We start from the raw sequence: 70,578 nt of genomic DNA on the forward strand, positions 1-70,578 counted from the left end.
TAGAAAGTGTCTCAACATTTCTGGAAATGGAGTTTGTACGTACATAAATACCCTCAAAATCCAGGGCACATCCAAGATCCATTCTCCATTTAGGCATCAACACTACTTCAACGTGTAAAACAACCAATGATGGAAGCTGGAAGTGCTGCTCATCCATAATATCCAACCTGCTTTGATGTTTTTTCTGTTTGTCACTTGAATTGTTCATTCCTTCGTTTATTCATTCATTTAGTCACTCATTCAGGCGGTCATATACTCAGTCAGTTTCTCATGTTGCCCCTAAACTCATAGTGGTGCACCCAAGGGCTCTGCAGTCCATAGGGATGCATCTGTTTCCAAATAAGATCATCTCTCTTTCCAAAACACTGTTGTCAGAATACAGCAAGTGCAGAGCAGAAATTAATGCACTTTGTCAGCGCTGGCAGCCCAGCAAGCCAAGAGCTATTAACTCTGAAAGGGAAAGGCATTTCCTCCTTGTAAATGCCATATTAAATTATTATTATTTTATTTGGTAACAGGGAAAAGCCTATCAGGGCTATACAGCTCTAGGTGAGTAGGGAATTGTAAGTGGAGAGTGGGATATTTTATAAAGGCCACCGGGAGGGGGTCGATGGGGTGGAGGTAAGGAAAGGGAAGGACTAGGCAAGTACATTAAGTCTGATGCTGTGACTTAATGCTCTGATGCTTCCTTAAATCCTTAAGTGACTGAAATATTTGAGAATTTAGCAGATCGTGTACCAGACAAACCTGAGCCCTTTTGCAAAAAGCCTGATGCTTGATGATTGTCAACTGGAGTCCTTGAGAAATTAGCACACTAACAATGCTAATAATTGTTTGACATCTAATAATCAGTCTGACATTCTTAGCCATTTTATGTGGTCCTTACCTTTGTGCAGGTGTATCTAGAAATGGAACCTAGAGGCGCATAACAGTTACTGCAAGTATTAGGCCTGTAATACACAATGCTGACAAGTGGAAACTACAAAATGGTAGCAAATATTAATTCAAATAGTCTGGAAATATGTTTCAGAAAATCGAATTGCCACACGGTGTTTCTTCCCAAGTCAGCAGTTAACACTGTTGCCAGGTGCAGTCTGTAGAGCAGTACTGTTTCCTCTGCAGACAGAGTGAGCTCCTCCAGGGGCTGCACTTGGCTTCCCCAACACAGAGACTCAGTAAAAGATATCAGGTCGGAAACGGAAGAACGTGATATTCTCAACATTCGGGTGACTGTGACCTTTTTACGGGGTAGCGGCTGCCAAAAAGGGGTCTGGTCTTGCAAAGTGATACCTTGTAAATTTCACACTAGAGAAATCCATGTCATTAACGCTGTCTGTATATCGGAATAATAAGAGCTATGGTTTGGCTGCAGTGCTGAGTTTTATAGCACCCATGAACTGGCTGCTTGCCATGGTTTACTACTAAAAGGTTCAGATTAATGCAGCCTTTTGGTTTGTCATCTTGGAAGCAATTATTATCCTACAGAAGTTGGTACTGTTCCAGGATTAAAATGGATAAGGTGCATGACCGTGCTAATAAAGCAGGGTCCCTGTAGTGCACCACTGGGAAAGAAATAATTTGGGCATGCCATTAAGAAAAAAAAAATTAAAAGAGTCCTTAAAACAAAGATTTAAGTTTACTAGACCTCTCAGTGGGTGCTATATTTATGGCTCTAGACTTAACTGCCAAAAGAGACTTAAGAAAATTCAACTGTTTTATTTTTCTGTCTTAAAGGCAAGCCAACAGGCTATGGCCCCCCTTCACGGCGGACACACAACCGTGGCATTGTGGATGAATGCTGCTTCCAGAGCTGTGAACTGCGACGACTGGAGATGTACTGTGCTCCAGTAAAATCTGGTAAAACACCACGATCTCTACGATCACAGCGGCATACAGATGTCCCAAAAACACCAAAGGTGAGCTTACATTCTTGGACATACTTTGTTTTATGTCATAGAAACTGTTTGAGGTAGCATTTCTTAGCATAAACAGAGTTTGGAGATAAAACACTATGAGTATATTGTCATTAACTGATGTAATACAGCAACACATTCACTCCTAGATCATTTGCTATTGATCAAGTGCTAAATAAACTCACAGCAGCTAAAGCTAATATTAGCTTTTTTGTGAAGTCAGCACTGACTAGCTGAACAAGCTAACACGCAAGTTCATTTCACCTTAATAAACCAAGAGTTCTTAATTCTAAACCACTAAATATTCTTCTTTTGCAGAAACCTGTATCTGGGCACAGCCACGCATCGTGTAAGGTACATTCAGTTATTAAAATTATAGTTTGCAAGTGAATGAACGAAAGCTAAATGACACCATGTTCCAATAGCTGCATTAGATTTTATGACCTGATTGACTGCATATTATCTGCATGATTGCTCGCATGGCAGTGACATTGCAAAACTAAATGCCAACCACAGAGGAACTGAATGTCCAACCACTGCTCATTAGCTCACCTCAAGCCTGGAAAGATGCCACTAAAACATTCTAGAGCAAGGACACGCTGTATCCCTCTCTGGCTCTCACTCTCTCTCTCTGCCCAAATGGGTGTCATCCATTTAAGTGTTTCCCCTACTTCTTTTTACAGCCCCTTTACTTGAAAAAGAAAACCATTAGCAGGAGAACAGGCTAAGTGGTTTTCGTGGTAGACCTACGGGCACTCTCTGGGTAGATCCCATATGTCATCCGCTGGAGGCTCAGTCTAATGTCACCTCTGATTTCAGCTTGAGGAGCAGGGGCTCACGTGCTGTCCTACTCTTCCATGTTGGATTTTTTGGTTCCTGGCTTAGCCTGCGTGAATTATACATATTAATCTTCCTGCAGGAAAGATTTTGCATGTACTGCTTTGACAGTAGAGGAGGTTTTATTTCCTGTGCAGAAGGAACTAACAGTCCGTCCACTGAACAGCTGTGTTGTTACAGGCCCTGAGGACGAAGCTTCAACCCAAAGCTGTTTTCCTGTTCTTAGTCTGCCTCTTTGATTTGTGTCCGTAACACCTCTCATATTCTCGTTCTCTCAGCTTCTCACTGATCACTTTCTTTCTGTTTCAGGAGGTTCATCAGAAGAATTCAAGTCGAGGGAACACTGGGGGCAGGACCTTTAAAATATAAGGGGATGGCGATCGGAGCGGCAGTGGAAGGACGAGCAGAAATAATGGACAGTGTAAAGCAGAGAAGAGAGAAAGAGTGCAGCTCCGCCTGGTCCTTCTGGGGAGTGGTTCACTTGAACAGCAGAAACCAGGAGAAACTCTATGTACAACCCCCCCTCGAATCTACAAAGAGAATTTGACTATTTTATACATAGCACCGCCCTTTATCAGCAAGGGATGAAAAAATGATATGTCACAACAAAACTAGCTGCTAGTTAGCTGCTAAAACGTAAAATATTAGCTGTTCTTTAATTCTGGTGTGAACTTTTATGTGCCATGGTTGTGGGTAACTTCTTACAAAAGCGCTGCTGGATACTTTCATTGACCAAAACTGTTTCAAGGCACCACTTTGTGGCCATCTGATGACAGGATGGTCACGGAGTTCAAGCCAGTGGAGAGTGGAAGGCTGTCTGTGCAACGTTGTGCCATGAGCGAACACTGCAAAAGTCCCTCATGCATAAAGACCTTCTGAAATCATTTCCAAGTGTTCAGATCCAGTGCAGAAGAAACTGGGCAGTATTTCAGCCAGAGATCTTACTTGTCAAGATTCAGTCTTGCTACCTGTTAACAACTCAATGAAGAGATGTGGTCTATGTGAACCCTTACACAAGGTCTACCACCAGTGATGAATACCTTTGGCTTAGGGAAGCCGAAGCTTAACCAGAATGACTGGACACATGTCGAAACTTGGTATTGTAGATGCAGAGGTTACACTCCCGAGACAAAAACCATGACTGCATGTGGGCAGGACCAGATAAAAGCTTGTGTGCAAAATCACTACTCATAATGGTTGTGGAGGCAGCACTGGAATGTAATTGGTGATTGGTTAGCACACGCTGAGCAGAGATTTTCAAAAACCACCTAGACTTCCCTGTTTGCCTGCTCTGTCTGTCAGAAACGATTTTGAAAGAGGTAACAGTGCAGTATATTTTTTTTATCTATTAGAAAAGACGATAATGTACCTGCCCCTGAGAAAGCTTTAGAATGTTATAAAGCTCAGCTGCCTTTGAGGCAGATTCTGTACTCCCCTGCACATTAGCATCATTACTGCTGCCTCAGAGGTCACTGCAGAATGTAATACAGTAAAATTCAGCTGCCTATAAAGCAGATTCTGAAGAAGTACATATTGCACACTTGATTTATGATTGCTACAAAATGACTTCCTCAGAGGCATCAATCATGTGCTATTCAATTTAGTCTTAGCCCCTGCCTCAGAGGAAGCAGAGTATTTTTGCATAACATCCTGTAGCTCATACAGAGGCAGCAATCATAACTCAAATGTGTAGGAAAGTACTTCTTCACAAAGTGTATTATAACATTCTGCAGCTTCCTCAGAGGCAGTTATAAACTTCCATTCCAACAAAACAAAGTCTACACTAAAAAAGAGAAAATGATTACACATTTATACCTTCATTTATACCTTCCGGCAGTCAGAGCAGGCGAGCTGCTGTGTTCTAGACGGACCTTTACCAGTTTATGACTCGATATTTGAAAGTCCCCGCCTGTTTGCTGTTAACCAGTTACATTCATTCTGCCTTAAAGTCCAGAACAATTTTGAATAGTGATTTTGCAGATGAAAAGCAATGTAACAAAAGCCTTATGTAAGGGTTACAAAAGGCTATGAAGATTAGAAATAGAAATGACTGTTTTGGTACAACATGCATCAGACAAGATGAACCAGATGAACATGGAAGGTTTCCTGAAGCATTTATCTCTCATAGAGCAAAGAGGTGAAAAAAAAATTAGAATATACTTTGGTGCAAGAGCATTCTTAGAAAAGGCTGTCTGTCACGATTGTTCGGCATCATGAAAACCGAACCAAATCACACCTTTGAGAGAACAACACACAGCACTGATCACCCACTTCCAGTGAGTCCATCCTCGCCCAAGGGTTATATCCACATTAAGAGTAAGACAGTTTCACAAAGGAGCACTCCTATACCTTGCTCTGTTGACAGCTCTGCCTTTGGACAATTAGTGTGAACGTTCACCCAGTCTACGGGCTTGTGCTGTTTGTCAAGATGAGGGGGGGGGGGGATCGGGAACGCAGTGTACATGTTTTCACAATCTCCCTGCATAGCGATTGTTTCCCCTCTCTTGAGATCACATCTCATTGATCGCACTGTTTTCTCTGTAACTGTGTAATCAACCAATATTCCTATTTATGTTAACCATCACATTGTTTTTCCAGTCATTATACATGATGGCATCATATAACAGAACCATATAAGAACTCTGCCCACTGTATAATGGTGCTATTTTGTAGTTACTTGCTAGGGTTTGGCTGAAAGCAGAACTGGGGAGGGTGATGGTGGGGGGTGGGTACATTGGTAAATGGAAGGTTGGAGGGCTTCCCTTTTGCACAGCCTTGTGGCCACCATTGTAATAATGTTTGTTTTTTAATAATATGTCAGATAGGTAGCAGTGTACGCAAGCAGATGTATTTGTGTGAGATCTGTGAATGCATGGGCAAAAAAAAAAAAGAAGAAAAGAAACTTGTGATCTGAAGAGGGTTGGTTGCTTTTGTTTTCTACCATTTTAAATTATTGTTGTCATGATGCAGTAGCAATCCCTACGCCAAATAACTTGACAGAAGACACTGTGAACTTTGAGCTTCCAGTACTATCAAGGTTTTAAACATCCCAGTGTAGTGTTTCCTACACATGGCATTTCTGAGTCAATTTTGGCACTGACTTTCACAAAACATGACATATTGGCAACAAGAATAGGAAATGGTGTAAGAGTCATTGTAGATAAGCATTAGACACTGAGACTTTCTTTTCACCACTTCATCCTTTTGGAATCAGTTCCTGGCTGACTGTGAAGCTACATTAGCTGACCAGCTGGCTCTAAGTCTACTTGGCAAATGTGATGCCTTGCACCATGCAAGATATCTCGGAAGCATTTTGACCTACCCTGGCTGTTATATATTTAATAGGTTATCTAGGAAGGTCCGTCAAGAGAACGTAAGTAATAGTCAAAAATAGGAAAAACACACATAATATGCAATATACGTTTAATATTAGTTGACCAATAAGTTCTTAGGGTTGATATGAATCATGTTTTCCGTTTTCATGAAGCATAAACGTTCTTCATTTCACAAATGAACACTTGTCGTGTAATTTTACGAGGGAAATCATGGCTTCAATATGCTATTTTATTATGTGAACTATGTTCAACTACTATTCTGCTTAAGAATTTAAATCCATTTACAGTAGTTTAAAATAAAGAAGTGTTTGCAATAAATTATAGATATTTACATATTTATGCAGCATGTAGACTTTCCAGAATTGGGAAAATCAAGGGTATATTTGGCCCTTTTCTATTTTTTTTTTTTGTCTTTTTTTTCAATGTGCATACAAATGCATTATCATGTCTGCTAGCAGAGTAAAAAAAAAACCAAATAAATACAGACTATAGAAAGAGCTCTAACTGATTGCCTCTGTTCAGCTAGAATATCCATACCTTACGAATACATACAAGCATGAAGAACTGTCTGGGGTTACACAAACAAAAAATGCTATGCAGCAAAATACAAGCTTCTCACTGAGATACCAAAGATTCGAAATATCTGGGAGTGGCATTACATGTAAAACAGGAAGTCGTTTTTATATCTGTTTTACCCTGGGTGGTTTTTGGACTGATGGAATAACGCAGGCTTGTTCACCAAGTTGGCCGTTTATTATGAAAAAAAAAAAAAAAATTCATCTCTCCAGGATAGATTTGATCATTTGATCGTTGATCTATAGAATTCAGTAGTCCTCATGGATGGAGATGGTGCTTCAGAAATGTACAGTACGATACTATCAGTTATGCTTTAACACTTTTCACGTAAAAGGAGTAGTCGTAGACACAAACACAAACACGGAATGAGCAAATTTAAGTAAAAACGAAGGGTGCTTTTGTTTCTCATTTGAGAATTGATTGGTGACACCATTCAGACCTGGAGGATGTTATCATTTCTTTTATTGTGAGGCTTCTATGACTGGTGCTCTATTGCCTTCTGTAGACAAACATGGAAATTCCTGACAGATTGTTCACCATTCCTGCTGAATAAACCACTTGTCAATATCCAAAAAGTCTCAGTGAGTAAATTTGTATGAAGAGAAGGGTCTGGGGCAAGGTGGGAGATGAGACCTAGTAAAGATATATGCGTTTTCCTAAGATCCTTTACAAATTCGGACTCCCTCCACCATTCAAAAACCTTCACTGTCACAGCATGACGAAGCGATACTTCCTAATTTGTGGCATGTCCCGCCAAAGCAAACAGATCAGGGTGTGGGTTTACAGTGGAGAAAGCTGCATGTTCAGCTTTTCAGAGACTGCAGTGACAGGTCAAAGCTCTTGTATGCTGTCAGCACTTTTTAATAGATATATAGTGGAACAATCAAGGCCTTTTTTAACAAATAAATTGGCCACCTGGCTCGGTTTCAGCACACATAATGGTTTATAAATGTGAAGCAGGCGGCTGGCAGGCCCCTGGTCCAGCTATTCCCAAACTTATTTCATCCATCTTCTCCTGTGACTAATAGGAATCAATTATTAGCCCCAATTAGCCAAATTACAGCTCGAAAGGGGAAAAGGTACTCAGGATTAGAAGTTTTAGGGTCATCAGAAACCAGGGGAAAGCATAATGTAGTGCTGGAGTTGTAAGCGTTTCTGTCCCCTCCGTCTGATTCCATCATGGTTACACAAGCAGGCTTCACACTGAAAAGTCACACAGTGAAAGTGTTTCCATAATCAATGGAAATGTGAAACTGGCAATCTGCCCCTAGACACTCTGCTGGTCACTACAGAAAGAGATGAATCATGCAGCTCACACAAGGTCAGATTGTCAGTTAATTCCTAGAAACAGTATCTACAATATCATGTTAATAACATCACCCAGACGTACAGAGTTATCAGCGTGTTCATTCAATGTAGTAGCGATAATTAAAAACAGAGTGCTTCTGCTATGCTATAGATTGAAGCATTTGAATAGCAGCTTCCCATGTTCCTCTCCAGACACAGTCTAGGCTAGTTCTCCGAGTGCCGAGTGCAACTGAGGACACTGTTCCTGGATGTACCCCTGAAACTGAAGCTCTAAGCCTCTACTACTTACATGCACTATTGTCTCTTAAATGACCTTGTGGTCTATTTCAGTGCTCTCTCGCATTTCCCAGCTTTCCCCACAGTCATTTTAGAGGGGGGAAGGAATTAGTGTTTCATGGATAAAGCCATATTTTCATTGCTAATGAATGCCAGGGATCAGTTATAAGGCTCCAGGATGGCCAACTTTCAGTTGTACAAAGCAAAGTCCTGATTAGTGATTTAAAAGACTTGAAAATCCTTGTAATTTTCTTTTTTTTTTTTTCCCCAAAATCATACTCACTCTGAGGTGAACATGAAAGTATAAAGTAATTACTGAATGATTTGTATAATTCAGAAACAACTTCCTGAGGAGCCTTGCTTTCTCAGCATAGTCTGACTTGGACAAAGTGTTAAGAGACACATGTTAAATGACTTGCAATCAGGGGTTTAGACACTTTCAACAATATAACTGATTTTTTGGCCAAGCCTATCAGTGGTTCAGACACTTCATGCTCGCCCTGAATCACCCCAAATTAGCAAGAGAAGCATCAACAAAATTCACAATGTGGGCTCCACAATATTCAGTCCAATTAATACATACAGAGGAGTCTTTCTCATAACACAATCAGATATTAACACATACACAAGCAGTAGGGTAATATTCACACCCCATTCCCCTCTCGTTCCCTCTTTCCCCTAGCAGTGGAAATTCACTGAGTGCTGATTGTGGCAAGAGTGTGTTGGCTCAGCTGCGAGCTTTAAGAACCCATGATGTCAGACCCATATTTTCCTTGGAGAGCATCTCATCAGCTGCATTGTTCCTGGAAACCATGGTCTGCGTTCTGGACAACAAAGAAGCCAACCCCATCCCAATCCTCTGGTCCTGTTCAAGCCCCCAATGGCCCCCTTAGCACAGACCCTAGCTCTTTAGAACACAACTAAACAGTAGTGAAGATCATAGACTCATAGATTCCAGTTGACAGCCGCTTGATTTCCCACTCTTCCCAAATTTTGTGCCTTATTTCCACACGCCTACTATACTGACATTCCCACTTTCTTGGATGACAGGGTATTGCTGCTTCAGCAGGTGTGACAGCCTACTATCTCCCTAATCTTAGTTTTGGTTTCCTATTTTAACATATACCTTTTGATATTTAATGTTGTCAATTTAGTAACTGCATATGCATGGTGTAATAGTACCCTCTATTTAAAAAAAAAAAACAACTCAGACACTTGTGTGCTTCTCCGTGTCTGTGCATTGGAATTACCTTGTAACTGCAGAACTGTGAATCAATCTTTGGATAAAATTGTAGGCAAAAATGGCACAATGTAATGGGAGCCACAGTCATGACAATGAATAGTAATAGGTCCACTGCAATTTTGATGTCATTGAGTATATTATGCCACCTCTGGCAATATTCAAAATATCAAGGGCTGAGAAATGGACTTCCATCAGAGAGCAATGCTTAAGTTACAGGATGTCTGTAACTTCGGTTCATGCAGTAAGGGGATACGTTCACTGAAGAGAAAAACTCTGTTGGTGCAGTAAGGTATTTGTCTGCCAAAAGACACAAAGCTCAGCTAAAAGCCATCCTAGACACAATAAGATACTGCAGACAAAAACAAACAAACAAACTTGAAGATACTTATTACACACCAGAGTGGTCCTAGTGCTATCTGCAAGACATTGAGATGGTGCTCTCCATTTCAAATAGAATAAAATCGTGGTTGTGAATTCTGAAAATGTTCCATGCTGTTCCCTGCAAGCCAAAATGCTGAACATGTTCAAAAATTAAACTTGCTTGATCAGTCAGACCTCTTTGAAAGTATATGAATAATACAAACATTTCATAAAACATAAATCAAAAGTCCATTGGATGCTTTTGAAGGTGGCTAGCACGCTAGCAAACATAGTAACATCCAATGATCTTGGGGAGATTCAGCAACACAGCTGCAGTATCAGCTTCATTTACAGTTGTCTGTATAACTAACCTCTCTACTTTATCAGTCGTTGATAAATGATAAGTTCTGGATCACAAGCACCAATCCAGTTGATCCCAAAATCAATTTAGCTGCAACAATTCAGAGAACACAGTTTCACTGCACTGCACAGTTCAGTGCTAATGTTTGCATTGGGCATGGTGAGCTGTTGTTCAGATCGTAATGTGCAGACGCTTCCTTGTTTTATTATATACTTTTGTAATCGTTGACCTCTCTGCGCACAACTGAATTTCTGTGTCCAAAGTGGGTGCAAATTTAAATCATATAGTTCAAACCACTGGTTATAAGGGGTGTCTAAAATGCTTTGGGACATATAGTGTATGTGGTCAGGTTTTCAATTAAGTACATTAGTAATACACTCTCAAAAAGTAATACTACTAATAACATTATATTTGGATCCCTGTAAGTCATGGAAGATGGAAGTGTGCAAATATTGAATCATACAATGGATCTCTTGTAGTAGCTTTTGTAGATGAAGCATATTTCATGTAGTAGATGGAAAATTTCAATAGGCTATTATTTGTGCTAAGATATCAGTATTAGGCATGCACGCTAGAGCTGGGAAAAAATGCTTATGGATGTTTCAGTGGGAGAGTGAGAGACGTCAGAGAGGAGAGTGGCAACAGAGAAAGCCAGGTTAGAATAACAGAGTGCTTCAAACTCAGTTGTACTGCTCCTGGAACACCGATGTCTCCCTAGACCAGTTTAGTCCTTCAGTAGAGGCCCTCTCCCTCCAACAAAAATACTCACAAAATAAAGGCTGAGTGTTCCAAGTAAAATCACTTCAGCTGAGTTCAATAACTATTATTCATGTCCCATTTCTTTTTCACTGTGCAACAACTTCATTGATATTAATAAGGATAACGCTTTCTTAAGAACTGGATAGTTGAACCGATTTCTGGTCAATGTAGATCAACATTCATCTGTTTAATTAATATCACATCACACATATAAGGTACACTCTATGTCCAAGTGTTTGTAGAGGCTCCCTTTAGTCTGTAAATTCAGCTGTGGACACAGATGTACAGTTTTGCTCGCACAGCTTTGATAAACATGAAAACCATGTAATGAAAAAAGATTCTCTGGTGAAGCCACACATGATGCTAAGCTCATTTTGTCCAGTGCCAAGCATTGGCTAGTGGGGTATAAAGCCCTCCAGCATTGGGCTGTGGGGCAGTGGAACTTTGTTCTCTGGAGAGATTGAGCAAAACCTATAAGAACATTTGAAATGTGTTGGACTGGTGCTTGTGATCCAGACTTAATTTAATCAAATGCTCACAAAAACATTCCATTGTCCACTGTGATGCATCATGCAAAAGAGCAAAAAGAGCATTTGCTGTTACTGCAGAGAAGGGGGAAAACCTTCTTATTAATGCATATCTTTTTATGTATATACACTGCGGACATAGATCCTTAACTTTAAAATCAATCAGTTGTTTGAACAGAGTCCCTACAAAACACATAGGATATAGGATTTTGATGCTTTAAACTAATAATATTGATTAAATTTATAAAGCAAAATGTTAAAGATATTAATTCATTCATCTTCTGTAACCAGGGTGACTGTTGGTACGAATCCTACCTTGAATCAATGAAGGAACACAATCTGTATCATGAAAAAGTTGATTTATTTCAGTAATTCCATTCAAAAAGTGAAACTTGTGTATTATACTCATTCATTACACACAGACTGATATATTTCAAGTGTTTATTTCTTTTAATTTAATGATTATAACTGACAACTAATGAGAAACCCAAATTAAGTATCTCAGAAAATTAGAATATTGTGAAAAGGTTCAATATTGAAGACACCTGGTGCCACACTAATCGGCTCATTAACTCAAAACACCTGCAAAGGTCTTTAAATCGGTCTAGTTCTGTAGGGTACACACTCATGGGGAAGACTGCTGACTTAACAGTTGTCCAAAAGACGACCGCTGGCACCTTACACAATCAGGGTAAGACACAAAATGTCATTGCTAAAGAGGCTGGCTGTTCACAGAGCTCTGTGTCCAAGCACATTAATAGAGAGGCGAAGGGAAGGAAAGTGTACAAGCAATAGGGATAACCACAAACTGGAGAGAACTGTGAAACAAAACACATTCAAAAATATGGGGGAGATTCACATAGATTGGACTGCAGCTGGAGTCAGTGCTTCAAGAACCACCAATATGCACGACATGGGTTCCAGCAGTCGCATTCTTTGTGTAAAGCCACTCTTAAACAAAACAAGAGACAGCGTCAGAAGTGTCTCTCTTCCAAAAAGGATTGGACTGCTGCTGAGTGGCCCAAGTTATGTTCTCTGATGAAAGTAAATTTTGCATTTCCTTTGGAAATCAAGGTCCCAGAGTCTGGAGGAAGAGAGGTGAGGCACAAAATCCACGTTGCTTGAGGTCCAGTGTAAAGTTTCCACAGTCAGTGATGGTTTGGGGTGCCATGTCATCTGCTGGTGTTGGTCCACTGTGTTTTCTGAGGTCCAAGGTCAACGCAGTCATCTACCAGGAAGTTTTAAAGAACTTCATGCTTCCTGCTGCTGACTAACTTTGTGAAGATGCAGATTTCATTGTCCAACAGGAACAGGACTTGGCACCTGCACATAGTGCCAAAGCTACCAGTAGCTGGTTTAAGGACCATGGTATCCCTGTTCTCAATTGAACTGAAAACTCCTCTGACCTTAACCCCAAAGAAATTCAATGGGGTATTGTGAAGAGGAAGATGTAATACGCCAAACCTAACAATGCAGAAGAGCTGAAGGCCACTGTCAGAGCAACCTGGGCTCTCATATAACACCTGAGCAGTGCCAGAGACTTATTGACTCCATGCCACACCGCATTGCTGCAGTAATTCAAGCAAAACGAGACCCAAATAAGTATTGAGTGCTCTACATGGTCATACATTTCATGGTCGTACTTTTCAGTTGGCCAACATTTCTAAAAATCCTATTTTTTGCATTGGTCTTAAGAAATATTCAAATTTTCTGAGAAACTGAACTTTTCCTTAGTTGTCAGTTATAATCATCAAAATAAAAGAAATAAGCACTTCATATATATCAGTCTGTGTGTAATGAATAAGTATAATATACAAGTTTCACTTTTTGAATGGAATTACTGAAATAAATCAACTTTTGGATGATATTCTAATTTTATCACCAGCACCTGTACATTCACCCAGTCACCGGCATTTATAGACTCACACACTCCCACCTGTGAGAAACTTTACACACTCACCCTGTCATTCACACATTTCCACCTATGGGTAACTTCACACACTCACCGTGTCACTCACACACTCCCACCTGTGGGAAACTTCACACACTCACCCTGTCATTCACATATTCCCACCTGTGGGTAACTTAACACACTCACTCTGTCACTCACACACTCATCCTGGACAATTTTGCACACTAACACAGTCATTCACACACTGCCAACTGTGGGCAAGTTCACACATTCACTCCCAGCCTCCACCTGCGTACAATGTAATGCACCCCCTCAGTCACTCACACTGTGGACAATAACACACTCATCCAGTAACTCACATCTGTGGACAATTTAACACACTCACCTAGTCACTCACACTGTGGACAATTTACATACTCACCTAGTCACTCACACTGTGGACAATTTACACACTCACCTAGTCACTCACACTGTGGACAATTTAACACACTCACCTAGTCACTCACACTGTGGACAATTTAACACACTCACCTAGTCACTCACACTGTGGACAATTTACACACTCACCTAGTCACTCACACTGTGGACAATTTACACACTCACCTAGTCACTCACACTGTGGACAATTTACACACTCACCTAGTCACTCACACTGTGGACAATTTACACACTCACCTAGTCACTCACACTGTGGACAATTTACACACTCACCTAGTCACTCACACTGTGGACAATTTAACACACTCACCCAGTCACTCACACTGTGGACAATTTACACACTCACCTAGTCACTCACACTGTGGACAATTTACACACTCACCTAGTCACTCACACTGTGGACAATTTACACACTCACCTAGTCACTCACACTGTGGACAATTTACACACTCACATAGTCACTCACACTGTGGACAATTTAACACACTCACCTAGTCACTCACACTGTGGACAATTTACACACTCACCTAGTCACTCACACTGTGGACAATTTAATACACTCACCTAGTCACTCACACTGTGGACAATTTAATACACTCACCTAGTCACTCACACTGTGGACAATTTAATACACTCACCTAGTCACTCACACTGTTGACAATTTAACACACTCACCTAGTCACTCACACTGTGGACAATTTAATACACTCACCTAGTCACTCACACTGTGGACAATTTTACAAACTCACCTAGTCACTCACACTGTTGACAATTTAACACACTCACCTAGTCACTCACACTGTGGACAATTTTACACACTCACACCTGTTGACAATTTTACAAACTCACCCAGTGACTCACACCGGGGACAATTTTACAAACTCACCCAGTCATTCACACCAGGGACAATTTTACAAACTCACCCAGTGACTCACACTGGGCACAATTTTACAAACTCACCCAGTCACTCACACTGGGGACAATTTTACAAACTCACCCAGTCACTCATTTTACAAACTCACCCAGTCGTTCACACTGGGGACAATTTTACAAACTCACCCAGTCATTCACACTGGGGACAATTTTACAAACTCACCCAGTCACTCACACTGGGGACAATTTTACAAACTCACCCAGTCACTCATTTTACAAACTCACCCAGTCCTTCACACTGGGGACAATTTTACAAACTCACCCAGTCACTCATTTTACAAACTCACCCAGTCATTCACACTGGGGACAATTTTACAAACTCACCCAGTCATTCACACTGGGGACAATTTTACAAACTCACCCAGTCACTCATTTTACAAACTCACCCAGTCATTCACACTGGGGACAATTTTACAAACTCACCCAGTCACTCACACTGGGGACAATTTTACAAACTCACCCAGTCACTCACACTGGGGACAATTTTACAAACTCACCCAGTCACTCACACTGGGGACAATTTTACAAACTCACCCAGTCACTCATTTTACAAACTCACTCAGTCGTTCACACTGGGGACAATTTTACACACTCACCCAGTCACTCATTTTACAAACTCACTCAGTCGTTCACACTGGGGACAATTTTACACACTCACCCAGTCATTCACACTGGGGACAATTTTACAAACTCGCCCAGTCATTCACACTGGGGACAATTTTACAAACTCACCCAGTCACTCACACTGGGGACAATTTTACAAACTCACCCAGTCACTCATTTTACAAACTCACCCAGTCGTTCACACTGGGGACAATTTTACACACTCACCCAGTCATTCACACTGGGGACAATTTTACAAACTCGCCCAGTGACTCACACTGGGGACAATTTTACACACTCACCCAGTCACTCACACTGTGGACAATTTAACACACTCACCTAGTCACTCACACTGTGGACAATTTACACACTCACCTAGTCACTCACACTGTGGACAATTTTACACACTCACACCTGTTGACAATTTTACAAACTCACCCAGTGACTCACACCGGGGACAATATTACAAACTCACCCAGTCATTCACACCAGGGACAATTTTACAAACTCACCCAGTGACTCACACCGGGGACAATATTACAAACTCACCCAGTGACTCACACCAGGGACAATTTTACAAACTCACCCAGTCATTCACACCAGGGACAATTTTACAAACTCACCCAGTGACTCACACTGGGCACAATTTTACAAACTCACCCAGTCACTCACACTGGGGACAATTTTACAAACTCACCCAGTCACTCATTTTACAAACTCACCCAATCGTTCACACTGGGGACAATTTTACAAACTCACCCAGTCATTCACACTGGGGACAATTTTACAAACTCACCCAGTGACTCACACTGGGGACAATTTTACAAACTCACCCAGTGACTCACACAGGCAGTCCATCTACCACTGTGAGTTTTTGGATGGTGTGAGCACTATGGATCACCCAAAAGGCAGGGATTGAACACCCACCCATTTTTAACATTATTTAAGAACATTTGTGTGTTGGAGGATGGTTATGTGGCAGATGATTGAGAGGTCAGAGTGCTGTCCATTATTAAATTACAGATCACTCACCTATGGCTTAGTACAAGGGGATGCTCCATGATACAATAAACAGAATACCTATTGAATGGGTAGACGATGGCGTCTCACTGCTCCTCATTTGATTCACAGTGTGTTGTCACCACATTTTCCATTACTCTCTCATGGCTTTATCTAAAATGGAACGTCACTGCAGGACTGCGTGACCTGTAAGGTCAGAGGACTTATAGGAGATAAAGGGAGGGTGTTTGAAAAGCTAATTCTTGTCTTTTTTGAGGTATCCACATTAAAAATGATCCCAAGCACTGTTATAATCCGGCTATTCATAAACCAACGGCGTACTAATGTAAAAGTAAAAAAATAAAAAAGGCTCTGAAATACATCCTCTGAAATACAGTACGTCCTACACAATAACCCCCTGTGATGGGGCATCCACCTCTTCTTGAGGACCCAAGCCTTTTAGATGTTCCATGAACAAAAGAAGGAAACATACAAGGCAATAACGTCACTACCCTCTATCAGAAAGTTGACTGTAATGATGGACGTTTCATTCCTGGTCAGAACTATAAAAGTTGCCTCCAGAGTCTCACAAAGGTAAGAACACAACTCAGCATTGCTTCTGCAAACAAGTCGACTGCATCTTGACCATGATCAACTCATCATTGCTTGTTTTTGCCATTGCACTTTTTATGAAGTGTACGATGCACTCAGAGAGCCTCTCTCTGTCTGCAGGCAGAATGGAGGAAGACAGAACAGGCCAAGACGGTTTCAGCTCCGTACTGGGTGAAGAATTAGATAATGCCATGGAGACTGAAGCCCTCTCACAAAGATTTCCGCTCACAGAGGGACGACTGTCTACTGACGATGGGACAAAGAGGATCTTCATTCTTTCAGTGAGTAGTGTTACTGAAGGTATAATGGGAATAATACATATCTTCGTAATCTCGTAATGATGACTTTGAATCTCCAAATCAGATCATAAATATCTATAATTATGTTATAATGTGTCATAATGATGCCTTTTAATCTCAGAAGTATTAGAATTTTCATAGCTATGATTTAATGTCTCATTATGTTGACTTATATTTTTACATTTTTGGTGTTTACATACCATCATTATTATGATTTAGTATGTCATAATGATAACATTCTGTTAATCTTATAATGATTGAAATGTTAATAACAGTCACAACAGTTACTCATACTCATTATTATTATTATGAAACCTTAAGTCATAGTTATGCAGTATATTCTTATCATTGTTATTATGACTATGTAATACTTCACTGGTATTTGCCGGACCGGCCTAAGAGGCATTTTTGCTTACAGACTTACTGACTCCTAAAGCTGAAACGTGCTTGTGCGAGTAGGAACTGTTAGTTCAGCCATATTTCACAGAGAGAACTTAAGTTGGCGCACCGTCTGTTGTTAGTTCATATTTCACATTCCAGTTCATGAACTAAATTTGGAACTGTTCAGCACGTTTCCACCGACATAAACTGGTTTGTGAACCAGGAAATGTTGTTCCCAGCTGGAACCAAAGAACAGTAGGTTCTTCAGCACGAACAATGGCTGAATAGTAGGAAATAATACGGGAAAATGCTCCGTTTTGTGTGTGTTTCTGGGGATGTGTTAGGTGCGACACCATCCTGATTCTGGGGATGTGTTTGGAGCACTGGCCAGAGCCTCAGTTAGTTCCCAAGCTCAGCAGGATGGCTCGGAACTCAGCAATGTTTACACACGTATTATATCTCACAGAGAGAGGACAACTGCTTAATATGTCTTATTTTATGTGAGTGTGTGTATTTGCCGGAAATATCATAAAGGGAAGAGGTGGGGTGACATTTTGTGGTGTTAGTGTAGTGTCCTTAAACTTCACAGGCTTTAACTTGTCACATTGAATAAATATGTAATTGTAATTCTTAAAATCAACAAAATTTTCTTGGTCTTTGGTGGTAGATCTTTTAGTATTTATTTATAAATAAAATTAACAAGAAAAACACTGGTGTTATATGTTAGGAACAAAACGTTGTGCTCCTTTTTTCATTTCTGCATTTATTAGTTCTGCCCTCCATACTTTCTGTACAACACAATCACAGAATGAAAACCACAAGTAAACAAAGACAAATATGAAGTATTAGCTATATGGCTAACGAATGTTCGGCAAAACTAGGCTCGCTTAGTTTCTCTTTGCTCATTTTTTTTCATTACATTTTCAGGTTGGGATATGGGCTTTCATAGGTGTATGGAAAAGTATACAAAAAAAATATACAATTGAGCATTCATTCATCTCTTTTTCTCTGTGAAGCAGAGCAACGATATTTACATACATGCCACCATTATTTTCTGCCCTTTCTGCCCCCCCCCCCTTTATGTTGCCATTAAGATGACATAACATCAAACTTTCTCATGATTATATAATATACATGATTATGATAAGTTGTAATCATGAGACATTATATGACTTGATTCCCTACCCCCACCCAAGTGGCATAGGCAAAGGCCAGGCTTCCATATCCTTCACATCCAAGAAACCTTTTAAAAATAACATCCAAATATTTTACAGCTTTTATTGCACAATACAGACTTGTGGAGAGATTGAGACATTCTACCCAATAGGTGTGTGCATCTTTGGCTCAACTCCTAAAGCATGGTCCAGGGGTGGGTTTTCCACGGAAAGGGCTGAATGATCCTCATATTGTAACAGTTATCAGTGCAGTAATGGAACAATCGAATGAGGAGAGGCTTCATCCTCAAGGGGGGAAACTATGGCTACAAATAAAAGAGGCCACTGTGATCTTGTAAAAAAGGGGGCAAAGTGAGGCATGGGAAACTTTGTTGCAATTTGAACCATTTCTTCCAAGTGGGGTTCCATACTCAATACAACATACCAGACCTGTTCAGGAGCCTTTGGGTGTGGGCTGCTCAAATTAACTTTAAACATCTCCAGGTGCAGCTCGGGGAGAAAAAAAAAAATTATGACACAGGCTTCAATTCAGTGAATGTCCAAAGAGGTAAGTTTGTACTTCGATGAGATCACTTGCACTGGTTGGTCATCAAAGAAGGCCATGTATTTCGTAGATGTTTCTTGGTGATTATCAACAATCTGTTCCTTCAGGATTTGGGATTGAAGGTGGCGGGTAGAAGTGACGCAAGCTCCACCTTTGGCCGATCCTTGCCTTTCCTGGCCCTGTGGAGAGCGAACCGTGCTCCTGCTGGAACCTTGAAAGATGAGCGACGTGATGACCTCATCTCTGTGGCCAGAAAAGACTTGGACAATACATGTAGGCTTTCTCACTCTCTTCTGTTCCACTCCATTGATGAATGCGGTATTAGGGCATGGCAGGTAGCCTTTCTTGGCCGCACATTTGGTCAGGTGATGTGTTTCGTCAAAACGGTTTCCCTTTTCTTAGTCATCTTGAGTCATTCAGAGGAAAGAAAATATAGGATTTCATAGTTTTGACAGCAGCCATGACACTGATCTTCACCAGAGGTCGCGTAGCTTTCCAAACATGAAGAGTGTTTTACTGCTGACTGAGAATAGGTGAATCTATGCAGTAGAACTGCTTTCAAACATAACAGCACATATACCCAAAATGCATGAAGGCTTGTAACCTTCCAGTGTGTAGATTTCCACTTACAGATCTGTTTCTCTGCGTAACTGGTTAGCACTGGTAACCCCACATATAAAGAACATAGGGATTTGGTGCATGGACCTGATAAAATAGATAATGAGTGTAGATCAAGAGAAATGAACAATACAGAGTTCCTTAAACTGATATACATTAATACTACTTATAGAGATTTACAATGCTCTCCCGAAGCAGACGCAGCTGCCTCCATATGGGTTTAATCTGACAGGTTCCTACTTGCACCCAGTAAGTGGGACTCTCATTAGTATTTATTCAGTGATTTGTTCTCTGCTTCTTTTGTAGTGCTGCGGTGCATGATCGGGAGAGTGTATCGACCCTGCTGGCAAGCTTGAGAACAGTTCAGAAGTTGACCGTGGCCAACCTGGGTGTCGTTCTTACTATTGTTCTCATCTCTACCCTGTGTTGTGTTGTATATTCGCAAAAAAGACAGAAAATGCAGTTTAACATGTGAATTAAAAATTTTATTGAAAGCCACAACGGGTGATCAGTTTGTTCTTAAAAAGCATTCAAATGATCACGTAATATATAATATTAAGTATATACATCATAAAAGTTGTATAGAGTGTTAAGATCACTGCATAATGTGTCTCCAAAGGGGTTTAAAATCAAACAGTAGTAACATTTTCAGAACCTTGTAGACCAAAGTTTGACTATAACTCCACCCCCAACCCCCAACCCAGACACTCCTCAAATGTTGCAAAGCCATGTCAGGGGACATGATTACACATATTTGGCTCTCTACACATGAATCACATTTAGACCACTGAAACAGCAATAAATAACACGCCGTGATGTGCTGATGAGGCGCCAGAGATAAGCTTTAAATCACAGTCTGAAAAAGCTTGTGAGCTTGCCTTGACCTGCTATGAGCTTCTTGCCAGCTGCTTTGCTGCACTTCTTTGCCAGCCCTGGGTTGCTGGCTTTAGCAGGGGGTCTCTTCTGGGGCGGCTGGTTCTCCTCGGTTCCCTGTTCCTCACACTCCCTGCTTGCCAGCTTCCTTTTAGACGTCTTGGGGACTTTTTGGTTACGTGCCGGTCCATTACGTGGGCCACCTGCTCGGACACACGCATTGCCACTTCGCTGCCCCAAGGCTGAACTCTCAGCCTCTGGCTCCACCTCCACTAGAGAACATGAAGGGAGAGAAGTTGGGGGAGTCAAGTTTGGGAATCAGAATGAACAAAGAAAAATGGATGAGGAGGAGGAGGGTGAAGCTATGATGAAATTGCTGATGTTACACTGCAGTTTAACAGGCAGTGTGTTTATCTTACAGAGTTGAAGCTGAACATTTGTCATGTAATGCGAGAGAGCCCATGTGTGATGTTGTTCTTAGGGTTTTTACTAGAGATGAGGGGCCAGCCAGATTTTAAAGCAAAGGGAATCATTTTAAAAGGTTGATCTTAAGTACCAGTCCCTAGGCAGAGACTGGGCAAAGTTCGCGGCCCTGGCTCACAGGCTTAGGGGGTGGACCTGGGCATCTCTCCGACAGAGTGGCGTCAGAGAGACCTGGAACGCTCCCATGTGTGTGAGTGTGAGAGAGTGTGCATGTGTGAGAGAGACAGAAAGCAAGAGAGCGATCAACTTCCATAAAATATGCATGAAGGTCATTTTGAAACTTATCGTTTTCATCTTAGTGGAAGCAGTGCTTGGAAATTTACCACGCGTCTCTGTGGCGTCAGGTTCTTCTTCACGAGCAGCAGGTGAAGGGCCTCTGTGTTTCGGAGCAGGATGCATGCAGGTTGGAAGCTGGCTGCTGCTGGGAAAATCCAGTACACGGTTTAGGGGCAGCTTATCATCCTGGTAGGTGCAGGCAAACTGGGAGCGGATGACTTTCTCTCGTGGCTGGAAGAACATGCATACAATGCTGACACGTGTTTATTTGTGTAAACACACACAAATCTCCAATATAAAAAACATTGTCAGTAGGATATGGCGCACTGGAGCACCAACACGAGTCTAAGACCACCATCTAAACCCAAATATAAGCTAGAGTGACTAGAGAGACAAAGCCCTCTGTTACTGGGCTGTGGAGCTTCAGTGAGGGAGCTCCATCCAGTGTATTGTGAACTAAAACGAATACATGGCGTTTCGCCATTTCAGGTCTAATGGTTTTTTCCATGTTTTTTTTTTTTTTTTAAATAACTCACCGAAAGGTCTGAAAATGTTGCTCAGTTTAATGGCAAAATCTGGGCCACCTAATGGCAAAACTGAGCAGCAGTTTGGGCCTGGACGTGATGATTCACAAGGTCGATATTTAATTAATTAACAAGCGGATAATCCTGCAGGTACTGGAACCAAAACTTCCAACACAAGCCTCTCTTCCACTGCAGGGTCAAACAGTTTTGAGCATGGAGGGTAAATGTCCCGGTGGCTTTTCCACAGGGACACGGTTTGGCATTAAGCACTCAAAACCTATGCTGAGCCTAGTTTTCTCAGCATGGTTAGATAACTGAACTCAGGGTTATAGAACCGTTCAACTGAGTTGAGTCTTTTGCTGCACTAACAAAGTTAATCAGCAATGCTACGTCTTTATCGTAAGTAAAAAGTAAAATCTCTTACTATATTTAAAAAATGTGCTTCACATGGCAAGTTAGTAGCTACACCAGACCTTGACAACGAGTCCTACTGTTGGCCATTTATCCTGCAAGCTTCCACAGGTAAGTGCCTTCATTTTGTCACCTTCACAGGAACCCTTCAAGAGGAACCATTTCAAAAGAAACCCTAGGCATTCAGGTGTCTAAAAACATTTCAACACTGGAGCATAGCTGAGGATCTATGCGGATACAAAGGGTCTGACAAACTGAGATGCAAGAGCTAGAGAACCTAAGTGGAAGAAGGAGCTGCTCATGAAACCTCAGTAAGGCCTAGAAGGCTCGAGGGCCGTGAAGTGCTGATCCGCTACCGCCAAGCTTGTTTGATCTATGCCTGCTTGGGATTAGTGGGATTCCAGAGTTGCTCCCCTCCTCTGGACCAATGGGCCGCGATAAATGGAGTGGAATTCATTCAGAATTTAAAATAAATAAAATTTTAAAAAAAAGTGTGGTGGGACTGGAAAAGTGAAAAGGGGGAAGGGGCAGCAGATCAAAGCCTTTTCAAAAGAACACCTAAAACAAGAGTAACCCTCAGACACAGGGGCTTAGAACAGCAGACCAGGTTGTCCCGGTTGCATGCTAATGGAGAGCATCCTGAACACTCAGAAGAGGATGACGGCAGCTAAATATGGCAGCACGCAAACTCACTTTTAATCCCCACAGCTGGAAGGGCTGTGCAGAGTGTAGAAAATATGCCTGAGTGCATCTAGTGCTTGTCCTGGCACAACCTCTTTGGACCAGCTGACCTGGTGGGAGTATGGGGGAGGGGTACAAAAAGGGGGCAATAAAGAATTTCAAAGCAGCAGTGAGAGGAGACTGATGAGGCCCATAATGCTTGAGAGCAGCAGGTGATAGCAATTCAACACTGCCTATGGCAGCACGAGGGTTGGTTTATCAGAACGCGCTGTACTGCATCAATCAGATAAAATAAAAACATGCAGGTGCAAGTGGGTTTGTCCATTTTACGCTTTCGTGCTCGCACATTGAGCCACCTGTTAGCTAATATAATACACGTGTAAACACAAATGAACATGAACATATTTATAGGGAAATTTTTATTTAAACTCTTGGGTTTAAGGGATTACTCATCAAACGCAGAACAGACTTTAGGTCCTAAGCCCTGCAGAGACTTCTGCATCGCTCTGTGTGTGCCAGCTGACGTCAGCCTGGGAAGAAACTGTTAGGGAGGGCGGTATAAAGTCGTTCTGCAGACAACAGGAAACAATAACCTTTCAAGTTTCCCCTCTTGTTAGTAGAGTTTCGCGAGAGATACGGCTGCTTCAAAGTGAAATGGACGCGGAAAAGCTTCCGCCCGCAGAGTTCAGGAAGCGGTGAGCTACCCAGGGACCATTACAGCGCACTCACAGAAAGGCAGTCAGAGTGGAGGGAGCTAAAGTGACATCTGGTAGCGCAATCAAATAAAGAAACCATTTTCCAAAATGCGTTTAGCATGCGTGCTTGCAAAAGGTTCGATATAGTTTGGTCTCCTGACAGAAATACCCATTCCTCAGATTGAAAAAACGGCCATTGTTGATCACGGTCGGAAACGCGGAAGCCTTCTCGGGCCTTTTTCAAGGTTCTGTATTGGAACAAGTTCCCTGAAATGGCTTAAAGGCCTAAATGAAGGTTCGTTTTATAACCTAATAGTAAAAACTTACAAGGCCACGGAGTGAAAGAGAAATGCCCCAATAGACAATAAAACATAGCTACTTCACAAAAACAGGTACCTGAGAAGATACATGGTCAAAGTAAATGTAAAGACGTGGTCTGCACGGCGCACTCTGAAAACGACAGAATGAAAATGCAATCAGTCTGATGCGTCGCATCGTTATTTCTTTGATCAAAATACCACAAGGATAAAACTCCTCAGCAACTTTCTCCCCCTGTTTAAACAGCCATTTTCAAAACGAACAGTTTCAGCACTTGGTCCTTTAATTAAGAATGAGATGGGCGGCTGTTATATGAGTGAGGAGCAGAAGCTCTTGCTTTTTACTCTTTTTACTAGGTTTTCTTTCTTCTCAATTCCTGTGTTCTCTTATATCTCTGCAACCGTTGCGTTTGCTGGCCTGCATTTCACCTTGTCTTTGCACTCGCATATAAACATGGGTCCAATGACTGTAGAGTCTCATACGGGGGTGGGGGGGTTGGGCATTTCTGAAGTCTCTGCTCTTGATGTCAGAAATGGAGCAAAATCAGAACAGCTCATATTCCATGATTTTTTGACAGACTGGGTGGTCTTATTCGATTTGTTTGTTGGTAGTTATACAAACGAATATGCACATGCACTGAATATTATTTTAATTATTTGCCCCATTGAATACATGTAATAATACATGTATAATAATTTATTATAAAGCTGATTACAAGATACACACAAAATATGGTGCAGCCAAGTATTCGTTTAAAGGAGCATTCAATTAAAGTGAACAATTTTCCCCTCAAGTCAGAGGTTTCTTTGATTATAGTTTTACCAGCTGTGCACGTCGCCATTATTGTGCAAATGTTACTCTTTAATTTCAGGGTGCACATTTGATGATTCTTTACCTTAGACTTAACATGTCCTTCTTGGCTCTGGATGCGGTTTCGTAAGGGCTGCGGAGAGATTCCTGTGGGAGCCTCTGGAGATCTGCAGGCATTTATTTGAAGGAAAGCAGAAGCCCATGAATAAACAAAAGAAGTACAACATCTAATGTGACAAGTACCAGAACCAAAGTGATGTAAAACAAAATATGTGCCAGCACTAATCTGAAAGCAACTATGTGGCATGGTCAAGACGTGATGTGCTGCTGAGATGACAAAGGTTTACACTCGCAGAACTTACTTGTAAAGGGACAAAAGGCACACTCCTTCAGTCCCATTAAGAATGGCCTGATCCTCTGTGAGCAGTTCTGCCTTATTCCTACAGGGTGGCACTAGGGCTTCTTCATCCAGCAGAGCCATGAGAAGCTTCACGCTCTCTCTGCCTCCATAAGCAGTGGCATGATTAATTGCATACGCTTTGGGCTGTAATTAAATGAGTGTATTCAAATTATTCTTCAGCATTTAGAGAGCATACACGTAGGACATAGGAATGTAAGATGTTACCCTTTGTTCAAATATTTATAGAAAACCACAACAATGCCAGAATTCAGTTACTTTAAAGCGACACCAAGCAGGACTTTGTATTTTGCCCCTTGGTTCCCCATACGGTTGCAGAGTGTGATTCACAGTTACGACAAGATCCCCTGTCAGCTCTGCAGAAACTGCACTATGTAACATTTGGTGGTGGAAAGGAAACCACTACACCTCTGATTTCAGGACAGTGCACTTACAGGAGAGAGAGAGAGAGAGAGAGAGAGAGAGAGAGAGAGAGAGAGAGAGAGAGAGAGAGAAAGAGAAAAAGAGAGACAAAGAAAGAGACAGAAAGAGAAAAAAAGAGAAAGAAAGAGAAAGAAAGAGAAAGAAAGAGAAAGAAAGAGAAAGACAGAGAAAGACAGAGAAAGACAGAGACAGAAAGAGACAGAGAGAAAAAGAGAGAAAGAAAGAGAAAAAGAAAAAGAAAGAGACAGGAAGAGAAAGAGAAAAAGAAAGAGAAAAAGAGACAGAGAGAGAGATTTGAGTGTAAATTTTAAATACCCTCGCTGGACTGATTCCTGTGCCAAAAGCAAGCTCCTTTTGGGTGATATGGATTTGACAGATCCTTTCTTTGAGTTCCTTCACGGTTGCCTCTGCAGCAGCATACACTGGATCGACATTACTGAGGCCCTTCAGGAGAGTTGCTCTAATGCTCGAGACAATCTTGCACCCAGCAGCACTAAGAAAAAACAGAGAAGAGAAATAAACAAAAATAATCAGTAATCAACAAGAACTCAAAAACCACACTAGAGATGACACTAAGAAAATACCCAGTAAATTACTTTAAAAACCAAATGCTAGCTCAGATATTGCTGGAGAAAATAATGTATAAAATAATAATCTGATCTCTTTCTCTAACAAATCTAGCCTGAAATATCAGAAGGTCCTGTAATGCAATGAATCACAAAGCAGAGGAAATATACACACAGGTCACTACGTTTTCTAATATATCAGTTGTCTAATATATTAACTGGGTTGGCATGGTGGCACTTTAGGTAGTGTCACAGCCACACAGCTTCGGGGACCTGGGGTTGTGGGTTCAATTCCACGTTTGTTGTGTTTCCTCTAGGAGCGCCAGTGTCCTTCCACAGTCTACAAAAAGATATGTTGGTAGGTGGATTGGCTAAAAAGTCCCCACAGGTGTGAATGACTAGGTCACGGTGCCCTGTGATGGACTAGCACCTTGTCCCGAGTGTGTTCCTCCTTGTGTCCAATGAGCCTGGGTTCATCGTGACCTTGTCCAGGCCACTTTTTCCTGTTAATAGACGTTGCTATGGAAACCACAGTATGTGCTCACATTGTTTTTTTTCTTCAGGTTCAGGTATCACAGAGCATAAAAGGCCTTGGTCCCATTTTTAAAACCACACAAACAAAAATATCTAGCCAGAACTGTACTCTGAAGCAAAAGGTCAGTCGGTTTACAGGCTGTGAAAGAGATGGGAAAAAAGAAAAGCGGAGAGGGGGAAAAAAAAAAAAAAAAAAAAAAGACACACACAGACACACAGTCCAGGCAATGAAAAGCTGTCAGACCCTCATTGCAATCCCAACTCTGCACATCCCTACTCTATGCATGCATCTGTGTATATGCGTGTGCCTATGTGGACATTAACAAATGTAAACACTGGGGTGAACTCAGGAAAGGAGCCGGCCTGAATCCCTGACCCGCCGTTTGTGCGAGGGAATTACAGTAACAGAATCATCTGGGAAAACAGATGTTAGTCGTACAAGAAGCACTGATTCAGTAATAAGAAGTGTTTGTGTGTGGTAACATAGTACTCCACGAGGGTGGAGTGGGGGAAGCTCGGCGGGTCACAGCCTGATGAAAGAACCCTTTTGGCTCAGACCTAATTCACTCTATCTACTGGGAGAAGCCCTGTAGCAGGTTCAAGGCACTTGCGTCTCAGCCTAAGTGCACTGATGCACCAGATGAAATTATCTTTAGGCCTTCACGAGCCAATCGTTGGTTCAATCCACTATGTGTTGTGTTGCCAAACTGTTTGGGAATGCCCCCCTTGTGCTGTTTTTGAAGTAAGAGCAATCAAGGAAATATTTCAAATGTATGATGTTTAATCAGCTTTCAGCAATCAACCCATGGAAAGACACAATTGCCTTTTGCTTTTCAGAACAATGGTCTTTGATGTTTCACAGATAAACATGCTTGAGCAATTCAACCCATGCCATTAATACTGACGTCATTAGAGGCTGCTTTTGAGAGAAGAGAAAAATAGATCCTACAGATCGATAGTGCAGGTGGATTTCGATAAGTGTATGAAGTGTAGAGGGGCTTCTCTGAATGATAAGATCAAAATCTGTGCAAAATAAATCAAAGGACTGAGCTATCATCCTCTATTGGGGCGAGAGACAGAGCTGGAGTCAGGTAAGGGTCAGGAGAGGGCATTTAGAGCTCACATGTCAGTGATCTGCTGAAAACAGACGACAGATCCACAGAAAAGCATCAAGATATTTTATCTACCCACTTGACAAACATCCACATGGCTATGGTGCACGAATGCCAGAATGAATCTCATGAGACAATTACTCAACGTCTGATCCACAACAACATTATGCCACCAGACCAGAAAATACATAAAGGTAGGGACTAATCAGAACTCATACATTTTCACAACACCAGGCAACAATTGTTGGGTATTTTAGATTGGGTGTGTGTCGCCCCGTGATGGATGAGCGCCCTCTTCAGGGTGTGTTCCCACCTTGCACCCAGTGATTCTGGGTAGGCCCTGGACCCACCCCAACCCTGAACTGGATAAGTGGGTAAAGACAGTTAATGAATTAATCAGTATTCAGGTCCATCTCAATGAGAGACAAACATGACGATGACGAAAACAGGTTAGACACACGCAGGCGTACCTGGAGTCTGGACTTTCTCCCAATATCTCTTCCAACTGATCTGTGAAATGGACAAACTGTATCAGGCCCTTCATGTGTTTCCTTAAGGGGTCAGACTGAGGCGGGGCATATCCTTTCCCACCCAGCTGTATTGCTCTGACAAATGATGTCGCTGCCTGAAAATACCCAAAACAAAAGCAATTAATCAACATGATTTTTTTTGGCATACCATTGTAAATGGAGAGTAAAACAAATAAAACAAAATGGAAGTTTGTATTTACCAGGAAGAGGGATGTAGAGCTGTTGCATGCGGCATGTTTGAGGTTAGTAAAGGCTTTGTGCCCCAAAGATCGGCTGGGTGCGTTTAGCGTGTGCGCCAAGGCCAGGTCATTCTTAGTGTTCACCAGCAAGCCTAAGTACGAGCTAAAGACTCTCCTGACCACTCTGTACACCTGAGGAAAGAAAGGTTCACATGCACAACTGACCAAACATGCACAATCAGTTGTGACAGGACAGGAAATTGGAAGTCAGAAACCTGCTTCCGATGAAATAGCAAAGAAGTAGAAGCAGCTGGAGGATATTATGATGACAACAGCTTGACTGAATTAGGTCCTCGCCATATACTGTAGCTAAAGATTTTCCTTTCACCTTAAACACCTTGAGCAGGTCCATTTCATGAACTTCAGCTCTGCTATTACAGTAGCAAAATCCAGCATCTGCCCTCATAAATCTGAGGCTGACAGAGCAGCTAGATGAATGGGGGGGAAGGAGAGGGGTGACTGGGCAAGAATGAGCCCCAGTCTCAGCTCACCATGTACTGCTCTTTCAAAACATCCGCTTGGTAATTGAATTCACATTTCTCTCTTAAATCTGTGTGATATGATTTAATGCTACTGTTAATAAGAGAAAGATGGATCCTGGAAAAGCAACGAGAGAGAGAGAAAGAGGACAGAGGGAGAGAAAAAAGCAGGGAAACAGGAGAGTGAAAGACAACACCTCTGCAGTACAACATTCTGCCAATTAACAATTTGAACAAGCCCTTCTCTCCTCAGAATGAAACTGCAAGGAAAGGAAAGTTAAGGGCCATTTTCCCAAAGCAAAAACTGCAATAGTAAGCAAATGTAATAAGCACTGATATCAGATACTAGCCATACCTGCTAAGACTGCACAATATTTTGGCTTGTGCAATATATTGTGATAATGCAGTGGGATACACAATATGCAAATGAGAATACACTGTACTAGCATCCTGAGCAATCACGGATTTGCCTTGTCGAGTGTTTCTGTCAGCAATTTATAAATATGCTGCTTGGGGCGGCACGGTGGCGCTGCAGGGAGTGTCGCAATCACACAGCTCCAGGGACCTGGAGGTTGTGGGTTTGATTCCCGCTTCGTGGTGTGTTCTCCCTGTGTCTGCGTGGGTTTCCTCCAGGTGACTGTCTGTGAGGAGTGTGGTGTGTTGTCCCTGTGTCTGCGTGGTCCCTGGAGCTGTGTGACTGCGACACCTACCTGCTGCACCACCTTGCCGCCCAAAATCAATAATAATAAATAATAATAAAGGCATCTGTGGGCCAGCCTTTGCATAATTGTTAGAGAAGCACAAATGGGACGGGAAGGTGACCTGGGGGCAGGGAGTAGTGGAGGATCTGTGCTGTCCCACTCCATCAATATATGGCTAAGGGTCCCTTGAGAAAGGCACATAAACACCAACCACTCTCCGGGCCCTGGGAATGCCTGGCGGCAGCTCTAGGTATGTGTCCACTGCCCTAGTGCACTAGTGTTTGTGTGTATGTGTTCACTGCTTTTTAAATGCAAAAGCATGTTTTAAATGTACTTTAATAAATAATGAATTATATTGTTTTAAGCCAAAAAAACATGTAAATAGTTTATTCCCACCAGTCTAGACTCATTCCCATTACGAGATGCGAGTTGATTGGTTCTTATTGTGGAAGGGTGGGACTTTTTCTTCATAAACTCATCTCATGTAAACACTTACAAATTTTCCCCATTCAACTAGTGACCAGTCTCCTCCATTATAACATCTGCCTTCCACTAACGCCTACCTGCGAGCTAGAATGGTGAGCTCTGTTCGATGGGGTGGCCGGACATGGAGGGATGACATCAGTTTCTTCAAAGACATCTGTACAACCATGCAGAAACTCAAACAGCTGCATCTAGGTGTGAAAAAACAATACCAGGAATAACAGATTTTGTTAAATGATGCTCGGCAGTGATGAACGCCAGAACCCAATCTCTGGGGCCCTTGCTGACGCCACTAACCGCTCTAAGCACTCACTGCGGTGAGGGGATCCTCTGGGTCTTCATTTCGCCTCAACTGCTTATACATATTATAGACGTCGATCAGATCCACCGTGTTGGTGCGCTTCAGAAAGCTGTCATACTCTTTCCGGATGAGGTCATAATTCTCTGAAATGGGGGATCCATCATGGGACAGGTGGAGCTTGTCCAGAAGTAAGCATTTCCAAGCCACCAGCACGTCGCTCAAAGCCACACTGAAGTCTCCTCTTTCCTAGAGCAAAAGCAGAGACAGGCATCACACACACAAGAATCACACAGGCCAAGCAATGGAAAATGTTACTGTTCAGCTGTACGTTTAAAAACCCTTCCATTTATCTCCAAGATCTCTCAGCCTTAAGTTGAGAAGGGCAGGCTGTTTTATACAATGACAAAATAGGGATTTTTCACATTTCCTGTTTGCAGATATAGCCAACACTAATGGATGGGATTTTGAAAACGCACTATGCTTTTCTTGAAATGTTCACGGTTGTTAAATAGTTCAGGCTCAAAAAAAAAAGCCTTACACGGCAGAAGAAATGTTGTTCATCACGGCTAGTTCTTTCACAAGGCAAAATTTTGTGGAGGAGGAGAAGAAGGTCTCCTACCCTTGTCCAAAAAGGTACATAGTGAAGTTTCTACAGTGCTGAGCTTGGAGTAGCAATGACAGGGGGTTATATTCCTTTACAGGTCAATTAAGCATTACAATGATTTTAAAGATGTAATTTTAAGGTAAAAAGGCTTTAATTCATCCCTTTATGGGCCCTGCCCACATTTAACTGATATAGGAAGCCCAACTTGGTCCCATTAAGAGTCTCCCACATTGTGCCCATGACCATCTTGAACCCTGCTGTCCCATGCTCGTCCCTTGTGGGTGTTCTGATTAAGTCACAGAATCAGAATTGTTCTCAACCGTGCACATAGAGGTGGTAAATAATATTTAACAATAGACTTAATCCTTTCTGATAGATATGAACCCTCCAAACATTAATACACAAGTCTTGTTGGGATATGAATCACACATAGGTTGTTATTTACCTTCTTGCAGACCTCAGCAACAGAAATCTGAAAGACCATCAGCATACTATTTGCTCCATGTATAGTGGTTCTCTCAGACTCCAGCACCCGGTGGCACTCTCTCCTGAACACTTTAACCACTGGTTTCAGCCTTAACTCCACAACACCCATTGTCTGTTGTTAACTAAAGTGAATCATTTAGAAAAAGGCAGAAGATAATTAACGATGAGTTAATACGTATACACTGTCATAAAACCAAAAACAGACATGTTATCCAGCAGTAACTCAGCTCTCCAGTCTCACAGAGAGACAATGAGAAATGAGGAGTTAACCCAATGTCTGTATTTACATGAAGAAAACACCAGTGAACCTACTGTGAAGTCTATATTAATCCCCAAACAGAACTAACCTGTGCGTCTTTATGGTTCTGTGTTGTTAGTGTCTGTTTCTAACAGGAACACCGACTCAAAATTTTAAATCTACCCAAACAGGCGCATGGACCAATCATAGTACAGGACGTTTCTTAACCACGCCCCCTCAAAGCGTCAGTTCGAGCTGCCTCAATGGCTGTTTGATTCCACGAACAACTGATTCGACTCCGCTTTTGATTCCATAGGACAAGATTCTAATGAGTCGACTCCTAGCATTAAATACACCCTCCAGTGAAACGCATTTGTTCACCCTTGTTAACGTGTTCGCGCTGTTACACAAGAAGGCATACAATAAGTGAAATAAGCTTTGAATGCCATGTTCTGAGCAGTTCTGCTTTGAAACGGCAATGCTCCAAACAGTCTCAAACAACCAAATTCAGACAGCTAGGGTTTCTTATGTCACAAGGTACAAATCCTGTTAACTACTTAGAGGGCAGGGCAGGGCCTTCGAGCCGAAGGTGAGCAGTAGAGGGGTAATTGAATAGATAGTAGCTTGTACTTAAGGGTGGCGTGGTGGCACAGCAGGTAGTGTCACACAGCTCCAGGGACCTGGAGGTTGTGGGTCCAAGTCCTGCTCCAGGTGACTGTCTGTGAGGACTTTGGTGTTCTCCCTGTGCCCACATGGGTTCTCCAAACAGGATGCTCCAGTTTCCTCATATGGTCCACATGTCGGTAGGTTGATTGGTGACTCAAAAGTGTCTGTAGGTGTGAGTGAATGTGTATCGCCCTTTGAAGGACTGATGCCCACTCCAGGGTGTGTTCCTGCCTTGCGCCCACCATGACCCTGGATTAGATAACTGGTTTCGGACAATGAAGACAATTTAATTTAGTACTGCTTGTACTGAATTAAATCAATTTTAAGGCATTGGGGGAATTTTATTCTTGGAAATTATATCTAAATGTAATTTTTATGAGCAGAGATTTGGGGGGACTTAATAGATTAAGGTTGTGGAATTTAAATTAAAAACACAAAGACATATACAACATTATTAGACAATAATTAAAATGATGGCTTTAAATATATCTCAAAATGAATATGGCTAGCTAAGCTGAACCTGTTCACATTCATGTGCGATTCAAATCACTTTCCTTTCACAAAAAGCGAGATTAATGGTTATATAAAAGCAGGGCGTTCACACTCCTAACTTCTGTGAGGAATCGAATTCAAATTTTAAAGTCTATTTCATATGCCTAGAATCGGAGAGCCGATTCATTTGGGGATTTACCGACTCCCAGCCCCTGCTGTTGCTTTTTAAACGCAGACATGTATAATACATTCTCACAAATTTTTACATACAAAAGCAAGGGTAATGTGTATTTAAGAACACACCTATACATGATGTTACTGACACATAATAAAAGTCTGTATGTGAGTCAAAATGGTTTGTGCGGCTTGAGGAGGATTTTTTCCGTGATCTACACATCATGTGATACAGCCTATGAGGTAATTTTGTGGTTTGTAGATCAGCGAAATCAAATCTGACCGGGTAACCTTCGCCGTAAACCGGATGTAAACAGTAGTGCAGTTTGAAGGCGGGTAATAAGCGTGGTAGACTCGATACTGCACTGTTAGAGAGCAGTTTTAACACCACGCTCAGTTAAAATCTCAAGTTTGTGACAGAGTTATAGCCTTGGTATGTTGCTTTTGGTTTACTTTCTGCACACGTTCGCAGCCTCTATAGTTACAGTGTATCTTTAGCTAATGCTAACTGACTGACCCGTGATATACAGACATTTGTGTATGAGTAAATACCGGGCGAATTCTGTTTCTTATTTAATTTTATCTATTTTTTTCATCCTGAAAGGTACGGACTAAAAAGTACGTATTAATAAGTATTTTATAACATATCACTACACTTTGAATAATACATTTATGTTTACATTCACAGCATTTTGCTGTGTTAGTGCCAAATGTGTTTATTCTTTTATCGAGTGAATGTGCAATTTCTAATGTGTCAAATCAAACTTCCTCACAGGTCAATTTTTGTCCCTAAGCCACACTCTGGGCAGCTCTGGTCCAACGTTTCTGTAGTCATCCCTACTGTTTTCACACAAGGTAACCTCACATCTTCAACTTCAATTATTTTCTTTGAAATAAAATTCCTGATTGAGGTTTTATTTATTGAACACAGCAGGTGGAAAAGTGAAAGGTGTGTATTCTCAGAATGCAGGAGGATGCAGGTCGCTCAGCCACATACACTGTGCCCTGTGAGGACTACGTCCACGTAGTAGAGTTCAGCCCTTATGACTGTGGTTCTGCAGCTTCTCTTCTGGCTTATGGAGGGAACCAGTATGTAGTGGTGGGCACCTGTCGTTTTAAGGTTAGTCCAGTGTTCGTATACCTTAAGGTACATACATAATAATATATTTAATAGGGGAATGCCTTGGCCGAATTGTTATAGATTATTTAGACATTTTCAGGTTGCAGAACTATATAAACTGAGCTGTCCTTTGTCAGACATTTAAGAAACTGTATCCCTACGCCCCCTCCGACTTTTGACTCTCCATTTTGCAGTGCGAGAATTAGGATCAGTGCTGAGGATCTATCTATCTATTGTTGAACTTATATAGTGCCTTTCTAGACACCCAAGGCCACTTTACAATCCACACTGCTCAGAACACTCAATCCACACACACACACACTGGTGAGAAGCGGCAGCCAAACGCGCACAGCGTACTCTCAACCAGGAACGACCGTCCACCTGGAGGTGCACTAGGATTTCACCCAGGACACAGCGCCAATCCATATCTGGGCACACACACATTCACTCACACACCAGGACATTTATTAGAGAAGCCATGTTTCTGGACTGTGAGAGGAAACCAGAGACCCTGGAGGAAACCCACGCAGACACAGGGAGAACATGGAAACTCCACCCAAATGGGACTTGAACCCAAGATCCCAGTGCTGAGAGGCCCATGGATCTGGCATAAACCTTTGGAGATTCAAATGCTAAGACAGTAATCAGATAATCTTTTGGTGGTCTTGAGGGTTGCTGAGGGATGATGATGACACTGAGTTAACAAGGGCATTTAAAAAGTAGGCTGCAGCACACCACAGAGGAGGTCTGCAGGCTATATATATATATGTATGTATGCATGCATGTATGTATGTATGTAGTTTTTTTGTAAGAGACTGTGACTAACTGTGTCTGTGCAGGAGGAAGATGTGGAAATAGAAGGAGTAGAATTCAACACTCTACGTGTCTTTGTGCATGGGGTTCGTGTTGATGCCCTTGCATGGAGCCCAGAGTCCAGGTTGGACACAATACCCCAGATTATCAGGTAGTCTTTCCAGTGGTCTTGTGTACATGTTTTTCAGTTAAGTCCTCTGTGTGAAATGTATACATTTTAATGTAAGGACAGTTGAGTCCCAATAACATAATACATGAAATAAAGACTGTATGTATTTAAATTAAAGGATGGTGGATTTATCTATGCATTATCCTAAAGGTACCAGGTCAGTGTGGATTTATGTTTAAGAGTAGAGGGTAGAGGGTTGAAAAGCTAGCTTGGAGTTAGATGGGACAGGGACGCCAGACTTCACGGTGGAGCCTTCCTGAGGTGTTACTGTGAAGAGCTATTGATGCAGTGGGTGTGTTGTGTACTCATGGGCTGGGCTCAATGAGTAACCTTAAGTATTAGGTGAAGCTGGTTGCTGATTGGATCATGAATGGCCACAGCATCCCTAGTAGTTAGGTGTAGGATTTATATGTTCACTTACAGATGATAACAGGAAGGTTATGGTGCAGGTAGAATGAATGGTATGGGCCCTGTGTGAAGCTCTAATGCACTGGCAATATATATATATATATATATATATATATATATATATATATATATATATATATATATATATATATATATTACACCTTACTCTGTGTATAATTATATTTGCTGTAAAGGTTCACACTGATCATTTTCGTGTGATGATGGGTTGTGTTTTAGTTTTGTAAATTTATGTATTTATTCTTTGTGCTCCAGGTTTTGCACTGCTGCAGCTGACAGAAAGCTAAGGCTATTGACTTCTGATCTTCAGAACCGACATGAAGTTAAGGTAATATTCCTTTGAATTTCTTTAAGAGAAAAGCACAATAATAATTAATATTATTGTATTCATGCTCACCGTCAGAGAGGGAAAAAAAAAACAAGATCCTTTAAAATATCCTGTTAATCACATTGATCTTGCCATAAGAACTTAGTAGTAGTAATCTCATCTTTATAAACGATGAAAAGCAATGGGTTTGACCTGAAGGCTATGTAGTTATTTGGAGTAATGACTCCTGAACTTTATCCAATTAATAAAAAAAAAAAAAAAAACACATAGGGTGATAGAACAAGTGGTTTAAACGATCAAGATTATTATTATAAAAATGTACATTAACGTTAAAGGCTAAGCACCACTTAATGGACCTCCATGAATATTTCACATTATTGTAGTTACTGACAGATATAAGTATGAATTAAAATGAAAATAGCAGCTTAATTTGCTTTAAAACTGACAATTTTATTAAATTGACGGAAAAACCCGAGCTCGCTACGGAAATTCTCGAACGCAACCGTGACGTCACTGGTGGACAACAGCTGAACAACGCCGCGGTAAAACACCGTTATGACTGACTGTTATGACAGTATCTAGCTAAATAACCAACATTATTCATGACAATAGCCTAGCAATAAGCTAAACTCAAATTTAGAGGCACCGTTATTCTTGTAAATGTGATCGAAGTCGAACTCGAATTCATCCGACACTATAAACCTCCGTAATGCAGCTACGTAGCCGAGTATAATCTGAGCCACCGAGTTTAGCGAGTCAAGCTAACGTTAACTAACACCAACTAAAACAGGCGAAGTGAGTGTCCTCACCCTGTTTACCTCCATGTTACAGAGGCTCTTGAACACCTTTCGTTGGTGTCCTTACATGCCCATATTGTTGGAAAAGCGCCAGTGAAATGAGCTACAGATAACGGAGTGAGCGGATGGTCCTTTCCAAAGTGCCCGTTTAAAGTTGACAAATTTAGTCCATTTTCTGGATATTTTGGGATCTTTGGGCCATTTGTTCACAGATGTCCCACTGTACATTGAATGATTGCAGCCAAAAACAACACACCTTTTCGTCATTTTGCATTAAATTAAGTGCAGCTTCTAGAGTTGTTGTCCACCATCTACGTCACAGGCAAGACGCCTATTAGAGTTTCCCAACACCGTTTGGCGGGGGACCAACGGTCTTTTAAAACTTATTCCTTGAATTAGTAAGAAATAACATGTTTTCTGACTATCAATAAACACAAATTAGGAACTCAAACTCCACTGTATTTATTTGTTTGACACTTTCATATCGCTGCTGCTTAGCCTTTAAGTTTTTGACTTGAATAGAGGCCGAAATAATTTGGATGAATTTTTCTGCACAACATAATTTTCCAAGTTCAATATCGCCTAAATCTAAAGAGATTTCAGAGGAATTTGTGAATGTTGATTAGACTGGAAAGGGTTGCAGAGGGATTTCCCAACACCTGGGCCTCTGTCAGTCCATAGTCAGGCTGTAAACTTCCAGTGTTCATTGCCGCTGTCACTGAGAATGAATGGAAAAGATAGTATAAAGACATGACATAAAATTCAGTGATGAACCAGCTAAATATGTCTTGTATGTTGTAAAATCTGTTTATTTATGTGTCTGTGTCTGACTTGGCGGTGTCCTGTGTTATCCGTAAAAGCCAGATGTGAATGCAGGTTTTCATTCCAAGAAACCAGGAGCACACCTGTTAATTGTATAAAAGTCGAATCTAATTGAATAAACAAATAGAATCAGGTGTGATGAAAATCAACAGCCACTGATCCGTTGCGGATAACGTTGGAGACCCTTTGGAAGAGAAACACAGAAAGAGATTCATGTTAATGGGGTGTAAACACACAACATTATTCTGAAGTGTCATAATACTGGAACTGTTTAAAAATGAGACAAATTTGTACTTTCCGATACACATACAGTATTATGTTTGGAGAAAAACAGAACACTGCATACCAACACCAACACCTCATTTCAGCTGTGAAGTGTGGTGCAATGAGCTCAATGGTGTGAGGCTTCTTTTCTGCCTCAGGGCCTGGACAGCTTGCATCCGCTGAAGGACCAAGTCCCTCCTCTGTTGAATTTCAAGTTGTGTCCCTCAGGTTGGGTCATTCAATAGGAAAATCCAAAACATAGAAATAAATCCACAGAATTCCTACAACACAGAAAGTGACTTTGTATTATAACAACATATACCCAGATCCGGATTAATTACACGTGATTCACTTTATTTATTTATTTATTTATTAAACACTATTTTTCTCAAATAGTTATTGGATACTCTTTGTTTTTTTTATGAATGTAACTTACAGCTGTGAAGTTTATCGGAGCATTTTTGAACGTTTTATCATCTGTTCTTTTCTATTTTCATTTTCATTGGTTGTATGTGCCAGACACTTTTACATATTTGTCAACATCAGAAAGGTTAGTGTTGGCACATGAATAGAATGAGGTGAAGTTCCTATGGCTATTAAAAATAGTTACAATGGGAAAAGCACATGGGAATCATTACAGCGTTTTCATTTGTCAGGGATTTTTGATTATCTGGATAACTCTGGATATATATATATATACTTTTTTTAAAAAAAAAGATGTTATCCAAATGCAAGATAGTAAGTGTTCAGATTCCAGCCAAGAATGGACTATTTAAATTTCAAATTTATTGCTTGAAGAACCATTGGATCTTGAAGAATTAATCCACTCCATAAATAGCATGCAAAGCTCCAAAGCTCCTGATCTCAAAGGGTTTACTGCGGAGTTTTATAAGACTTTCTCAGGATTGATTTGCCCCTTATTGCTCAAGGTTTTTGATCAATCTTTTAGAGCCAGAGCACTTCCCCCAACGTTCTGCCAGGCCTGCATTTTTATTCTGCTTAATATGGGATAAGGCACAATCGACCCAGGCTCTCTTAGACCTCTAATCTGAATGTTGATACAAGAATCGTTGTTAAAACACTTGCTACTTGTCTTGAAAGTGTCCTCCCCACCATTATCTCACAAGATCAAATTAGTTTTATTGGGAATACTCCTATTTTCAGTGTTATTTACTTATTTAACCCAAATCCCTATCGCCTGGAGGGTCTTATATCATTAGATGCTAAAAAAAGCGGTTGTCTTTGTTGAGTGGGATTTCTTTTTTCTGCCTCGTGCCGGGATCAGACTACACTATATTTTTTGTTCACTATGTCAGATTAGTGCTATAAAGTTGTGCCGTGACTGGCAACACTACACGTTTGACACCGACCGTTCTTCGTTCACATTATTGCGTGAGTTCAGAGTTTTCCGGGGATGTGGGTTAAGAAAATGTCAGTCAAAGAGAAGAAAACACGATTGTGGATCCGTTCCTGTGTGCTTCGAATAGGAGAGAATAGACTGCTTGTCCTGCAAAGAGAACTTGAGGTAATGTGTCAGGAGCATTTCCTCAGTTTTGGTTGTTCCACCTGACAGCTGCAGCAGCAGCCTCCCTCTCTCTCTTCTCTGTGTTTACATATGCGCGCCAGACAGCGCTCTGTCCTCCTATTGGTCATCGTCAAAGAACATGCTGTAGGATATTTCAGACTAAAAATTCTAACATGCTAGACCTTTTGTTGTGGTGTCATGAGTTGTCCCAGACGCCACATCGCTGATTTTGATTATGTCACACTACGCGACCGTTATTTGTCCCCGTGCTCGTATTCAGTTCCGAAATTTGTCGGATACGTCAAAATCAGGCCAAAATCTGTGAAAAAAGATTTTCTGATGATGATCATAAATTCATTCAGGGTCACGGTGGGTCCAGAGCCTATCTGGAATCATTGGGGGCAAGGTGGGAACACACCCTGGAGAGGGCGCCAGTCCTTCACAGGGCAACTCGCACACACTCACACCTACGGACACTTGTTGAGTCAATCCACTTACCAACGTGCGTTTTTGGACTGTGGGAGGAAACCGGAGCACCCGGAGGAAACCCACGCAGACACAGGGAAAACATACCACACTCCTCACAGACAGTCACCCGGAGGAAACCCATGCAGACACAGGGAAATCACACCACACTCCTCACAGACAGTCACCCGGAGGAAATCCACGCAGACACAGGGAAAACGCACCACACTCCTCACAGACAGTCACCTGGAGGAAATCCACGCAGACACAGGGAAAACACACCACACTCCTCACAGACAGTCACCTGGAGGAAATCCACGCAGACACAGGGAAAACACACCACACTCCTCACAGACAGTCACCCGGAGGAAATCCACGCAGACACAGGGAAAACGCACCACACTCCTCACAGACAGTCACCTGGAGGAAACCCACGCCTTGCGCCCAATGATTCCAGGTAGGCGCTGGACCCCCGCGACCCTGAATTGAAAAAGCGGTTACAGATAATGAATGAATGAATGTTTGGTCCTGGCCAGTACTCAGATGGCAGGACTCCAAAGAAGAGTTTGGATGGCGTGTGATGTTGGTGTGGCTAGAAAGGTGCTGTCCCTGTGGTCTGTGTGGAGAGGGACACTGCACTGAGATGTAAAACTGAGGTCCTGACTCTCTGAGGTCATAAAAGATCCCTGGGCATGACCCCGGCGCGCTGTTAAATCTACCACTGTGGCCATTTCTGCCACCCTAATCATCCTTGTAGAAGCAGTAGTTGTGTATTCTTTTCCTTTGGAAAATTAAACCCACACTAGGTAAGGTTAAGGGCCTCTCCTGATGTTTTAGGGATGGTGAATAACAGTACTGCTAATATCCATGCCTACACATTCTCATGTTGTTCTCAGTTTCTCTGTGTCCACAGTAGTTCGCCAGGGCTTATAAGTGTTCTTACATTGCAACTGTACTCGTGTGATTTTCATGTTTCCTCTGTTGTCTAGGTGATGGAGGGACACGCCAGCTACATCAATCAGGTAGTGTTTGAGCCCAGAGAAGGAAAGCAAATCGCATCGGTCAGTGATGATCACACTTGCAGGTCAGTCAAATTCTGTGTGTGAGTCTGTGCACCCGATTGTGTCCTGTTCTCTGTTAATGGTGCAGAAAGTCCTGACTGTGTTTTCCAAAGCGAAACCTGACCCTAAACACAACAAGCCCTGCCACTGCTCTGCGTAAGTGCGAACCACCCGCTGGCCCCTTTTTTTCCTTAGTAATTGGTTAAATGTGGAAATCCAATCAGCGACTGAGGCCTTTTTCCTCTCCTCAGCGACGGTTAACAAGTGCCTCGCACTGGGGCCGAATCAATCAACCACTGAGGTAACTGTGGTTTCCCGTTAGGCCGAGGTAACTTAAGCATGCACTCCAGGAGTCTCAGGGCTTCCCTTTTACGTCAGACACATGTAACCGACACACCTGGACGCCACAGAGCTGCTGGCTACTGTGGCCAGGGGGGCAAGGCACTTTTCTGCCCCTTTTCCCAACCCGCAAAGAAAATCAAAACCCCCTAATGGGTGGGGTGGACAAAGACCAAAAGGGGTTTTCTCTTATAGAAAGTCGTGCACAGCCCGTATTCATAGAGCATCGCATAGTGCAGAGTGCTGATCCAGGATTATGGTGATTTGGGTCATTTAAAATAGATCGTACATCAGCATTCTTGCAGTGCTCTGTCAACACAGAATCAGATCCAGACTTTGAGTGTACATTTCTCAAGACTTTTTAGGTGGTTTCTTTTTACATATACGAGGGAAGTTCTCGATATTGATATAATCTACTAATCCTGCAGGTACCTTTACAGTGGTTCCAGGAAGGGACCCTTTCTGAGGGTTTAAAGAGAAAGAGGTTTGTTGCAATTACTAAGAAAACTAAACCATTCTGAGCAACATAGGCTGAGAAAAAGCATCATAATGTGTGTGACTGTGGAGTCCAAAAATTAGACCTCTACCCTAACAGCTCAATCTTAGCCCAGAGGGATTTTTACCCGAATTTGAAGAAAGAAAGATTTCCTGATGATGACCATAAATTAATTCAGGGTCATGGTGAGTCCAGAGCCTACCTGGAATCATTGGGCACAAGGCAGGAATACACTCTGGATGGGGGCGCCAGTTCACAGGGTAACTCGCACACACACTCACACCTACTGACACTTTTGAGTCGCCAATCCACCTACCAACGTGTGCTTTTGGACTGTGGGAGGAAACCGGAGCACCCGGAGGAACCCCACGCAGACACAGGGAGAACACACCACACTCCTCACAGACAGTCACCCAGAGGAAACCCACGCAGACACAGGAAGAACACACCACACTCCTCACAGACAGTCACCCGGAGGAAACCCACGCAGACACAGGGAAAACACACCACACTCCTCACAGACAGTCACCCGGAGGAAACCCACGCAGACACAGGGAGAACACACCACACTCCTCACAGACAGTCACCCGGAGGAAACCCACGCAGACACAGGGAGAACACACCACACTCCTCACAGACAGTCACCTGGAGGAAACCCACGCAGACACAGGGAGAACACACCACACTCCTCACAGACAGTCACCTGGAGGAAACCCACGCAGACACAGGGAGAACACACCACACTCCTCACAGACAGTCACCCGGAGCAGGACTTGAACCCACAACCTCCAGGTCCCTGGAGCTGTGTGACTGCGACACTACCTGCTGCACCACCGTGCCACCCATGACCATAAATAATCATTTTTGAAGTAAAGACAGACTATTGAAAAGGTAGGGGCTGGGCCTAAAATGTATAGAAGATAAGGGTGATTAGAAAAATAAAATCTAATAAATTACATGTATTTTTTTTTTCATATCTATACAGAGAAATTATTGAATGCCTTGTGTCGCCATATTATTTTGTACCTTTTTTTTTTTCCTTCCATTTTTATTTTTTGAGTACAGATGTTTGCCATACACAGTTTTTGTGTGCTTGTTTGTTCTTTTTTTCATTATTTTGGCATTTTCCCCCTTAAATGGCACCTCATGACGGGAATATTTTTGTGGGGTCTGTTACACACAGATTCCTAGTGGTTAACGATTTGCAAAATGACAGATGCTTTGAAAGATTCTCATACTTATTTATTAATATCTGATAGAAAATGTTCAGTCTATTCTCTCTACACCATAGACCATGTATATAAATGGACTGGATGACAGCTGTTGAAAAGTGACACTAAATCATCTCTTATGCCCTCTGGTGGCTGGCTGCAGTACAACTTTTAACCCCACCCATTCCCATGTAAGTGAATGGCGCAGAAAGGAATCTTTCATTTAAAATTACACATCCAGTGTTTTATTCTCCCAGTTTTTGTTCTGCCAAAAGCTCCGCTCACGTTAACATTCCCCCCAAATTAAAGCTGATTGACATGCTATGACCCAGTTGATAGACAGTGGTGCCCTTGCCTTTGTCATGATGTCATTGCTGCCATTTTTCGTCACAGAGAGGATTCTTTACCCCACTGATGTAAAGAGGAGACGGGCTTCTGTGCTTTTAAACTTTGAGACCCTCTCCAGCACAGGGTCTTTCACATTTGTTTGCATTAATGCTGTGACCACTCAGTAATAGAGACAAGTGCAAAGGGGCTCCCCTCAGTAAGAAGACAGAGGGCGTGTCTGGGCGTGTAACTTCGATGCAGGCAGGGGTTCAGGCGGAGACAAGGCCTTGCTTCCCTTCTCTAAAGCATATGCTCTGACTTCAATTTTCCTCTACTGTGCAAGCATAAAAACAGTGTCAGCTTCCATTTTGGCCATATTTTAGCTTCAAAACAATGGGAGAGAATGGCACGTACCGTCCGCTCTTCTACACTTTATGCTGTACACTGGAAGAAAATTAGTGTGAGGCCAAGATCAGTCAGAACCGTGAGACCGGATGCTGTCTATAGGAATTCCAGGCAGCTACAGGTATAATACAGGTATAATATTCACAGTATATACCCAATATTTATTATCTCCATTATCTGTAACCCTTATCCAGTTCAGGGTCGCGGTGGGTCCAGAGCCTACCTGGAATCATTGGGCGCAAGGTGGGAATAGACCCTGGAGGGGGCGCCAGTACTTCACAGGACAACACAAGACACACACACACACATTCACTCACACAATCACACCTACAGACACTTTTGAGTCGCCAATCCACCTACCAACGTGTGTTTTTGGACTGTGGGAGGAAACCGGAGCACCCGGAGGAAACCCACGCAGAGACAGAGAGAACACACCACACTCCTCACAGACAGTCACCTGGAGGAAACCCACACAGTCACAGAGAGAACACACCACACTCCTCACAGACAGTCACCCGGAGGAAACCCACGCAGACACAGAGAGAGCACACCAAACTCCTCACAGACAGTCACCCGGAGGAAACCCACGCAGACACAGAGAGAACACACCAAACTCCTCACAGACAGTCGCCCGGAGGAAACCCACGCAGACACAGGGAGAACACACCACACTCCTCACAGTCAGTCACCCGGAGGAAACCCACACAGACACAGGGAGAACACACCACACTCCTCACGGACAGTCACCTGGAGGAAACCCACACAGACACAGAGAGAACACACCACACTCCTCACAGACAGTCAGCCGGAGGAAACCCACACAGAGACAGGGAGAACACACCACACTCCTCACCCTCTTGATAAACTGATCTATTAGGAATAAAGCTCACAAATTCTTATATTGCTTACTGTAGATAAATACATGCTTTATCAATCCTGAAGGAAATATAATATCCAGAAGCAATGAAGACATCACAGTAGAATTCACCATAATATATTGCAATAAACAGGACATGGTATGATGTATGCTACTGACGAACAAAATACCTGGGCTACTTTTTGCCATTTTACTTATTTTGGAGGACAAACATTTTCATTTGGAAGTGGAATGTGTTTGTTGAAAGAGGCATTTGCCATATCGACAGATCTATGCTTGTCAAACTCCTTTGTTTATTGCCACTGGTATGTGACTGTAAACCTGAATCCTCCCAGTCGTCCACTGAATGTGTCCCTCCACGATTTTTTTTTTTATTATGTCTAGACCTGCCGCTCTATGCTGCTACTTAATTTTCCTCTTGCTCTCTCTCCATGTGAGCAGCGCCACTGTCAGCGTGCATCCCGCCCCTGGCCCGGCCCCGTAGTGCTACGCTAATGTTTTGCTACACTTGTCACCCCGGGCCGTTCTGTTGATGTTGGTAGAGATTTCAGTTGGAGGTTGGGATGAAAGAGAGAAATGTTGGTTTTTGTCACGGTCGGGGGTGAGAACCGTACAGTGAGTAGCTAGGACTTAATGGGCTCTGCCTCCTTTTCAGCCCACCTAGACGCTGGACAGGCTGAGATCTCTGCTGAAAGTATCTGATCATTTGGATGGGTTTTCTTCTTAAACCTACCTAAAGTCACAGGGCGAATCGTCCCTCTGCTCCAAAGTGCACACTTTGATGCTATATCTGCTGTGTGATCAAGGGCATTTGCCTTGTAATTAGTGCTTACTCTGATGAATAAGTCAGCAGTTTGGGATCTTTCAAAGAGCATCGGCAAGAATTCTCTTTCTTGTGCCACACAAACTTTAACTGGTGTGTGTGTGTGTGTGTGTGTGTGTGTGTGTGTGGGGGGGGGGGGGCAGAGGGGCCAAAGGAGGCCTGCTGGAGGAAACATCCGCTGTGAGCCTCTTAGTCTCTCTCCCCTGTTGGGCCAGAGAAAACAGTGCTCCATCTGCAGAAAGATTTAAATTCTGTCACGTTGGGAAAATATAGGACGCAAGAGGAAGAGCGTGAGAGAGAAAATGAGAGTGAGGGAGAACAAGGGAGATGCCTTTTCAAGTCAGCCCACATGAACTGCACTTTGGATACAAGGGGGATTGGTCAAGCTCAGCTGATCCAAGCTCTGTGTGTGTGTGTGTGTGTGTGTCTCCTTCCTTACATATTTACCTATTATGTGTGTTCTAGGATGTGTGCGAGGTGCTTTCCTGCCCTGTCAGTTGTAGTTGAACAGCAGGGTTTGTTCAGAACAATCATCGTTATCACTTTCTCATGCTTTTAGAATAATTGCTGACGGACAGGTTATATCTTAATTCTATGTGTGTTGTGGTAGGGTGTAGTCCTCATAGTGATTTCTTAGAATATCAGCGCGGGTTTCTTTCTGCTGGGAAATGACTTCTTTTCTTTCTCAAATAATAGTTTCCCTGAATATATGGATTTTCAGATTCATGAAAAAGTGTTAATATGGTTCTGTGTAGTACCTTTGTAAAAACTGTGGTTCTGATGTTGTTAAGAAGCTTGTTGCAACCGGAAATCCGTTTTTAATGCTGTATAGAATCGACACAGAATACAGCACATTCTCCATGAATCTGAAGAACCATTTACCATGGGTTCTAAATAGAACTATCACCTACAAAGAGTGTAGCCTTTCATTCTGTTTAAGTAATGTTGAATATGAAAGACAGATCTTTAAAGATTTAAATCGATTGGTCAACTTAATTTAAAACTATTTAGCAAGGGCAGAAAATGACCACCTTCAATCCAGTCCACCTACATAAGTACCTTCTTTTGTTTGGCTTAACCTTTCCGTTTTCTCAGGCGTGGGAAAAAGACTGATGAACTAAAGCTTGTTTTCTTACCCTTGATCTGCCTCGACGTAGCATGCTCACCATACTTTGAAACCAGTGTACCCGACCCCACAATGTTATTCTGTGGCGCCTCTGTGGAGTTGCCTGGTTGTTATGTAATGCTGATACTGCAATGTCAACACCTGCCCCGGTCTTGTTTGTGTGCCTTGTGCCTTTAGCTTGATCTGCTAATGTTCGAGAGGACTGGCTCTGTCATGGTTTGCTTTGTTTTCTCCCCGCCCACCCTCCCAAACCCCCACCTGCTTCAGTGCACCGTTGGTTCGTCAGTGAGCGATCTTGGCCGGTAGTCCTCAGTGTTGCGTGCGATCCGTCTCTCCCACTTGGCCAAGGGCTTGAGTGTATGGGTTGTGACCATTGTTTGTGTGGTCTGAAACCTCACTCGCACTCACTGGAGTAGAGGGTCTGCTTGGGACAGGCAAACCCTTGGATCTGTGCACTTGCGAGTACGAATAACTGGCAGGAGGCTTGTGCCGAATCACAGAACTAGAGTCTGCGTTCACCGTGGTGAATAGGGCACATCTTGCATTCAAAGAAGAGTTCACCAGCAAGTCTTTTAGGGTGCTTTGGGGCACTTGTGAGCCTCTTCACAAAAAGTCTTTTCGATGATCTCATCAGTCAGCATCCTAGGATCGTTCCCAGTCATGCAGTGATTTCTTCCCTCCTCCTTTCTTCTATGCTGTGCTTTGTAAATTCCCAGAAACCCCTGCAGCAACCTCATCCCATTCGGGGAACTTGTGGCTCTGTTCGCTTAGGCCTCTCTTGATGTGGTAAACCAGGGATCCTACTCTCAGGAACAACCGTCCTCTCTGTCCAAGTGATTTATTATAGCCGCGTGCAAGGCCCCTCTGTATCTACGTTCGCCGAGACCAGGCTGTCTCCGTGGCTTTGCGAGAGGCCAGATTAAAAATCAGGAAAGCCTTTTTTCCCAGGAAGGGAAGGCTACGAGGCATTGATGGCCCAATCCTCCTTTTGGATCCCAGTCAAGTTGCAGAAGTAAGGATTTATGACTTGCAAGAGGTACATGCCCTTTTGGAGAACTCCATCATGTTCTTAATGCTTCTGAGGTCTTCTTTATTGCATTTTAGTACCAGGTGTGGTATAGTTCCTGGAGAAGTGCAACACATTGAGGCTCACTCTCTGTCCTTCACCCCAACATGCACGTTTCCACAAGTCCTTTTACAGGCACATGTATGTTCAGTTGTTTTTTAGATTCCATTAGCATTTAAAATAATTTAATCTCAAGATGTGCTGTCATGGGGTAGATCTCTGAACATTGAATCTGCAAAGTGTGGGGGTCATCAGCGCTCTGGAGGACTATTTTCAGAATCAAGCACGTCAGCCCCTTCCTTTCAGGTGCTTAATTAGGTGCCCATTAGTATCATTTCAGTTTGATTAGGAGCCTCTTTCTGACAGCACAGTTCCTTTTTTAGCCTTCCATCTCATTTGATTTGTTTTTACTTTCAGGCTTCCTGCATGCCTGAGAACAGAAATGGAATTAGAGCAAAGGATAGGGATGGCGTAATATTCCAATCCTGGCTTGTATATATTTATAGGGTCATGCCACACATATAGGGCAGACATTTATAACATTATTTCCCTCATAATAATATCACGTCATCTCATGTTTTTGCTAATATCACCTCACCAATCTTATTTTAGTTTCTGGTTGACGTGTGATCTAATCTTCTTGAACCTTTTTATCTGCATGTGAGGTTTTTGCCCAAAATGCGAGCCTTAAATATGTCTCAGTATGTTTCAAAACTACAAACATCGCAGTATAAGTGATTTATGCCTTGAGATAGCACTGCATAATAAACGTGAACCCAGAGAATTTTGAAAATGTAGATTTCCTCATCACTTTTACCACTACATTCCCTCCTTCCAAATATATTTTCTAATGTCATAAATAAACTCATAAATAAAAACTTGTACTTTAACCGATACCTTGGCATTGTGAAAACAGATCATTATGGACTTTGAGGCTAAGCACTCATGCCCCATAAATTTCAATTTCCTAGTGAAATCTTTGGACAGGGGACAATCAAATCTGTATAAATAAGTATTAAAGTAATTGAAACGCTTTGGCATTGCCAAGTTTATTTAATATAAGACGGATGACAGCAAGTCAATTTTTCATTAATTTTCAAGAGGAGATGCAGTAAACTCTGCAGCAGTCAGTGGAGAGTTTTGACAAGTTCAGACTTCTCCAAACACATTCATTCATTATCATCTGTAACCCTTACCCTTATCCAGTTCAGGGTCGCGGTGGGTCCAGAGCCTACCTGGAATCATTGGGCGCAAGGCGGAAATACACCCTGGAGGGGGCGCCAGTCCTTCACAGGGCAACACACACTCACACATTCGCTCACACATACGGACACTTTTTGAGTCGCCAATCAACCTACCAATGTGTGTTTTTGGACTGTGGGAGGAAACTCTCACACTCCTCACAGACGGTCACCCGGAAGAAACCCGCGCAGACACAGGGAGAACACACCACACTCCTCACAGACAGTCACCCAGAGCGGGAATCGAACCCACAACCTCCAGGTCCCTGGAGCTGTGTGACTGCGACACTACCTGCTGCGCCACCGTGCCTCCCCAAACGCAGTCATGGGTTAAAACAAATGCTTTTTTCCCTGAAACACAGACATTGAATATTTGTGTTTATGTGAAACACACTATGTGATTTCTTTGTAATCATTTTCCTTTCTGCAGGGTTTGGGACTTGGACGGCAATGAAACTGTCTCATTTCGGCTGTGGTCCCCAGGTGTCAGTGTGTGTTGGCATCCAGAGGAGATCTTTAAGGTGAGTTAAACTTGGGGCCAAGTATTGATGGCCTGATTCACTTGCATTGACTATTGAAATATTAATTCAGTATTAAATTCCTACGCCTAAAGGCGATGTTCTGTTCTATAATGAAAAGTGTTTGCACACTGGAAGCTGGTCTAATGTGTTTATAAAGTCCTAATGTCAGTAAACAGTTAAACACTAAAGTGGACGAAAGTGCTACAAAAGTAAACAACTCAAATTACTAATGAGCTTCTGTTGTTATTCAAACAGTGAATAAATCTTACAGGCAAACCACATACAAACAACTGTTGTTTACCTCTTCAAACATACCATTCCACCTCAGCAGACACAGAGCTGCTGAACGTAAACAAACCAGAGAGAACTGCAGTTCCCCACAGTTGTAGGGGCTGCATTTAAGTAGTCAAGAAGACCCTATGTAGTTTATTTTGGCAACATGTGCAAAGTCATCTAGGAGTCGGAAGCAGAGTAAAGATATCACTGCTGATATTTGTCACTATCTGAATGTTTTGAATGATAACTAGCCCTTATCTAATGCAGTGAGTGGTATCAAGTTTAGGTTCATTGACATAAAAGAGTACTTCAAAGAGAAAGATCAAAGCATGCACTTTCTAGGTCTTCCTAAAGAGGCATGACTTAAAGTAAATAGCAGGCTTTATATCACGCTAAGAATTATAGCAGTGTAACCACCATGATCACCAGATCTGAGCTGCTACACTTGGTATTTTCCAGCTTATGGTCGCTGAGAAGAAAGGCAGCATTCGTTTCTATGACCTGGTCTCCCAGCAGGCAATTCTGTCTCTGGATAGTGGACAGATGCCACTGATGTCTGCTGATTGGTGTCTCACCAATACCATTAAGGTGGGAGCCGTGGTGGGCAGCGATTGGGCGATCTGGGACATTACTCGCTCTAGGTAAGAATGTATTTTGGTTTGCTTTGTTCTATGAAGTGTCTGAATTGTTTCATGGCTCAGGTCGACTGGCCAGATGTGTTAGTAAACTTGGCTTTAATGACCATGTCACAATTACTACGTCATAAGCCACAGACAAGATCTGGTGGAATTATCATGCACTGTCAAGAGTGTTGTGAGTTTTCCAATTCATGCCATATGTAACCGATTGATTTTATATTTTGTGACACGGCCAATGAAGGAGCTCTAATGAAAGCTAAATCAATGAAAGCTGTCTGTGAGGAGTGTGTTCTCCCTGTGTCTGCGTGGGTTTCCTCCGGGTGCTCCGGTTTCCTCCCACGGTCCAAAAACACACGTTGGTAGGTGGATTGGCGACTCAAAAGTGTCCGTAGGTGTGAGTGTGTAAATGAATGTGTGAATGTGTGTTGCCCTGTGAAGGACTGGCGCCCCCTCCAGGGTGTATTCCCGCCTTGCGCCCAATGATTCCAGGTAGGCTCTGGACTCACCGCGACCCAGAACTGGATAAGGGTTACAGATAATGAATGATTGAATGAATAAAATTTAATTTCAATAGATGCAATGCTATTTATTAATTTTAGAGTCTGTATTTCCTTAAATTAACACATTTCTATTACAAGTACATGGCAAGAGGATTTCAGAGATCTTCAGGTTTTGAAAGAAAGCAGAACAGAGGTGTTTTACTCAGCCGGGACGCCAGGACATGAAGACTGTGTGACCTAGACTAAGCTGATTGTTTAGTAAAAGTACTGTGTTTTTGCCGATAGTTATCCTCAGGAGAAGAGGCCAGCCCATTTGGACAAAGCCCGTCTCTTCAGGTAAAAACAATCCTTTTTCTCCACTGAGCCTTAATGAAATCTACAGTATGAAGAATGACTATTGTTCTCATCCTCTAAGGTGGTCAAGGGCCAATGAAAATCTTTTTTCTACTACTGGCTGTCCAGGAAAAATAAACAGTCAATTATTGGTGCATCACCTTGGTCACCCTCAGGTAAGTGAAATTGAGAGCATTTGATTGGCATTGGTGTGTAAAGCTTTCTATATATCCTAACCCATGCCTGATTTCTGGCACTCTCGTTGTAGCCTGTGATGATCGGCTCATCCTCTGTGGGGTCAGGTCTAAGCTGGCACAGGAACCTCCCTCTTTGTGTGATTGGCGGAGATCGAAAGCTCTCCTTCTGGATGACGGAGATGTGAAGTGGTGACTAGGAGCGATTCCATTCCTGTCATCTGATGGATGTGTGTATTTTTCTAGCTCTTCCTCAATAAAAATACCATTTTTTCATGTGCTGTTGTTGCGTTGTGGTTGACCAGTGTGTTCTCATGTACCAGCCACTCTGGGTCAAGACTCCACCAACTATAGTGGAAACAAGGTTTCTGTGTTTTGTTTTGTTTTTTTCTCTTTTACAAAGAGCAATATCTGTGCTGTACTTTGCCATGTCCGGCCCAGCCAGCACAAGGGTGAGCCACAGGTCACTGAGCGGCAGGAAGGGGTTAGTGCCAGCAGCCTGTTCGTAAGTGGAGGAACAAAACAACCTGCTCTACAGGTGCTCTCACACAAAGACACACTGAGCCGACCAAAATTAGCCCCTAGCAGTGGGTGCGCGTTCTCTGGCGAACAGTGAAAGGTCTGGGTTACTATTACTGCCGTATAATGAACTTGAACTCTGAAATCTAGGAACAGGAAATAAAATCGCAGGTATTTGTAAAAGAGACAAAAACAGCCATTTGGTTAATTTTGACAAAAATGAAGCCATGTTTTGACTCGTTTATTGCTAGAGACAAGTAGTTATTGGGGAAATATAGGGACATCTTTAAAAAGAATACGTTTTATGGCTGTGTTGACCTTGCATTTTCCCCTAAGCATTATTCCGAAGATATTCATTGATGTTGGAAAGTACAAAGTCTGCAAAATATAGCAGTTACCGCCAATATCTAATGTGTCTAATTTCATTGCTGTCCCTTGAGCTCTCTTATAAATCATATATACATCGCAAAAAGCAAAATATGCTTTCAAGCTGTTTTTATTTACTGAAAACTATTGTTATCTTTGGGGTCATGTTCAAAGTTTAACATCTGTTAATGAATGATGAGTAAACATCAAAATTAACAGGATGATACAGGGCTGGACGATATGACTAAAATTTATATCATGATATGTTTCTTTATTTTGGTCGATATGAAATAATTCAGATATCGATACGAACAGTTTAAAATCCACTGAAAAAAACTTCCAAAACAAACAAGAAACATAACATCACCATCAAACATAAACCTCTCGGCTTATTCCATTATTAATATTTTTAAATTAATTTTAAATTCAGTGCTGAACATCAGTCAGTGACAGATGCTGTACGTATTGTACATTGAAAGGTTGAAAATGTGTTTATAAATCATATTATTATTATTATTATTATTATTGAAACATTTTATATTGAGATATACAGGGGTTGGACAATGAAACTGAAACACCTGTCATTGTAGTGTGGGAGGTTTCATGGCTAAATTGGAGCAGCCTGGTGGCCGATCTTCATTAACTGCACATTGCACCAGTAAGAGCAGAGTGTGAAGGGTTAATTAGCAGAGGGTAAGAGCACAGTTTTGCTCAAAATATTGCAATGAACACAACATTATGGGTGACATACCAGAGTTCAAAAGAGGACAAATGGTTGGTGCACGTCTTGCTGGCGCATCTGTGTCCAAGACAGCAAGTCTTTGTGATGTATCAAGAGCCACGGTATCCAGGGTAATGTCAGCATACCACCAAGAAGAACGAAACACATCCAACAGGATTAACTGTGGACGCAAGAGGAAGCTGTCTGAAAGGGATGTTGGGTGCTGACCCGGATTGTATCCAAAAAACATCACGGCAGAATTAAATGTGCACCTCAACTCTCCTGTTTCCACCAGAACTGTCCGTCGGGAGCTCCACAGGGTCAATACACACGGCCGGGCTGCTGTAGCCAAACCTTTGGTCACACGTGCCAATGCCAAACGTCATTTTCAATGGTGCAAGGAGCACAAATCTTGGGCTGTGCACAATAAATGATTGTGGTCTAAAACCAGGTGTTTCAGTTTCATTGTCCAACCCCTGTATATTGATATTGAATTATTGTCCAGCCCTGAGATGATATATTTCAATGTCCTGCACACATCTATTGTCTGCATCCATGACCCCAAGTAAAACAAAACCGGAAGCTATAAGGGTGTTAAACATAGCACATCAATGGTCTTATGTAAGTCTAACTCTAGGGGGCAGCAGAGAGTAATGTTTGTTTATTTGAGCTCATACTGGTAATGATTATTTATCACCAGCTGCCAGTTTGATCACTTTAAAAGTCACACGTTCATCACGATTATTCAAAAGACATTTACCCATCAGCAAATATTGCGTATGGAATAGGAATCTACATACAATTTTATTTAAATCGCTGTGTGTCCAGTGACATTTATTGTGCTCCCTTAATAAACAACTGAATACGGGTGTTGCTGTGTGACTGAGATGGCCTGGTACAAAGAAGGTGAGGGGGGAAAAGGGACCTCTACTCTTTCAAGCTCTTTAGACAGCCTTCTGTGACTCTTGGAGAGCAGGAGCAAACCGTCATCCACAAGCATAACATGCTACCGCTCTCTGGTCCTCTGGCTTTGTTTGAACAAGTCCGATGTGGTGTGAAGAGAGCGTTTTGGAGCGCTGGACTCAGCCGAGCCTGGAACAGCTGTGCCTGAGAACTCGACGTCAGAGACTGCCACATCTCTCCACATGCACACACATTCTCTCTCTCTCTCTCTCTCTTTCTCTCTCACAAAACGTTCTTCCAAAATACATAATAACTTTCTGAGAGCGAGAAACTGCAGCAGTGGAAGAGCCAGAAGATTTTCTCACAGAAACCTGAAACCCTGCCTGTGATCAATACTGTAGCCTGGGATGATTTTAACCAAAGATTGCCATCTGGTGGCTGCTCATATATTCAAACTCTGGCCAAATGTTTTTGGACACCTGGTTCAACAGTTACAGATAGATACTGATGTTGGATAGATCACAATAGCGCGCCACTGCTCTACAACTTAGTGCAGGGCCGAGTGCAATACTTTAGCTGATGTTTGGGGATGGTGACCTTACCTTGTATTCAGTTGCTTTGAGTTTTGTTTCATGTTTCCGTGGGAAGACTGCACTTGGTTTAAGGTGTCGGTACTTCTGTCTGTCCAAAAGCATGTCAGCCAAGAGCTATTAAAAATGGTGTATAGTCAAGCTACCAAAACAGACATTTCTGAAGTTCAAAAGTTGTTGCAGATTGTCCTCAGTCTCGGTAGCGTCAACATATTAACAAACCAACAGGATCAAAGACACACTCACTGAGTTTGAACTCTGGAAGAGCACAGCTGGCCTAATCCTACACACCACGTAAGATGTGGGTGAACACCTTCAAGAACAAAGAAAGTGGAATTAGGACTGGCACGATACTGCGGAGTCCAGACGATTAGTTTTCTTTTCATGAGGAGGAGGAAGGATAAGACCAGTCCAGGATACGATGAAGCACTTCTTGACAGCAGACCTACAGTGTCAGCTTGACCTCACCCACCCATATTCAACTACAGTGGTGAGATGAGGACAAGGCAAGATAACACTGCTGACTTTCTGGGCATCCCTGAAGAAACGATGCACTCTTTGACCCCTCTCAAGAGCTGTGGTGCCAAGCTAATGAAGTCTGTGGCATTAGTGAAAGGAAACGCTTATGTTCTGTGGCACAACAATAAGCATCTGGGATTTGTGGGCAAAATGTGAGCTACAAGAACTGCACTGGAACCTTTGCTGGTTATCTGTATGCTATGGCAACACATTTATTTTGGACTCTGCAGATTTAGATCCAAGCCGTGGTTTTGCAGAAGGATTTGCGGACTGGAGGAAGATGAGATACGAGAAACGGTTATGCATTTGTACTTTGGTTTATGTAATTGGATGTGTGTGCCTCTGCACTCCTCTCATATATTACACTAATTTTCAGACTCCAAAGCTTGCTCTCGATCTCTCTCTCTCTCTTTCCCTCCCCCCATTGACAGTCGATGTGAAAAGACAGCGAGCAGTTAACCCTGCTTACATGAAAACACATGACTTCACCTCACAAAAGGAAGATATTCTTTTCCAGGGGCCATGTTTTATGGTCAGTGCTGAAGGGTGGTCTTTCCGTGTTTGGACTGCAGAAAAGAACTAAATGGTAACTAGGCAGGCTAATCTCCAGTATCAGTGGAACGGATCCGTGGTAGATCGCACTCCCTCGCAAGTGTGACCACAGATAATCCATCATCAGAAAAGCACCTTGACAGAAGGGGAATCTGCCAAGCGGTCCCCTTGACCTGCTCTAGCTCTAAGTCTTGGCAGTGCATTTACCCAGAACAAGAAACGTGATCCTTAAATCATTCATAATTAGCTCCTGCTCCTTTTCCTTAAAGCTTACTCTGTCATTCTGGAAGCTATTTTGTTGGAAATGGTATCAGGCTAAAAGTGGGCTACATGGATTTATTTTTCAAGGACATTTCAAGGGCAACTTTTATTCGTTCATTTATTCCAGTATTTCTAATCATGTCATGAAAAGGTATTCAGTTACAAATACAAATACAGTACCCGCGGCTTGCAAGCTTTAGGTTGTATATACGAAAAGGATCCAGAAGCCTACTGGTCTTACTCCTGTCCTTTGGTCTAAACGATACAGACATGTGGGACAAGATTCACAGACCAACCTAGGCTTCAAAACCTGTGTTTGGGAAGTAGTCACTCAGTCGGGGGAGAGGCTCTGGCATTTGATAGCCTCTTGTACCCTCACTGATCACATTAATAGGTACACCTGTTTTCTAATTTCAGTTTTTATTGGGTTCTTATACTGTACAGTTGCGCTTTAAAGTTCTACAGTTACCCACAGACAGGGACATATTTACACATTCAGAGCTGTTCTCCCCGTGTCCGCGTGGGTTTCCTCCAGATGACTGTGAGGAGTGTGGTGTGTTCTCCCTGTGTCTGCGTGGGTTTCCTCTGGGTGACTGTCTGTGAGGAGTGTGTTGTGTTCCCCCTGTGTCTGCATGGGTTTCCTCCAGGTGACTGTGAGGAGTGTGGTGTGTTCTCCCCGTGTCTGCATGGGTTTCCTCCGGGTGACTGTCTGTGAGGAGTGTGGTGTGTTCTCCCTGTGTCTGCATGGGTTTCCTCCGGGTGACTGTCTGTGAGGAGTGTGGTGTGTTCTCCCTGTGTCTGTGTGGGTTTCCTCCAGGTGACTGTCTGTGAGGAGTGTGGTGTGTTCTCTCTGTGTCTGCATGGGTTTCCTCCAGGTGACTGTCTGTGAGGAGTGTGTTGTGTTCCCCCTGTGTCTGCATGGGTTTCCTCCAGGTGACTGTGAGGAGTGTGGTGTGTTCTCCCCGTGTCTGCATGGGTTTCCTCCGGGTGACTGTCTGTGAGGAGTGTGGTGTGTTCTCCCTGTGTCTGCATGGGTTTCCTCCAGGTGACTGTCTGTGAGGAGTGTGTTGTGTTCCCCCTGTGTCTGCATGGGTTTCCTCCAGGTGACTGTGAGGAGTGTGGTGTGTTCTCCCCGTGTCTGCATGGGTTTCCTCCGGGTGACTGTCTGTGAGGAGTGTGGTGTGTTCTCCCTGTGTCTGCATGGGTTTCCTCCGGGTGACTGTCTGTGAGGAGTGTGGTGTGTTCTCCCTGTGTCTGCATGGGTTTCCTCCGGGTGACTGTGAGGAGTTTGGTGTGTTCTCCCTGTGTCTGCGTGGGTTTCCTCTGGGTGCTCCGGTTCCCTCCCACGATCCAATAACAGACGTTGATAGGTGGACTGGCGACTCAAAAGTGTCCCTAGGTGTGTGTGTGTGTGAGCCCTGGCACCCCCTCCAGGGTGCCTCCCTGCCTTGCGCCCAATGATTCCATGAAGGCTCTAGCCACACCGTGACCCTGAACTGGATAAGGGCTTACAGAGAATGAATGAATGAAATGTTTATTAGATCAATAAATCTAGGCACTTCAAATTAATTACTCTAACAACTCTCAAACTTTTCTCCCCACTCAATGCAGTATTAATTTCATTCATTCTATCGCTCAGTTTTTGGAAACAGGGTTGCTGTTGGTCCAGGTGGTACCTCGAAACACTGTGGCAAGGCAAGGCAGGGACACACCCTGGTCAGGGTGCCAGTCCACCACAGGGCCACCACAGGGCACCACACCTGTCCAGTCTGAATATCAGCTGAATAGTCAAAATATAGATGTATTGTGCACATTTCTCTGCACTTGGCAGAAATTGTTACATGACCACAGACAAGATAAGAATGTTTGGAAGAAGACTCCTCAAGTTTTAAATCCCTTTCCATATATACATTCTACAAAGATTTTCCATATTTCTGTTCATCGTAATAAAGTAAGCAGGAGGCTGTGAGGCTTAGCTTTGGCCTAGTTTCTCCAATGCACTGTTCAAAATCTTCAGTTCCTCCCTCATCTGGCCCAGAACGTTCTGGATCTTACAGGTGTTATCAAGGACCTCCATGGTGCAGGTGTAAGGGTCGTATCTGATGGAGAAAGGCTTCTGGATGGTGGAAGAATACTGGCTGTAGAATAAATAGAGCATAGGAGTTGAATTGCTATTTTCAATCCAGACCTCAACACCCAACATCAGTAGGTGACATCATTAACTTGTATGTGTCTGAATAAACAACATTTTCATGAAGAGTAGTGGCTGTTACATAAAGCTGGCACAAACTCATTAATAACCGTCACTTTCACATTAAATATTTGACAAGTTGGTGTCTACAAAATTTTGGCCACATGGTGTACATTCAGTCGCAGATTCTCACCTCATCTTGATCTTGGCGTCCTCAAAGCTCTGGGACACGAAGTACACAGGCTGGAAGGTCTGGTCCTGGTACGGCTGCACTGCAGTCTCTGCAGGGTTGAAGGGTTTGTATTCGGGTTCGTTGGAGAGGGCGTACTACAACATAACGCACGTAAAGGAAACATGAACTTGACGCCAGCCCAAAACATCAAAGACGAGGAGTAGATTAAAAATTATGGTCATCTATTTTTGTATAGGTTCTGCTCCATTAACTGGAAGGACTTAAGTTTCACCTCCAAAGCTGCAGCAGCATTAAATAAAGAAGGTTGTAAAATGCTGCTGACACTTAATCCAATACTTCTTATTCAGACAGACTTCATGTATTTATCTGTGATATTTTTGCAGAAATGCAAACAAAATTATAAAATATTAATGTGTGTGATTTATGTTTTACTAATGTCATGGTGGTGCAGCAGCTAGTGTCACAGTCACACAGCTCCAGGGACCTGGAGGTTGTAGGCTCGATTCCCGCTCCGGGTGACTCTGTGAGGAGTTGGTGTGTTCTCCCCGTGTCTGCGTGGGTTTCCTCCGGGTGACTGTCTGTGAGGAGTGTGGTGTGTTCTCCCTGTGTCTGCGTGGGTTTCCTCCGGGTGACTGTCTGTGAGGAGTGTGGTGTGTTCTCCCTGTGTCTGCGTGGGTTTCCTCCGGGTGACTGTCTGTGAGGAGTGTGGTGTGTTCTCCCTGTGTCTGCGTGGGTTTCCTCCGGGTGACTGTCTGTGAGGAGTGTGGTGTGTTCTCCCTGTGTCTGCGTGGGTTTCCTCCGGGTGCTCCGGTTTCCTCCCACAGTCCAAAAACACACGTTGGTAGGTGGATTGGCGACTCAAAAGTGTCCGTAGGTGTGAGTGTATGTGTGTCTGTGTTGCCCTGTGAAGGACTGGTGCCCCCTCCAGGGTGTATTCCTGCCTTGTGCCCAATGATTCCAGGTAGGCTCTGGACCCCTGCGACCCTGAATTGGATAAGGGTTACAGATAATGAATGAATGAATAATGTCACGGTGGTGCAGCAGTTAGTGTCACAGTCACACAGCTCCAGGGTCCTGGAGGTTGTGGGTTTGAGCCCCGCTCCGGGTGACTGTCTGTGAGGGGTATGGTGTGTTCTCCCTGTGTCCGCGTGGGTTTCCTCCAGATGACTGTGAGGAGTGTGGTGTGTTCTCCCTGTGTCTGCGTGGGTTTCCTCCGGGTGACTGTCTGTAAGGAGTTTGGTTCGTTCTCGGTGTCTGCGTGGGTTTCCTCCGGGTGACTGTCTGTGAGGAGTGTGGTGTGTTCTCCCTGTGTCTGCGTGGGTTTCCTCCGGGTGCTCCGGTTTCCTCCCACAGTCCAAAAACACACGTTGGTAGGTGGATTGGCGACTCAAAAGTGTCCGTAGGTGTGAGTGTATGTGTGTCTGTGTTGCCCTGTGAAGGACTGGTGCCCCCTCCAGGGTGTATTCCTGCCTTGTGCCCAATGATTCCAGGTAGGCTCTGGACCCCTGCGACCCTGAATTGGATAAGGGTTACAGATAATGAATGAATGAATAATGTCACGGTGGTGCAGCAGTTAGTGTCACAGTCACACAGCTCCAGGGTCCTGGAGGTTGTGGGTTTGAGCCCCGCTCCGGGTGACTGTCTGTGAGGGGTATGGTGTGTTCTCCCTGTGTCCGCGTGGGTTTCCTCCAGATGACTGTGAGGACTGTGGTGTGTTCTCCCTGTGTCTGCGTGGGTTTCCTCCGGGTGACTGTCTGTGAGGAGTTTGGTTCGTTCTCGGTGTCTGCGTGGGTTTCCTCCGGGTGACTGTCTGTGAGGAGTGTGGTGTGTCCTCCCTGTGGGTTTCCTCTGGGTGCTCCGGTTTCCTCCCACGGTCCAAAAACATGTTGGTAAGTGGTTGGTGACTCAAAGTGTTCGTAGGTGTGAGTGTGTCAATAAATGTCACCCTGCAGGGTGTGTTCCTGCCTTGTGCCCGATGATTCCGGGTAGGTCCCAGACCCACCCCGACCCTGAACTGGATTAGCACTTACAGAGTGAATGAATGAATAAATGTCACATAGGACACTGCTGGTTGGTGGATTTCTCTCAGCCCTACCAGCACACCACACACTAATTTTTCATTTTTATGTATAAAATGAAGTTGCATCTCACCATGAGTTCACCGTAGGACGACAAGAGGCCTGCTCCGTAAGCCTTCACGGCCCCGTTCTGCTTACACAACCCAAACTCCACAGTAAACCAGTACAGCTGTCGCAGAAAGTAAAGTCACATTAACTGGGTCACACATTTCTGCTCCATTTGTAAAAGAATTCTGAATATTTACATGCATGAAGCAGTTTCAAACCGCACATCCTTTCTAACCACTAGCAATTTTAAAATGTGTCCTTTGCTAACCCAGAATTTCTGCTGCATACAAACCATTTTCCCATATTTAAATTCCGCATTTACAGTATAAGTCCAAAATGTTGTGTACTCATTGTCCTAAATTATACATGAGCCTAAGGTCACGAGGTCCAATGCCAAGTGTGGACTAGAGCACAGTCCAATACGTTTGCGATGATTTTGAATAAAGCTTGTGACCTAAAACTAATCATCAAATTAGTGTCTGACCTCACTAGCAACTTCACTGGGTTGAATGCAATCAAATTCTCTTTGCACTGTTTCAGTATCTATTTTAAAGCATCTGTAAAACGTTCTAAAACTGAATGAATGCTAAGTGTGCAAAGGACCACATATCATGGATGTTATTCTAATACATGACCACTAGAGGTCAGCAAAGCGTGATGTAGATGTTCTTGTGTCGTTGCCCATGTGAGTGATGCTGTAACTTACTGTGGACAGTTTCTCAATGTCTTCATCCGATGCTCCCAGGGATGCGAGTCCAATCTCCTACAGAAAGAAACAGTGCAAGACAGGAGTAGTTAATTCCTGAAAAATTTCAATGTCATTGAAACCACCTTTGCGCTTGTGCCACCAAAACAGATGTGTCCCATCAAAGCATGAGCTCCACACGACTTCAGAAGGTGTCTGGCACAAAGGCAGAGGCAGCAGATCCAGCAAGTGCTTTAAATAACATTATGTTGGGTGTGTTTTTTTCCCAGCATGTCCCACACACACTTTGAGGCCAAGTCCACACCTTGAACTTTTTGTCCTGTACCTCATCCCTGCCTTTGGGACATACTACTGCCATTAAGGAGTGAACTTGCGCTGCTTGTCTTCTTCCCATAGAGCGTCCCGGTGTCATCTCTTCCTCAGACCAGGCCTCCTTCTTCCACTACTCCATGCAACAGTGCTGATGCTCACATGTCCATTGTTGGTGCTGTTGGAGGTGGACAGGGGTCAGCATGGGCACTCTGACCAGTCCATGGAGAAGCTTTGGTACGGTGTGTCTTATAATATCTGTCACAGAAGCATTGGAGACTCTCGCACCAAAACACAGTGACCACCACAGATTGGCCCTTGTCAAAGTGGCTCAGATCCTTATACTCCCCCATTTCTCCTGTATCCCACATCAACTCCAAGATCTGACTGTTCACAGGCCGCGTGATATATCCCACCCCTCGAGAAGTGCCGTTGTATCCAGACAATCAATGTTATTCACTTCAGCCCCCAGTGGTTTTAATGTTGTGGTTTATTAAAGTTTATTAAAATTCCAGAAATGGAAGCTGTTAAACATTTACCTGTGAAAACTGCGCGAACCCGTTGTCGGTGAGCATGGGGATATGTCCGAGCAGTTCATGGCAGCAGTCTCTGTTGCGACACAGGACGACAAACATGACATGGTCAGACCCTGCTGCTCTCTGAGTGTGTGAGTGTGTAACCTCTGTAGAGTGTATAAGGAGACTTACGGCTCTGGCGAGTGCATGGGGGCTGAGGAATGGCGAATGTACTGCGTGCACTGGAACACTCTGAACGCCAGACTCGCCAGAAAGTCGCGGGCAGACAGCAACCCGGCCACTGGACGCAGCTGAAAGCCTGTCCTTTCTGAAAACACGGGCGGCGACACCAGTCAAACTGAAGTATGACCAAATCAGCTGGTCATTTGTCTCTCTTTGCTGCTCTTATGGAAGGCCCCTTGTGGAAATTGTAATCGCATTCACATTTAAAAGCATTTGGTGAAGTTGGGTGGATCACAAGCACTACTCCATCTCTTTCTAAAGATACCGGATTACGCTCCATCTCTCCAGAGAACACAGTTCCACTGCTTCACAGCCCTGTATTTGTACCACTATTTCCCATTTTGTTAAAGCTTGGTAAATATTCATGAAATGATTTGGGGCGCTCTGAAGACGCTGCACTTTAGTGTGCACTGTTACAGCAGCAAAACTGTTCCACACATTCTGTCATATGTTCACAGGGACATTACAAACAATTTCCACAGTAAAATATCTTCATCTCCAGGATATCAATAGTCTGTGTCTTTAGTGAGCCTTTCAGATTTTTGAGACACTTTGAAAATAAAGAGATAATATCCGCGGAAGGAAGCTAAACGTGTAGTTTTTCCACGGTATGGAAGTTGTGTTCGTATTTGAATCGATTGTGTTCGTAAATGAATCGATTGCTCATCCTTGGTGACCCGGATGTGTATCTGATTTTTTTTTCCACTCGTATTTTGGTTTCTGAATTTCGTCCATCGAATTTGAGCAATTTTTTTGAGCTTGAATTTTTTTTATCTGAAATTATTAACCTTGAATAATAACGGAAAACGTATTCTTGAAAATTCACGAGTTCAATTCAAGAGCAATTATATTCAGACACATAATTTCAGTGCTACAAATTCAAAGGTGGTAATATTTCAAAGTCTAATGAGACAGATTTGCTTCCATAATTTTAGTGCAGCAAAGGAAGACAAACTAGCATTGATTTCAGAACCTTTTTTAAAAGAAGTAATCCCCAGCCTGACCTTATTATTTCATATTTAATATATTTGTGCATTAATTGGTTGATGTTACCTTTCAGGAAAGCTGACACATCTCTGAGCTGAGGAACGTTCTCCTCTCCGTATCCACACTCCCTCTCCAGTTGCTGCAGCCCGTCCAGGAACTGTCTGCAGGCGTGACTCGGGTAGATAGACGTCAAGGTCCTGTACACTTCTCTCCTGCCGAACCATAAATATGATACATTCACAACAGGCCACAGAGCGGAAGTTTAATCGGAGCCTTACTTGTTGTCGGCTGAAGGAGACTTACCAAGTCACGACCTCTTCTGGAGTATACTCAACATATGGGAGTGGGTCACCACTGCAAGACATAGAAGGACACATCAGGTATTCATAAATGTAGGGTGACCAGACTGACCAATTAAATGTCTACAGAGAAGGTTATCGACCAATAACGGTAGCTCTACAGTCAGACCGTCCAATCAGAAGATTTTAGGCTGCAGGCACCACGCCCCCTTCTCACTCAAGCGAACCAATCGGAGTAGGGGAAGGCGGGACTAGTTTGTGAACGAAACTTCTCGAAGTTCTATGTAAGCTCTAGAAAAACAAAATGCCGGACGTTTGTGAAATTGCGGCCGGACATTTTTTTAAGTCTAAAAAAGAGGACGTCTGGTCACCTTACGTAAAGGTCTCTGTAGATGTTCTAAATATCAGCATTTCCAGGAGAAACCATGTATCTTCATTTGTTTTGGACATAATCTGAAAACAGGAGGTGTCTTAAAGGTTTCGACGGTAGTTTTCATGGGTCGCAGCTGAGGTCACACTATAGAGTAGACGCCATTTTGAGGGCGAACTCATTACTCACACCCACAACTCAAATAAAAACGGTTATTTAAACCTTTCTGTTGTTTCTGTCAACACTTATGCATCACTTATACATTAAAATGAAAGAAATATACGTTTGGATCCCTGACCAATTTATCCACGTCACGTTTTTAAACAGCTCTCTTCGTCTGTGTCAGAGAATAGAGGAGCTATCGCTCACTAAAGGGTGCCTTCGATATACAACGCACTACATGAGTATTTTTATATCTATTTTATTACCAACTGTGCCCTACACAGGATATAGAGAGGGATTTGGGATTCGGCCTTGGCACTACTTTACTGTTCAGCTCTGGTAAACCACCGGTGGTTTCAAACGTGTAATTTTCACATTCTCCGCTTCATAACTTTCATATTGTATAAGATATATGCAAGATAAAAGTGTCATATGAAAGCTGGAACTATCCTCTTTCAGTTGGAGTGGTTTAATTTATGTAAATATTAAGAAAAATAATGAGGAATCTGCCTCAAACAAACCATGTGCAAAAAACGTAATTCTGAAAACCTTTTTTTTTATTGTATATATTTTTGCTGCAATACTTTTGAACGGCCACAAGAGGGCACCCTAAACTCTCAAATAGCTACACATCTCGTAAGTCCATTATTGCTTGTTAGAACCTAATATTGTCACTGAGGCTTGTATATGATCTGTGACTCCGATTCGGTCACAGACGCGGAGAAACACATTGGAGTCACAAGGGTTTTCCATTAGATCCAATGGTTAAATGCAAAGTAAGCATTTACAAATCACCTACGGTGACTTTTTTAATTAACTATAGTAAGTATTCATGTTACTGGTGGGATGTAGTTAGTCTCAGCCACAAGCGAATGGAGAGACTGATACTTTCAGTGCATTAAATTGGACTCACTCTAAGTATTCGGCCATTTGCATTCTGATTGGCTCTCTTCCTCTGTTTAACGAGGCCTGCCAAAATAGCAGACCTGTGATTGGTCCTTTTGTGCACCAGTCAGATTACTCTTCCTGCAGTAGTAGGTGGGTCTTGACCAGGTTAATTAGTGGAAGGTACCAGACTCTGACACTGTGACACTACTTTACGTGATTTTAGAAAAAGAAACAGGTGAACAAGGTTAATACAAGCCCTGAACAAAGCCGACTACACCCACAACCCCGTGTTCCTGTCCTGTTGTGTAGTGATTAATTGCTGGGACAAGGGTAAGAAAAGATTGGGAATAATGTAGTGTACTTACTGTTTGTAGTTGAAAGCTAATTCAGCAATGGCGGCTCTTCTTTTTCTGTACTCTGGATCACTGTATCCCTGGAATGAGCCCGGACACATGCTTCAGGGTCAAGTCACTGGGATCTTTGTTTTGTTTAAAGCTAAATCTTGGACGTAAACAATGTGCGGCCATTTGCTTTTACTCACGGGGTGATCTTGGTCGAGATCGGGGTCATACTTCGTAATCAGATGATTGCATTTGTCCAGATCACTGATCTTTCTTGGAAACCACGGAACTAAAGCAAGGAAAGAGATTCCCATATTTTAAAAAGAAAAATACACTTTCTAAAAATGAAAAACAGAAGTTTCACTTCGTGACCTTAGGCTCATGTGCAGCTGCTGCAGAGCATCTCATTCCAGTTCTCGCATCTACACAGAGCGAACCGTGCTGTCACAAACGTTTCTACACGCACCTTTCTCGTCCTGGACTAGCCGCACGTCGTCTGCGACCCGTTTTAAAGAGTTGATGAAGATGTCAATATCGGAACTGTGCACTTCGCACTTCAAGAAGAACTCCAGGTCGTCTGGGGAGCTGTTCTTACACTTCCTGCTCGGTCGGCTCTCGACGTGGAGAAGCTTGGCTTCGAAAGTCTGAATCATAGAAAATAAAGAAAAACAAACAATGAGGTCATTTCTTATTTCTTTTATATTGTTCACTTTAGGGGCGGCACGGTGGCGCAGCAGGTAGGTGTTGCAGTCACACAGCTCCAGGGACCTAGAGGTTGTGGGTTCATTCCTGCCCCGGGTGACTGTCTGTGAGGAGTGTGGTGTGTTCTCCCTGTATCTGCGTGGGTTTCCTCCGGGTGACTGTCTGTGAGGAGTGTGGTGTGTTCTCCCTGTGTCTGTGTGGGTTTCCTCCGGGTGACTGTCTGTGAGGAGTGTGGTGTGTTCTCCCTGTGTCTGTGTGGGTTTCCTCCGGGTGCTCCGGTTTCCTCCCACAGTCCAAAAACACACGTTGGTAGGTGGATTGGCGACTCAAAAGTGTCCGTAGGTGTGAGTGAATGTGTGTCCGTGTGTTTCCCTGTGAAGGACTGGCACCACCACCAGGGGGTATTCCCGCCTTGTGCCCAATGATTCCAGGTAGGCTCTGGACCCACTGCGACCCTGAACTGGATAAGCACTTACAGATAATGAATGAATGAATGTTCAATCTAGTTTTCTCCACAGTCATGGGTTGTTGCCAGGGCATGCCCAGTAGGACTCCCACAGTCATACAGAGTTCCACCCCCATAGGAAGGTGAAGGAAAACAGTGCTTCCTGAGAGACAGGTGAGTCCAGCCATCACTTCTTTTCAAGCTGCAGATAATACACTGCATGGTCAGTTCAATATACACGAGGAGGACACTAAACATCCAGATCTGTCACATCAGCCCACCCATTCATAAATTGAAGCCACTCCTGGCCTCAGATGACTACGAATTATGTTATGTTTTAAGACTGTGTGTGTAAGTTTTGGTGTTTTTGCTCCTGGGCTTCCCCTAAAGTTCATTCATTCATTCATTCATTCATTCATTCATTCATTCATTGTCTGCCCTTATCCAGTTCAGGGTCGCGGTGGGTCCGGAGCCTACCCAGAATCACTTGGTGCGAGGCAGGAACACACCCAGGAGGGGGTACCATTTCCTTAAAGTTGCAGAGTGTAATTAAATTGTCCTGAAATTAAGAGGTCAAGGAAGGAGGTCTTCCTCCAGAAGTTACATAGTGTATTGTCTGCAGTGCTGATCCTTGAGTAGCAATGACAGAGGCTCTATCTCCCTATTATAAGTCACAATGAAGCATCACAATTATTTTAAAGCTGTAATTTCAAGGTAATAATTCTACCTAGTGCTCCTTTAAGGACAATCTCTGTGACACTAAATAATTCAACTCCTCAGTTCAGTTCTGCTGGAGTTGTTGAACCCTATGTCCACTCACTGTCCACATTCACACCTCATTCCCTTGTAAACTCAGAGACTCATGTGTAGCTGCACTGTGTGTTGTCCTCTAGTCCTTCATCGGTGGACGCAGGACGCTGCATGTTTTCAGTTGGTGGACTGTTCTCAGTCCAGACACTGAGGGGTTTAAAAACTCCAGCCGCACTGCTGTGTCTGATCCACTCTACACCAGCACAACACACACTAACACACCTTCTCTGTGGGAGTCCTGACCACTGAAGAACAGGATGAAATGAGGAAAACAAAGTTAGCAAAGCAACAGATGGACACTGTGTGTGTGTGTGTGTGTGTTATACCTCAAAAACTTTGCCGGCCTTGAAGAAGCCCGCGTTCTTGTCGTTCTTCAGCGCAAAGAGGACGCTCAGAGTGACTTTCCCGCTCTTCTCCTCAAACACGAAGCTGTCCCCGCAGAGAGAGGGTCCCGGAGATGCGGAGGTGCTCTCTCTGTCCCTGCGCGCGTCCTCGATCAGGCTCCTCTTTCTGCCCGGGAACGCGCTCTGGCTCGCGCTTTCCGTCTTCATCTCTCTCTCTCTCTGTGTGTGTCTGTACAGAGCTGTGATCTCGCGCTGAAGTGCCGCTGCAGATTCACACCGAGCTCGTTCACAGCGCATGCCTTTTATATACAGGCGCGCGCCAGCAGCGCATTGAAACGGATGAGCGTGAGATGCGTTGGCTGCGTCACTGTGGTGTCGTGCGTGTCGCTTTTGTGAGAGAGCGCGGATTCAGATTCAGACCCCCGCGAGAGCAGCGCGCGAGCGAGGCGCACAACGACTTTTTAATTGGAAAGACGGAAAAAAAAGCAGGAGTGCGCTGTCCAAGGTACTGACCCCAACTCAGTCCGCCACTGGGATCAGTCTCAGAACTAGAGGAAGATCAATAACAATAACAATAATAATAATAATAATAATAACTGCAGTGATTAAATCGATCAATAATGAATCAGCTCATGAATAATGATTCATTATTTATCTGTTTATTTCCTTTTCGTTCATAATCATACACCATTTTATTATTGTTATATATTTGTTAAATATTTTTTGTTAAATTAATCTGTTCATGTTTATAAATATTGATAAAAAACATAAATAATCGCAACTAATGTTTAGAAAGGTTCTAAAAGCCATAGCTACGATAATACCACCACCAATTTAATAATAATAATAATAATAATAATAATAATAATAATAATAATAATAATTGGACCAAAACACAAATAGTTACAGTTATGGAATAATAATAATAATATTTTGCTTCTAATAATGAAACCACAGCTACTGTAAATACACAACAACATTAAAAAAAATACAAACAAATCTAGGTATAAAGCAAATATATTATTACATATTTATTACTAATAAAAATATCTTGCTAGAAGTTTGATAAAACAATTACAATAACAACAACAATAAAATAGTCTACCACCACAAAATAATAAACACAGCAGCACTACTCCAGCTACGATCTGTTTTATTTGTATTTGTTTTTATTGATACTAATTTATGATGATGTTTAACATTTTTAATATTATTTTAAATGTATTAATGTGGTTAATGTTTGATTAAGGAGTGAGAGACACAGTTGTACAGAGTAAAGCTTTATTGGAAACAAACTGCATGCATACAGCTTTTTGTACTTTGATAGATAGATAGATAGATAGATAGATAGATAGATAGATAGATAGATAGATAGATAGATAGATAGATAGATCATTATAAATAGAATTTTCTATCTGTTGGTGCACTGTGTTAACAACTCAGTGTCGATGACTGAATGAATAAATGAACAAGTGAATGAATGAATGTAACTGCACAGGACTCACTACATTTTAGGGAAAGATCTCCTTCACCTGTGTGTCCCTTTATCTCACCTTTATTCTGAGTGGAATCAGCTCTTGTTTTTATTCGTAACCGTCCTGAGCCCTAATCTCAGCCCTCTCCCTCGGTAAGTGGACCCTGAAGAGAAGTGACGACCACAGTGTGGACTGATCTTCTGTGGGAACTATACGAATAGTGGAAGCTAAAATGTGTCAGAGATATTAGATACAAAAAGACACAATGCAAATCAGTCTTTCTTTTTTAATAGATTCACCTCCCTGCCACAAGCAAGGGTTATGATTATCGAGTACAACAAATAGCGAGGGAATTAAAGAACTGACTCTGAAAAGCTTTTTGATGAGCACTGGTTATTTATCTCTAAATTACAGGCACCTAGAAAGCAAAGGGGAAGTATTTCTACCAGAATGACTAGCGTATTATATGTCTTTCTCTCTCTCTCTCTGTCCCTCTCTCTCTCTCTCTCTCTCTCTCTGAGTGTATGGTGCTTTTAGCTTAACTGAACAAGCTTCAAAGGCACTGCGCAAACATTAAACTCTCAGAACTGCGTCACTGTTCACCGGGGAATAGCCTTGTCACTGTCATCTCGTTCTACTCCATCTTCCGCAGAGCGCTGCACAGAATTCCCACCTCACCTGAAACAGAAAAACGTATATTATGTATAATACAGAAGTACAGGGTGGGCCATTTATATGGATACACCTTAATAAAGTGGGAATGGTTGGTGATATTCACTTCCTGTTTGTGGCACATTAGTATATGGAAGGGGGGAAACTTTTCAAAATGGGTGGTGACCATGGCGGCCATTTTGAAGTCTGCCATTTTGGATCCAACTTTTGTTTTTTCAATGGGAAGAGGGTCATGTGACACATCAAACTTATTGGGAATTTCACAAGAAAAACAATGGTGTGCTTGGTTTTTATTAAAATTTTTGTAAAATACTGGCAGCAGAGTTCCTAGGCATTTACCGTATTTTTACAGGAACACTACTCTATTTCAAATTTACAGCATATTACTGTAATTGAATAATACAATAATTTACTGTAAATACTGTGATTTACAGTAAAATACTGTAGCAGAGTTCCCAGGCATTTATCGTATTTTTACAGGAACACTACTGTATTTCAAATTTACAGCATATTACTGTAATTGAATAATACAACAATTTACTGTAAATACTGCGATTTACAGTAAAATACTGGCAGCAGAGTTCCCAGCCATTTACCGTATTTTTACAGGAACAGTACTGTATTTCAAATTTACAGCATATTACTGTAATTGAGTATTACAATAAAATACAGTAGCAGAC

At 42.7% G+C, this 70,578-nt stretch overlaps 6 protein-coding genes across 13 annotated transcripts in view; 3 read left to right on the top strand and 3 right to left on the bottom strand.

Moving 5' to 3' along the window:
* igf1 (insulin-like growth factor 1) overlaps window positions 1-5,443 on the top strand; it is a 16,164-nt gene extending 10,721 nt beyond the window's left edge. For both annotated transcript variants that reach the window (XM_066667282.1, XM_066667283.1), the window contains exons 3-5: window positions 1,735-1,916; window positions 2,232-2,267; window positions 3,060-5,443. In XM_066667282.1, coding sequence (XP_066523379.1) covers window positions 1,735-1,916; window positions 2,232-2,267; window positions 3,060-3,119 — 278 coding nt within the window. In that variant the 3' untranslated portion in view covers window positions 3,120-5,443. The remainder of the gene's footprint in view (window positions 1-1,734; window positions 1,917-2,231; window positions 2,268-3,059) is intronic.
* An 11,543-nt stretch (window positions 5,444-16,986) lies between these two features.
* pmch (pro-melanin-concentrating hormone) lies at window positions 16,987-20,502 on the top strand. Its single transcript, XM_066667960.1, has 3 exons — window positions 16,987-17,273; window positions 19,499-19,664; window positions 20,316-20,502. Exons 1-3 carry the CDS (start codon window positions 17,028-17,030, stop codon window positions 20,363-20,365), a joined length of 462 nt encoding a protein of 153 aa, XP_066524057.1. The 5' UTR covers window positions 16,987-17,027; the 3' UTR covers window positions 20,366-20,502.
* Window positions 20,489-32,428, bottom strand: parpbp (PARP1 binding protein). Of its 2 annotated transcripts, XM_066667958.1 has the most exons (11): window positions 32,304-32,428; window positions 31,916-32,078; window positions 30,879-31,112; window positions 30,646-30,756; window positions 28,864-29,034; window positions 28,604-28,758; window positions 26,237-26,414; window positions 25,443-25,624; window positions 25,166-25,247; window positions 21,689-21,872; window positions 20,489-21,154 (listed from the first exon to the last, which is right to left on the bottom strand). In XM_066667958.1, the coding sequence occupies exons 2-11, from the start codon at window positions 32,063-32,065 to the stop codon at window positions 20,859-20,861; spliced, it is 1,743 nt and encodes a 580-aa protein (XP_066524055.1). In that variant the 5' UTR covers window positions 32,066-32,078; window positions 32,304-32,428; the 3' UTR covers window positions 20,489-20,858. The 2 variants fall into 2 exon arrangements, with proteins under 2 accessions (XP_066524055.1, XP_066524056.1); XM_066667959.1 differs by lacking the exons at window positions 20,489-21,154; window positions 21,689-21,872; window positions 25,166-25,247 and having other exon boundaries at window positions 25,439-25,624.
* A 473-nt stretch (window positions 32,429-32,901) lies between these two features.
* Window positions 32,902-51,950, top strand: nup37 (nucleoporin 37). 6 transcript variants are annotated; one of them, XM_066669322.1, is made up of 12 exons: window positions 33,851-33,959; window positions 34,131-34,144; window positions 34,302-34,381; window positions 34,458-34,646; window positions 35,486-35,610; window positions 36,310-36,382; window positions 41,245-41,339; window positions 49,658-49,748; window positions 50,484-50,665; window positions 51,448-51,498; window positions 51,578-51,671; window positions 51,764-51,950. In XM_066669322.1, the coding sequence occupies exons 4-12, from the start codon at window positions 34,491-34,493 to the stop codon at window positions 51,875-51,877; spliced, it is 981 nt and encodes a 326-aa protein (XP_066525419.1). In that variant the 5' UTR covers window positions 33,851-33,959; window positions 34,131-34,144; window positions 34,302-34,381; window positions 34,458-34,490; the 3' UTR covers window positions 51,878-51,950. The 6 variants fall into 6 exon arrangements, with proteins under 6 accessions (XP_066525420.1, XP_066525417.1, XP_066525421.1 ...); XM_066669325.1 differs by having other exon boundaries at window positions 34,461-34,646; XM_066669326.1 differs by having other exon boundaries at window positions 34,490-34,646.
* Window positions 51,951-56,249: 4,299 nt separating this feature from the next.
* Window positions 56,250-67,958, bottom strand: th2 (tyrosine hydroxylase 2). The gene is made up of 12 exons (XM_066668070.1): window positions 67,734-67,958; window positions 65,917-66,094; window positions 65,651-65,739; window positions 65,475-65,542; window positions 63,694-63,744; window positions 63,457-63,602; window positions 62,353-62,488; window positions 62,185-62,254; window positions 61,337-61,393; window positions 60,656-60,751; window positions 58,505-58,638; window positions 56,250-58,258 (listed from the first exon to the last, which is right to left on the bottom strand). Exons 1-12 carry the CDS (start codon window positions 67,956-67,958, stop codon window positions 58,093-58,095), a joined length of 1,416 nt encoding a protein of 471 aa, XP_066524167.1. The 3' UTR covers window positions 56,250-58,092.
* Window positions 67,959-69,028: 1,070 nt separating this feature from the next.
* pah (phenylalanine hydroxylase) overlaps window positions 69,029-70,578 on the bottom strand; it is a gene marked incomplete at its 5' end in the record, with an annotated part of 12,301 nt that continues 10,751 nt past the window's right edge. Inside the window, one exon of the mRNA XM_066668888.1 lies at window positions 69,029-69,904. Coding sequence (XP_066524985.1) covers window positions 69,861-69,904 — 44 coding nt within the window. The remainder of the gene's footprint in view (window positions 69,905-70,578) is intronic.

This window comes from Hoplias malabaricus, chromosome 4 (genome assembly GCF_029633855.1).
Source record: "Hoplias malabaricus isolate fHopMal1 chromosome 4, fHopMal1.hap1, whole genome shotgun sequence".
Lineage (NCBI taxonomy): Eukaryota > Metazoa > Chordata > Actinopteri > Characiformes > Erythrinidae > Hoplias > Hoplias malabaricus.

What these genes read in the sequence shown, in the direction of transcription:
- parpbp (XM_066667958.1), bottom strand. Translation starts at nt 32,065, where the DNA reads ATGGGTGTTGTGGAGTTAAGGCTGAAACCAGTGGTTAAAGTGTTCAGG. An exon ending in TTGCTGAGGTCTGCAAGAAG is followed by an intron (nt 31,113 to 31,915) that starts GTAAATAACAAC and finishes CTTTTGCTCTAG; the next exon opens with GAAAGAGGAGACTTCAGTGT. An exon ending in CTCACCATTCTAGCTCGCAG is followed by an intron (nt 29,035 to 30,645) that starts GTAGGCGTTAGT and finishes TTCTTTCCTCAG; the next exon opens with GTGTACAGAGTGGTCAGGAG.
- th2 (XM_066668070.1), bottom strand. Translation starts at nt 67,958, where the DNA reads ATGAAGACGGAAAGCGCGAGCCAGAGCGCGTTCCCGGGCAGAAAGAGG. An exon ending in CCAGAAGAGGTCGTGACTTG is followed by an intron (nt 63,603 to 63,693) that starts GTAAGTCTCCTT and finishes ATGGTTCGGCAG; the next exon opens with GAGAGAAGTGTACAGGACCT. An exon ending in ACATTGAGAAACTGTCCACA is followed by an intron (nt 60,752 to 61,336) that starts GTAAGTTACAGC and finishes TTTCTGCGACAG; the next exon opens with CTGTACTGGTTTACTGTGGA.
- nup37 (XM_066669323.1), top strand. Translation starts at nt 34,491, where the DNA reads ATGCAGGAGGATGCAGGTCGCTCAGCCACATACACTGTGCCCTGTGAG. An exon ending in ACAATACCCCAGATTATCAG is followed by an intron (nt 35,611 to 36,309) that starts GTAGTCTTTCCA and finishes TTTGTGCTCCAG; the next exon opens with GTTTTGCACTGCTGCAGCTG. An exon ending in AGTGATGATCACACTTGCAG is followed by an intron (nt 41,340 to 49,657) that starts GTCAGTCAAATT and finishes TCCTTTCTGCAG; the next exon opens with GGTTTGGGACTTGGACGGCA.
- pmch (XM_066667960.1), top strand. Translation starts at nt 17,028, where the DNA reads ATGATCAACTCATCATTGCTTGTTTTTGCCATTGCACTTTTTATGAAG. An exon ending in AGAGGATCTTCATTCTTTCA is followed by an intron (nt 17,274 to 19,498) that starts GTGAGTAGTGTT and finishes CTGTTCCTTCAG; the next exon opens with GATTTGGGATTGAAGGTGGC. An exon ending in AAAAGACTTGGACAATACAT is followed by an intron (nt 19,665 to 20,315) that starts GTAGGCTTTCTC and finishes CTTCTTTTGTAG; the next exon opens with TGCTGCGGTGCATGATCGGG.